The 72,089-nt window shown below is 34.6% G+C and overlaps 3 protein-coding genes across 8 annotated transcripts in view; all 3 read right to left on the minus strand.

The window, feature by feature from the left end:
• LOC133190516 (peroxidasin homolog) overlaps positions 1-855 on the minus strand; it is a 43,240-nt gene extending 42,385 nt beyond the window's left edge. Inside the window, exon 1 of one of the 2 annotated variants that reach the window (XM_061326184.1) lies at positions 438-855. In XM_061326184.1, coding sequence (XP_061182168.1) covers positions 438-604 — 167 coding nt within the window. In that variant the 5' untranslated portion in view covers positions 605-855. The remainder of the gene's footprint in view (positions 1-437) is intronic. The other variant, XM_061326185.1, reaches the window with a different exon arrangement.
• Positions 856-4,976: 4,121 nt separating this feature from the next.
• Positions 4,977-48,408, minus strand: LOC133190517 (axotactin-like). 5 transcript variants are annotated; one of them, XM_061326188.1, is made up of 36 exons: positions 48,389-48,408; positions 45,451-45,831; positions 40,683-40,862; positions 39,113-39,361; positions 37,979-38,085; positions 37,201-37,382; positions 34,433-34,587; positions 33,890-34,209; positions 33,366-33,502; positions 33,015-33,124; positions 32,508-32,756; positions 32,075-32,309; positions 31,751-31,843; positions 31,369-31,484; positions 30,978-31,127; positions 30,617-30,790; positions 30,174-30,399; positions 26,103-26,198; positions 25,556-25,698; positions 25,040-25,291; positions 24,245-24,379; positions 23,909-24,082; positions 23,292-23,429; positions 18,029-18,188; positions 17,833-17,903; positions 17,449-17,534; positions 17,285-17,302; positions 15,759-15,918; positions 14,827-15,017; positions 14,234-14,462; positions 13,724-13,966; positions 13,582-13,628; positions 12,410-12,566; positions 9,450-9,547; positions 8,709-8,732; positions 4,977-6,646 (listed from the first exon to the last, which is right to left on the minus strand). In XM_061326188.1, exons 2-36 carry the CDS (start codon positions 45,812-45,814, stop codon positions 6,353-6,355), a joined length of 5,763 nt encoding a protein of 1,920 aa, XP_061182172.1. In that variant the 5' UTR covers positions 45,815-45,831; positions 48,389-48,408; the 3' UTR covers positions 4,977-6,352. The 5 variants fall into 5 exon arrangements, with proteins under 5 accessions (XP_061182172.1, XP_061182171.1, XP_061182173.1 ...); XM_061326187.1 differs by having other exon boundaries at positions 26,103-26,201; XM_061326189.1 differs by lacking the exon at positions 17,285-17,302 and having other exon boundaries at positions 26,103-26,201.
• Positions 48,409-67,742: 19,334 nt separating this feature from the next.
• LOC133190955 (deoxyhypusine hydroxylase-like) lies at positions 67,743-72,022 on the minus strand. The gene is made up of 4 exons (XM_061326632.1): positions 71,630-72,022; positions 70,361-70,437; positions 69,470-69,713; positions 67,743-68,086 (listed from the first exon to the last, which is right to left on the minus strand). Exons 1-4 carry the CDS (start codon positions 71,910-71,912, stop codon positions 67,767-67,769), a joined length of 924 nt encoding a protein of 307 aa, XP_061182616.1. The 5' UTR covers positions 71,913-72,022; the 3' UTR covers positions 67,743-67,766.
• Between the last annotated feature and the right edge of the window lie 67 nt (positions 72,023-72,089).

Here is a 72,089-nt window from a genome sequence, read left to right on the forward strand (position 1 = left end):
AATTTTTTTTCAATTTTGTTTTTTTCTCATAAAAGTTTGAGGAGTCCACACAACATGCTTGGTGACATGCATGTTTATTGACGCTAAATTCCAATGGAAGTGATATGTTTGAGCGAGCACCTCTGAACAGGTAGTTATAGGCGTGTTATCATTAAGATAAGAGGAACACAGGTGAAAAACACAGGTGCCCCTTCTGTAAAAGTGGCTGGGCAATTTTTCACCCAAACGTCAAATACAACTGGAGGGGAACCCTGTGTATTTTTCAAATATGCCGTTAATTTTGTGTTCAAAATTTAAAATATATTGATATCAAGGCTTAAAAAAAATATTCTATTCATTTATACCGACTACCGTTGCTAGTCAGGTGTCATTTTTGACACATATGAACAAAACACCGCATATATATTTATAAATAAAAAATATATAAATATACATACAAAACTGTTGTAGACGTGGGAATTCCTATAGGCACTCTATCCAGCTGCAGGAACATGCATCGCACTGTTGAACCTCGAATGCACACACATTTTTCGGGACATTTTTCCTGAGAGCGTACACTAATACACAATAAAATCACCATCCACAATGAACACCGCCACTTCATGGTTTCCCCAAACTTTTATAACTCTCTGAAATCTGAACAAACTTTTCTTTTCTTTTACGATACAGTGTCTCCCCCCTTCAGCTGATCGATATCGGAATACACAGTGTTGACATTTTTCTATTGGAGCGCACGTTATGCGAGGATAATACCGTCCGACCCACTCAAACACGCGTACTCTCTGTCAAATGAACTCGCATCTCGACGCTTTAATAGACAAGCATAAGATTACGTGGAGCGTCAGTGGATCATCACTTCCCTCCTGGGGGTGCCTCCTCTAACAGTGAGGAACAGATCATAGATCACGTGTACGATTCCACCTTTACTTTTGCAAGTAAAATGGTTCCGTGAAATTGAACAGTGCTTTGACCGTGCCTTCTGCTGTAAAAAAAGAAAAAAAGCGGCAAGTAGACCGTATAATTTGGTCTATGAGGTTTTGAGTCTATCTCAGAGAGAGGGGTGAGATTTGATTAAAGAGTCTTTTATATTTTAATTTTTGTATTTCTGAATACTTTAATCTACATTTTTAAGAGAAATTGTGCTCTGGAATGAAGTCTTGAAAAGCAACTAAACATACGTGGCGTTTTCCTCAGTTTGGAATTGGAATGTACAATAAGAACAGATGATACAAACAATCATGAGAAGAACAACTATGTTTATATTTATAGGTAAATTTTGACTTTCTTAATAATGTTTATAAAGTGATAAAAAAAAAAAATCGAGTAGATTTATAGTGGAGACGACGAAAAGGAAGAAAAATTGAACATCATATAGTCTACAATATCTTAATACTTCAGAGATTTTATTTACATGCATCATTTAAAACCAAAATAAGTCAGAAAGTATACATACAAATCCATCCATCAATTTTTTTTTTTTTTTTTTTTTTTTTTTTTTTTTTGTAGCAACGTAATAAATTCAAGATTTCTGGGTTAAATCCAATTTTTCTTTCAAATTATAAAAAGGATCAAGAAAAGAATTCAAAAGAGAATTGCTGAAAAAGAAACAAAGGACTTTCTAACCCATCCACCCCTTTCCAAATGATGCTTTGTTATTTTCTTATATCAATTTGAACAAGTCATTCTCTAAACCAATCTCTAGACCAAGTTGTTTCAACCTTTGTTAGATGTCACAATAGCTACCTCTCATGTCGTTGTAACCCCTCAGATGTGAACGATCGCAGGGGTTGGGGCAAACGTCGATATCCGCTACTATAGAGACACTTGAATTGAAGAAAAACATTAACGAACATTTACCGACACGGTCCTATCTAGGTAACATTTAATTAAACAGAAGGGATAGAAATTGGATCTTTGGTGAAAAGTCAGACGTGTGTCGACCCCAACTAAAAACTGGATTTCAAAAGAAATACATACCTAAATTTTCGCTTATCCTAATACCCGAGTACTGGATTTATATAATCTAATAACAAGCAAATGGGTCGTGTGGGTCCTGTTTTTCGGTTTTTAATAACGCTTAATTCTCAAGTACACTTGAGTGTTTGGATATCACTCCTGTTCAGTACATTTTTCATACAAGAGTCTAATTCAATTCAATTTGTTAATAAAGCCCGTTGCTTATATTTAAAACCAGATCGAATCTGTTACCCCCCCCCCTCCCAAAAAAAATCTACATGATCTGTGGAATGAGAGATGGAAGCGGGAAAAGAAGGTGTGTGAAGATATATATTGTCGTCATCGGCGACAATATGCACCCAACCCCCACTGCACATACTGTCGTTCATCGGCACATATACTGTCGACTCGGCTGAAAAATTATACATGTACATGTTGTCGCCGGCGACAATATGTGTCTATCCTCACTGCACATATTGTCGGCCAATGAATTTTGCTGAAGTTTTGAGAATGTAATTGGTGTGTAAATCACGCAGATCTTGTCACGTAGGCATGTTTTCTCTGTGTATATTGATATGCGAATTGCACGCAATTTAAATAAAAAATTATACCTTCAGTTTTCATGAGATTGCATGTTCAATGTAAAAAAAATCAGTGTTTTAACACACAGTTGTTTAACTGAATGCTTAGAGTCTTATGCAGCTGCATAAGATGCTATATTAAAAACACAAGAGGGAAAACGAAGCTTTCAGAATTATTAATTACTTTGTAAAGTACTAGTAACAAAAATGACCTTTGACAACCCCCTCCCCCCGGAAACCTTTGTAATATGGTACCACCAACACCATCCCACCCTCCGAAATAATTTTTTTTAAATATCTTTAGGGGTTGGGGCAAAATTTGCTTGTCAAAGTTTGTCGAGGTCCGAAACATGAGTTGGCGTGGAACCCCCAACCCCCCCCCCCCCCCCCGGAAAAAAATCCCTGTTCCGCGACCATTGCCCACGATTTTTATTTCAGATGATTTAGTCGTCATATATCGTTTCAGAGTATCTATGGCAATATTCTGTCTTTCATTCGATGACATATTTCAAGTTTCAGCCTAAAAAGATTTTATTTATTTCTAGTTAACTCTCCAACTCAAAGATATCAAACATGGATCCATTTTGGCATGTGTCCCCAGACATGGAATGCTATGCAAACAGTAATTGCAGTATCATTTGCCAAAACGATCTGCTCAAGACGTTTTTTTACATGCTCTACAATCAGTTCTTTATATCTGACAACGAGAAGGAATTTTTCTGTATATCTAGACGCATCAGGACAGACCATGGGGAGCGTTTCACATGTAGGTAGACATACGACATAGTGTGTTAATAGTCTAGCATCTCGTTATATGGAATCGTTCAGATATCATAGACACTTCGCATTGTGAAGACTTAAAATACTGTGAATATGTTCACAAATGCGTAAAAATACGTAATAAGCTACTTCTTAGGTTATTCAACCTTTTATCGTTGATGAAGAAAAGAAAAAAGTTGCATGAGGAATGTATGTTCAAATGCATAAAAACACTTAATAAGCTGCTTCTAAGGTTATTTAACCTTTATCATTTATGAACAAAAAAAGGTTGGGTTTTTGTGAATATCAGTGCTTGGGTAATGTACGATGAAACTGAAATATGAAGAGATCCGGTCATGAATTGCAAAAATGTAAAAATGTTACCTTACAAGCTACATTTCCAAGCATGTAGAATCGGGTAGGGGAGCGGTCTCTTTTTTTCGGAAATAATGCTTTGGTGTCAATTTAGAATGGAGATTTTCAATTGTAACGCCCACTCCCCCCTTTTTTTGCAAATACATATGAATGTTCAAACTCTCCCACGTTAACGTATCCAAGATTTAAAAAAAAATGTGAAAAAGACACCCCTCCCCTACCGAAACGAAATAGGTTCTTTGAACATTTTTGTTTTGCTTGTCAATTACCCCCCCCCCCCTTTTTTTCTTAAAAAAAAACAAAAAAAAACCCCGATGCTACATGCCTGATTTAGACCAACGCCGACTATAATTTATGTCCGATGAGAATCTTGAAATGAAACTCTTGGCATCCAAACAATTAAAAAAAAGAATACTCCTAAAAGGTAAGGGATGAAATGCCGTTTTACTGTCGAACCGTAACATTTTCAATTTGACGCCGCACAATTGTGTAAAAGCTCCTACTCAGCAAGACACGATCACTTTGATGGTTAATCTTATTACAGGCCCATCATATCCCTGGATTATCGCAGTCAGCCAATAGATTAAATCTTTATCAAAATCTGGAGAGAAAAAATCCTATGGAAATGAGATCTATCGTCTGCCCCCGTGACACTTAAAAAGAACTTTAATTTTCAAAGTTCAAGTACTTCTTTTCTCTACGTGGATATATTCATTGGGTCTGCCAATGTCTCGTTAAGTGTGTCTGTTTTGAAATCAACGCAGCATTCTAATAAACACTCGAGGACTATTTTGTTTTCCACTACAATTAAATGAAATATATAAATATGAAATTCGAATAGAAACGTGAAATTTTAGATTTGAAGTCCAAAGGCGCATAGCTATGGAAGAATGATGTATATGTATCTGGGAAAGAAGGGGGGGGGGGGCTTCAGTTCACCCGCGGGTACAGGATGGATACCTGGTAGGAAGTGGGGGAGGGGTGAAGCTCTTTAATTTTTTTTAAAGGTAAAATGAACGAATTTTTTGTTATTTTGTTTTGCTTTAGAGAGACGAAACTATTCCATCAATAGACAATAATTTTACTTTACATAAAACAATCCAGGTCAAGCATTCAACTATTATTTCATTTTCAAGATCTTTAAAGCTTTTTAAAAAGCGTTTGACAGCTATGTATGCCTGTATGTATCGTTAATATTCGGAATAATTTCTAGTACCTGAAATCTGATCTGTCTCTTTCGTACGTGTCAAAATACTGGTCTGTACTTTTTCCTCTTTGTAATATGAAAACAAAATGCACCAGAAAAACATTTTAGTGGATTTATTGCACTTCTTTGGTAACATACACAGTGAGAAATGTGAACTCCATCCAAATGCCTTAATTATATATTTCTGCAATACTTTACATCAATGCTGCCTTGAATAAAGAGAACGATAGCCAACATAGAGCAAGAAAGACAACTCTTACCTACAACAAATTAACTAACTAAAGAAATGAATTTCTTTTCGAGGAATTCATGCATCTATGAGATTCTTTGGACATTAAAATGCTCAGATTTGCTCTGATATGAGCTTTAATAAGCAATTAATTTCAGTTTCTTGTCAATTAATTAATGGAGAAAATAATCACTTCATGAAAAGCACATTAATACTTGCAATAAATACATGTATATATATAACAGCTAAAATCAGTACTGGAATGTTATTATAAAATCTTCATAACACAGTTTTTAACACACATACACAAAAAATTGTTATGTGATACATGTACGCATCACAATATAGTTAAAGAACTAACTCTCAACAAAGCACTTTACACTTTTCAAAAAAATCTTCATCGCTGAACATTAACACATTAATATCTAAGACACTATGAAAGAGGTAGAAAGGGGTATTCAAAAATTTCAAATTTAAAGTTCTACCGTACCATATACGGGAAATGTCTGTGGTTGAAATAACTGTAATTTGCACAATAATTCTACACTCACAATCTGATGTTTAGGCCTAATACCATTGAGGTAGAATCCCCCCCCCCCCTCATTTAAATCCAGGGAACTGGCTGGTCACACAAATTACCAAACAGATGCACCTAGAAATAAGAAATAGGATTTTTTTCTAGCCATAAACTATTATTTAGTAAAGAAAAGACCTCAATACTTCAAATATAATATCTAATGCAATTTCCTATATTTTTATACTTCAGGAGATTTATATAGCCTAAAAATGGCCATGACTACCTAGCCCTCTTAAACCCCATATTCCATAAAAATTGTAAAGCCACAGAAATTACTAATTATCCCTCCTCAATTCCACCTTACAAACTGGAATGACATACAACTTTTCAAAATAACAATTAATGGATTGTTTTACATGATGGAAAAATATTATACACTTGTTCAACAGTCATATTTTCTTCTAAAGATAACCAGCAATTTTTTAAAGCATACATATTTAAATCACAGCAATAATTTATATATGAGTACACACAAGTATGCATCTTCTCTGTTCTCAGTGAGCTTTGAACACATTAAAAAAAACATCTGTCAGCAAGGATATATGTTTTTAACATATACATATTCTTAAATTAAATGAGCATAAATTTGTAACAAATGAGACATTGAATTAAAATAAAAGCACCAAGAAAAAAAAATCAAACATTGACAATTTCATGGAACTCTCAGACTAGACAAACTGTTCCTCAGACTCTACAATAATTTTGTGGGGGGTGGAGGTACACTGAGGTGACCCCTCCACCCCTGTAATGTCATAATAAAGCTTTGAGCTGTCTGGGGTGGGTGGGGTTAAGGACTCATTGAGGTCGAGGTCATCGTCACCATTCCTCTGTGACTCTGCTTCATATCCACTGTCAGCGTTGTATTCGTGAAGGAGATCTTGCTGTTGTTCCAACACCTTTAGTGGATCCTCCGACTCGCAGGAAGTCGCTCGGCTCTTACCGTCAGAGTCTTCATCCTGAGTCTGCAAAAATTATTGTCACGTATTGATCCACATTAATTACAACTGACAAAAACTAGATCAAGAACCAAAATAATAAAGAAACTCAATAAATATAACTGAATCACATTTATAACTGTAAGCCACTACAAAAAACATATGTATCCAAGTTTAACTTGATGCATTTAGGCCTAGGTATTAGATGAGCTTACAAAGTTAAACATAAAAAATTACAAATTAAATATATTATTGAAAGCTGAAGGATGTGAGAAACAAGCGAGTCTAGCTAAAAGCTGAAAACATGAAAAGGGGCCATATGCTATGACTTAACTTGCTCTTTATCAGAAAGCCTTCCTTCCTATCGTGGCCCATTAAAACCACAAGTTATACGAAATGAGCATTTGAATCTACATATCAGAAGCTTTCATATTATTTGACAAGCTGATATCTTAAATTTTTACATTTTTGCTCCTGTTAGAGCTATAAGCTATGGCTGTAGCTCACACACTGAAGAAAAAGTATGACAAACAGGAATCTACCAGGTACACTTCAGATACTGCTTGCATTATGTTTTTGGTATTTTGCATATTTGAGAAGATTCAAGTCTTCTAACACAAGTTGATGCAAGAGAATTTTTTCAATGATTCAAGAATGTTCAGTTTCTGAATAATCTTAGTTGTATTTCAAGACGGAATGTCACACTAGAATAGAATGCTGACCTAAATAACTCGGTTGATTCTAGAAAAGTCTATAATGCTTGAGAGCCAATGAAGTAAGTGAAGGAAATCTTTGCAACATATCTCCATCACCTCTTGACATTTGATTAAATTTTTGAAAAATTGTTATTTTTCATTTCTCAGACCATGGACATATAAATACACATGATCTTCACATGCAGTTCTAACATTTTTAATGTTCACACTTAGCAGTTTATATACATACACTGTAAAACTTGTCTAAGCTGGACTCCACAGCTGACGTTTCACAGAAATTATCAGAGTTGTACAATTTCATTTCTTAAAAGGCACAAAATGATGTTTCCATTGTAATAGGCAAGATTTTTGAATATAAAATAATGGGATAAGACCAGTTTTAAATTACTGCAGCATATAACTAAATAATCATTTATCAAAAAAGACTGTAATAAAATCATATATGAAGTTTCTGCTTTGAGGGTATTTCAATAAATATATACCATGCTTTCATATTTTGTAAATAAAAGTTCAAAGTCTCAACTAAAACTAAAAAGACCCAACAAAAAAAAAAAAACAAAAAAAAAAAAAAAAAAACTTGCAATAGGAACTAACTATAGTGTTACTTTCATTGTGCTCTAGCTTTTCTGCATAAATAAGCAGGTTACCCATTCAAGTAAAAGTTATACCAATATATAAACATTTTTTTCCTACTTTTGATCAACAAAGTGTCAAAGTGTATGACTGTATAAAAAAAAATTAATTGATTCCTGGTCATAATAAACCACAATCCCAATGGAATATTAAGATGAAGATGAATTATTGCTTCAATGAAAGGATTAAGCTTGAGAATTAGTGCACAGGTACCCTTCTATTTAGAGTTTGTGCTGATACTTGACTTGTCAGGGATCCAAATTCATCTATTCTTTTTCATTAAGCATTGCAAAAGCATCTTTAATTGCCTCATACACTGTTGTGTTCTTTTTCTACAATAATTTGGCAAGCAAACCAAAGATGAAAGATTTATATATCTTTTTTCCCTTCTTAACATTTTTAACAACATGTATATAAGCATGCACACAGAAAATTTACAGTGACAAAAGAAACAAAAGAGTGATATCGATTCTTCACAAAAAATAAATTCTTGCAACATCATTATACAATGAAACTAAAATATAGAGATCAATATCAATTCACAGTGAGATGAGGAGAAACTCATTCTGATTTAAAACAAACAAAAGTTGACATAACAGACGAGACGAGAGAAAAAGTATTAGGTCACACAGAGAACTAAAATAGAGATCAATAGAGAAGTTAAAGATCTGCATATAGAGCCACCCGAGTCCTGTAACCAGAATTTGCTCTGTTGCAAGATGACTACAAAACATACAAACCTCATAAATAGTGTCATGGATTCCCTGGTGAATAAGAGATAAAGTCAAATTCTGCATAAAAATCAAGGTCTATTTTTCATTTACAGTGAGAAAATTGAGTGTTTGCTGGAATAAATTGCATATTTGCAACATCTTTTCCACACAACAATAAAAGCTAGTGATCCTGTTGATTGTGTGTATACAGCTCACTTATTTTAATCATAGGTTTTATCCATTTGCTGAGTTTTTTGTTGTTGTTGTTCTTGTTTTCTTTCTTTCTTTCTTTGTTTTTTTTTCTTGCCTAACTATAGCTCTTGAAAAAGTATTCAACAGAACACAGGAATAATGTTTTCTAGAGTTTAAAATGACAGATAAATATATTAGAGAAATAAATAATAAAATAAGATTAAGGAGAATTATAGTGAAATTTGGGGTGATACATCAGGTTAACCATAATGAGGAAGGACATAGATCATGCATATGCAAATCTATTCAAAATCATTGTGACACTAACATAAACAAACTAAATACACTTTAGGAACCAAAGGAAAGTTCGAGTTAGGTTTTCTGGGGACATATCATATAAGGAATTACTATATTCAGTGTCATCGTGAGAAAAAAACAATAATAATATGATAGATTTGTATGTATTCAAAATAATAGATAAAAGAGTTACAAAATACTGTTCTTAGGATTGACAGAAAGCTGTTAAATCTTGAAAATGAAGTTAAGACCTACGACCTGGTAAAAGCAGCTACCTACCATCGTGAGTGGGGTGTGGTCAACCAGTGGGTCCCACTCCAGATCCCCCTCTCCATGGGACTTTGGTTCTTCGTACTGATCTGGATCAGCACCAAGCTCTAAAATTCAAATTACAAGCTGAACTCAAAGACAAAGCAGAAGAGATGTGACGGACAAACATAGTACAGAAGCAAAATACCTGCATTATTAGATTTAGGACAATATAGACATACTGAAGCTTTGACTCAACATTAACAAGCTTAAAAAACTGGTGCATGACTGATCCAGTCAATATGTGCACTTAAAATATAATAAATATGATTTCTTTCGTTTGAGGAACGAATTAGACAGAAATCATTTTCTACTTGGTGTTTTAATGAATTACAAGGTTTTCATTCGAATACCTGGTTAATATCACATGGTTCTCGTTAGCAAAGCTATATAAGAGGTGAATAGTTGTTTAAATGCCAGTTTAGGACGACACGTAGAGCATGATAAAAGTTTACATTTTATCTATATTTATTCAATCCAACATTACTATATACATGTATATTATTATGGATTTTCATATTTTACATGGTATATGTACATTGTACAATAAAGCTGCTACGTGTTGTTGCTATGTCCAAATAGTGTGTTGTTGTCTATTGTACTTTCATTTGAAAGTAATGAATGGATTTAAAGATGTACAACACACTGGGGGAGATAACTCTTGCAATTTCAATTAAACGTTTAACTTGACGTCAAATTTGACGTTTATAATAAAGCGTCAAAATGACGACCGAATTGATCCCGACGTAATTAAAAGAAAATGGGATTAGGGACTTGATGTGGTTTCTTTAGAAATACCAAATCGTATCTTTGATTGTTTGCGCTTTTGATGTAAAACCCACCCCTCCTTCCATAAAAAGGAAGAAAAGAAAGATTATGTCTTAAAATTTCTTTAATTTTATAAGAAACTCATATCCGTTATCAATATTAGCAGAACAATATTCTTTATTTTTTTTATGATACATTGCTTTCTTTTGTTACAGTTGGCTATGTAACATTCGCATTACCAGATCACGGGCCTATCTTAAAATTAAGAATTAGCCATATAAATACTCTTTTGTTCTCCTTTTAAGAAAAAAAAGTTTTACGACCCGTTTCCAAAAGTTCACTGGTCAAAGAGGAACAACTCTAAAAATTTGGGAGATTTTCCCCTTCCCATCTTGAGTTATTTACTCCTGTTTGCCGATCAGTTATGAAGACACATTTACATGTACAATGAATTCTGATGAACTCGGGAACTGAAAACTATAATATATACTAAGTAAGTACCGAAAATGCAATAGAATTGTTTACTGAAATGGTCCGAATTAATGAGTATCTTATATGCGGCAAACTGGCCATATCCGACCATCTAGATCTACAATCTACCTCTGTAAACAATTTCAGTGCGCATTTCCTTGAATCAAAACAAAACGTTAATTTGATACATGAATATTTTGACACATGAATAATTTACTTTAATTTAATTAAACATAGATGAAGAATTTACAGTTTGATAAATTGAAGTTAATGTAGACGAATACGATATATTTCCATTTTATCTATGGAAGCAAAAGAAGGATGCATACAAGTGTGTGTGTGTGGGGGGGGGGTTTACTTTTAGACCCCTCTCTTGTTTGAAATAAATAAGAAACAATATATTCCATTTACCAGTCTGTTTACATCATAGAAGAGTTGAATTTTCAACATTGTGCGTTCACTTTTAATGAAAAATGAGATTAAAATTCAATGTAAGTTGAATTCATACGCAGGTATAAAATTAAATGCATTTCAGCCATGTGTATGGACTACATATTGGACACTGGAATTAAAATCCTTAGAGAATAAATTTTAATTTTATTCTAGTAGTTGATAGTTTAAGTTTTATTCTAGTTGTCAGAATTTTAATCTGCATGAATGAATGAATTGGTACTTCAGGGATTTAAAAGATAAAATATCAGTATATCTCGAGGTAACCTTTGTTTCATCAAGTTCTAATGACTGTGTCCAAAAAAAAAAAGGGGGGGGGGGGCTTCGTCAAAAATTGCCTATACATCTGCATTTCAATGAACTGAAAAGTTTTAAGAACTCCGATATATAATGTAAATAATTTTTTTTAAAGCAAAAAATATTTTCTAGCTTGGAATTTTTCATGTGTATTTGTAGATCTAACAATGTTTTCGTCCCACGTCTGAAAGACGCTTGAGAAACGTGACTGAAGGAGAAGGGGGGGTGGGGGGGGGTGGGGGGGGTGATTTTTCGCTATAAATTCAAAACGGCTAGTTTAAAAAAATTACAAAAAATCATCAAGATTACTTTTGCAACCAGTTACATGAAAAAAGTATTTTTTCCAAAATTAAACGATAGGTTTTTTCATAAAAAAATATTTAAATTAAAAAATACGCACTTTTTAAGGCTTAAATGAACCATAGTTTTTCAGTTTAAGTTCTTCAAAAAATATTTTGTCAATGAGTACCTCTACAAAAATACTTTAATTGAGTGGATAATGGTTATATGAATGACTTGATGAAATTTGATGGCCAGACTAGCTCAACTTTTTTGATAATCAAGGATTTTATAGCCAGCCGAATGAAAATTTCTTCTCCGCATGTACAACCAAAGGGGGGTAACTATTGGAACTTCCTGTCCAAATACGACTCGAACGATTTTGTCCAAAATGTGCATACGCATTGTATATAAAGTCATGTGTAACATATACAAAAATAGCGAAAATTAAACGACAGGAAATTTTTCGTGGTGGGTGTGTTGTACGTCCTTAAAGTAGAACCGAGTGGCCTTGATCCATGGCCACAAGTAGGTACTGGAAATAACATCCATTGCAACAATTAATGTCACTATGTGGAGTTTTATCCAAAAGATTGTTTGGAACCCGTGGCAAGAGAGCCAGATAAATCAGTCCTTTATTTAGACACTGCCTTCAGTGTACAGACCTTTTGCTCTTTGTTGCCTCTCCATTTCCTCTAGTACTTCTGATATAGAGGAAGCAGGTCTGTTCTTTTTACGGTTGTACACAGGGTACTTTGTGCTGTCATCTGGTAGGAATGTGGTTTGCACTGGATATTCCAAGTTTCTCACATCTGCAGGTAACTAAATAAATAACAACACTGAATGAAAATCTAAAGAAAATCTTACAATCTCTGCTGGTGTGTTTGTGTCTAAATCCTTGATTGGCATGGGTTCAGCCTTTAGTGTGTTGTTTCATATGACCTAAAAGTGTTTCATAATCTTGAGGTCATCATCTATCAAAGTTCAAGGTCACTGGACCCATAGTGAAAAAATTTAAATTTGCATGTACTGTGAAAAGGAGGGAGAAAAATGCAACAGATCAGACCAGGACTCGAACCAAGCCTCCCTGAATCACTAGTCAGGTGCTTTACCAAATGAGCTTAATCAAACCATGGAACCTGCCTGACTGCCACATGTTTTGTTGCTGATGATCAAAAGATAATTCATGACCCTGTTCTAGGATTATATCTCAAGAGGCCTGGACACAGTTGCATTGCCGTTTTGATTACAATTTTAAAAATTCTAATTTTTTTCAAAAAATTACTTCAATTTGATGAACTGAAATTACATAAAAAATTCTTAAAATTCAATGACAACAACATTCTTCATAACATTATGTCAAACATCCGTGTTTGTAAACATCGGCACAAGAGCTGTATTGTTAATATTAAAATTTTATCAGTTGTGTTCAATCAAACAGGTACGTAGTTTTAATAATTTTCAAATAAAAAAAGTATCGAACCATGCTTTTCTAATATATCGGTCTGAAATACTCTAGCAACATGTAAGTCATGATATTTTACTGAAATTTTTTTTAGAAAACATTAACTTCAAATCTGTATCCAAGGCCCATTAAGGATCATTTGAATGTGAGATACTGAAACTGAATCAAGGCCAGTAGTGTTGGAATTAATCCAAACTCAAGTATTTTATTACTGATGAAGAAATCATATTCCAGGACCTCAACTCAATGTCATATTCAAATGTCATTGTCACTGGGCATTGTGATGTTGAAATCAAATTATGAACAATCACTGGTTAATCAATTCACTCATTTAAGTTATTCTATTAAATTTGTTTGCTATATATCACTTACTGTGTTAACTTTTCCTGGGAGAATTCCATTTTGTTTCTTTTTACTTGCTACAAAAAAAAATGGTATAAATATTAATATTTATGCTTATATGAAAGTATGCTGTTGATAAAAAAACAATAATTTTTTTTCCCCCCATACTTACATCCTAATGTAGCCGACACCATGCTGAATTCATCCCATGTGGCGATATGAATATCTTTTTTAGGGGGAGGTGGAGCAGGGCTGTAAGTCTCCATGGTATGGTTTAGCGGCTCCTTTAGCTCAAAGTCATCAAAGTATTTCTTGCGGACGTCATACGTGACGTAACGAGTGCGCATGCGCCTCATGACAATGGCAATCAGAATGGCTATAAGACACAGTAGAGCCACCAACGTGGAAACTATCACTGGAAAATAAAATCACCGTACAATTAAAAACTCAGTTAAAAGACAACTTTATTTTTGGACTTCCAGATTAAATATTTGTCATCATGACTTTACTGTGTGTTCTCATGACCAAAACTTACAAGACTGTTATCAAAACTCAAAAGGCTTTCCGTCTGAATTATTGACAAAGAGTTGCCCCCCTTTTTATAAATTCCTTTATCTACAATTTTATGTACATTACATTGATAAATACTGCAAAAATTCAAAACCAGTTTAAATTCTCTTACATATGGTCATTGACGAGACATTTTCTGTGGTGATTTTTCCCACTAACAGAGTTATATTTCTAGGTTCCTCATCGGTGGTTAGGAGGTATACCGCAGTGGTAACAACGGCTGTTGTGGTGGCGGTAGAAGTGGTTGTGGTAGGTGGTAGAGGAGTTGTTCCATTGTTTCCAATTCCAATAATGTAAAAATTGGGGCTTCCTACATCCCAAGGTGGCATTGTAATACCAGACTGATTGAAACAAAAGACATTTATCATTTTAAGTTCATAGTTTTGAAAAAAAAAAAATACTGTTAATAACTGTAAAACCTACTATAGTAAATCTTGCTGATAAGGAAGTCCTTCAGACACAATTTTTAAAATTTCTTATAATAGAAAATCTTTATATCCATATAAGAAAGTGTTACAATATGTAATGTGGGGAAAAGATATAACTTCCCTTTAATCAAAATTTCCCTTATATCTGAGTTCCACATAAGCGTGTTTTACTGTAATCACTCTTAGTCAATAACCAAGGCAGTCTTTAAAATATCCCAACAGCCATCGGGTTCAACATCTCTACTACACAAATCAATGCAAAAGAATGTGAACTAACCAATGGATTAGCTGTGGTAGTAGGTACATTTACTGTGGATGTTGTGGTCACTGAATGGTCATCATAATCTACAGGTGAGCATTGGGGAACTTGTGGCCCATACACAGTCAAGGAGCCATTTTTTAGGTCCCTAAGCTGTTTCAATGGCTGTACTTCAAAGGAGTCTCCTCTCACTGGTTTATAATTTACATCTGAAAATGCCAAACTTATGTCATGTGTTGTAGAATATTTACAGCTGGTTTCACTCTACAAAGAATTATAATGATTTATATATACTGCAATTTTCCTTCAATAATATATCTCTCTCCTTCTTGATCTCTCGAAGTACGTCTCCAGTCCTGACTTTTTCTCCTTTATAACTTTACAAATTTCACTCCTGATTTCTCAATCTCTTGAAACCTTTGATCTCTCAGAGTTAAAATTTGCGAGGCACTTGTTGTTTTCTCCTGAATAAGCACTGAAATATGGTGACCTCTTACCCAGAATAAATGTGACATCATTGTTAAATTAACATGTATAATTTTAGTGAGCATTATCAAACATTAGCCAACATCTTGTTCCACAATTTTTTTAATTCAAGAGACGCTTTGCAACCCTTGCCTTTCGAAAATTAAAAAAAATTAAGAAACTCGAGTTTGAGAAAAAAACAGTTACTAACAGGCACTGGTTATAGAACCTACATATAATTTGTTCATTTAGATTACAACATTCCAAACTTTTTCATCAAGTGGAAGATCAAGTAAGTTATCAAATTTAATAACTGACCAGCACTGGCCAGGGAAAAAGGCCTGGAGTTCCCTGCAGTATACAATATGTTCTGATTTCAGCTGATCATCCTGTGTCAGCAAGCAGTGACACTCAAACAGCTGATACAGGCCAAAATTACAACATTGATTCCCCACCCCTCCCTGTGGCCTGTTTTCTATAAATACCTGATATACATCCAGTGAAGTTCACTGTCAGGTTGGGGTTTCCATATTTTGGCTCCATCATTTCAGTCAAACTGGGAATCAGTCCACCAACCAATAAAGTATCCATGTCCTCTAATTGTGTACTTGTTGTGAATTTCTTCCTCCACGGGGATCGGTCCACCTGTATTACAAGTGAATACATAGGGATGATTATGTGACATCTTTGCATACAATTCAGCAGTTCAATAACATTCCTCTATTTTCTATCAGACTCCGGTATACTGTATGTGTTATTATACATAAAGAAACCAAATAGCCATGTATAATGTACATTTATAGTTAAATCTGAAATACTAGTAACCCATCATGATTGGGCACTGTTAGTATTATAATAGCACATACCATATGTCAAGAAAAGAAGAAAAAAAAAAGATTCATGCACACTGAACATAAATTCTCCCACCTACAAGATAAATACCTTGAAAAACAAAAACAATACGGAGGATAAAGACATACACTGATGACATCCCTTAAATACATAGAAGATAGATATTCCGTGTTTTGTAGTTGGACATGGAACTTATTTCACAAGTGGGGCAGGATTTTTTTTTTATATTTTCAGAAGTGCAAATCACAAGAGAAAATATATAAAAAATCTTGTTTCACGAGTGAAATGAATTCCATATCCAACTACAATACATTGAATTATCTGTTTATTACACTTTCTTTTTCCTTTTTGCCTTTTTTTTGTAACGCAGTATCGTAGTCATTAACATCATAGTTGAGCGGTTGTGAGATGTCATAGCCAAGGGATTATGAGATAGAAAATTGTAAATATGGATATTATTAACAACAATTTGGAGAAACTTTGGCAGATTTAGTCTGGTCTGTATCATGATGGTTTATTTTACTCTAACTATAATCTCATTTTATTTTATAACAAACACTCTTCATGAAGAGAATGAAAATCTCAAGTTTTGCCACACTGGATAAATATCACTTTCAAAAATATCACTTTAATTACAGTATTTCAGTGTTGAAAATGTAATAAATACATGTATAGCAGTGAGTTATTCTGTATATATATAAGTGATAAACAAAACAGTGATCATCTGATTCCTGAAAAACCAACATAAAACATTAAAGAGCAATTTTCCGTACTAAATAGAAAATCTTGCCACCTCTCAGTTAGCAAATTTCATATGCTCTTAGCATGCAGCTTTATTCTTTTCACATATTTCTGGGATTTTAACTGAGTCATTAGAAGGAATTCTTATATCTTCCTCACTATGCAAAAGAATGTCCATTACAACACAACATAGATTTTTAACCCAAATTAAATAAGTGTAGCATATAGCTAAAAAGTATAAAGATAAAAAAAATTACCATACTATGTGAAAAAAGAATGAAACAATCTGATGGATTACAATCACACCTAAATACTATACCAGTACTTGTATATATGCAAATAAAAAAAATATAAAAGGACAGTGACTTGGAACCTATATTCTCACCATGCACTACAAAATACAATGCAATTTACTTACACTATGAATTTCTGCAGCCTGTATATCAATAAATTTCATGACAGTATTTTCAAAATTTCTGTGTTTATTTTGAATTAGCAATTACCTTACAGTATTAGCTACTTGAAAATCTTTGTTAAATTTTCAGCTTTTAAAAGAAAAATTAGATTTGTTAAATGACCTACCCTTATCCACATTTCCTCATTCTCCCTTTTGTATTCAAATTTGTGAGCTGTCCCATCACAGAAAGATCCCTTCAGTTTCTCTTCAACTGTGAAATTACAATCAATAATTAATATTGTTTAAAGATGAAATGTCTGACCTATAAACTTTTTACTTTTCAAATTGTATGATAACGTCAAAACCTTATAAAAATAAAAGCTTATGTAAATCTGATTTTGCAATGAAATGTACATGTTGCAAAATCTTAGGGAAAATTTTAGACACAGCAACAGATACCATACCGAGGTAGTCATGATACTTTGCTTTTTGATACTACATGTATTAGGTTTAATTCTATCATTGGAGTTAAACTGAAGAGCAGAAATTCCTGTACTTTAATGACTTACACAAATTGTTCCCTTGTTTCAACAGAGCTCTGACAAATTTGTTACTCAGTGAGATGACAATGTAGTCTTTCCTGAAATACACCAAAACAAATATAAAGGAAATTCCATAAAATGTGCATCCCAGATCTCTTTACTCAATGTAAACAAGTTTCTCAAGTTACTTTTCAGGGAGTCCACACAGTTTGTCTGGTTTTACCTTTCCTTACTGAATATCAGTAAGAGAACCATGGTTTTGCCTTCTGTACAGTTGGTCTTGAAGATGAATGAGAATTGTTCTGTGTTTGTTCTGGCTGCCTGACCAGAGGGAGTGAAGTGATAATGAACACCTGACTGTCCACTGAAAATTCCGGAAGCCTCTGTAAATAGACATAAACAATAGATTCACAAACACAATAGACATATACAGTCAATCTTGTTACACAGGCAAGAGTGGCTCACATAAATTTTGTAACAATATTTGATCGGGTTCGATGTTCAATTTATGCTTACAATTTACGCCATGCTTGTTTACATGTTCTAATAAATGTAGTCTAGTTGAAACTGACTTTTCCATTACGCCACACGGCAGCAGCTTCTTACATGGTGTCAGAAGTGTCGGACCATTATTAGTGAGTACGGGGATTGAAAATATTGTGTAACCAGCCACAATTAGAGACAAATTGCCATTTTCCTTTGTTATTGTTCGAGAGCGCGCCAAAATCGACAACAATGGAAAACGTACTTCATCCGCCCGAAACAATGGATTTCGATGCTAAAAATCTTTCTCAGACCTGGAAGAAATGGAAGGAAGAGGTGTTACTCTACATAGATATCAGCATGGAGAAAAAACCAGAGCCACAAAAGGTGAAACTCTTGCTGTATCTTCTGGGACGCAAGGGGAGAGAAATCCATAGCACGATGCAGTTTCAAACTACCGATGAGCATGGGAACAAAGTGAATATGGAAGAGAAAAATATTACTGTAAAACTCATCCTCGCAGAATTTGACAAACACTGTGATCCCAAGAAAAACGAAACAGTCGAGAGGTACAAATTCTACAGTCGAAACCAGCAGACAGGTGACACATTTGACAAATTCTTAGCAGAAGTTAGAATTTTGGCTGACACTTGTAACTTTGGAACTCTCAAAGACTCAATGATAAGAGACCGAATTGTTTGTGGCGTAAGTGATTCTGGGCTGCGAGAAAGGCTTCTACGTGTGACCGATTTAGACTTGGAGAAATGCATTCATGTGTGTAGAGCCACTGAAGTTTCCAAGGAGCAGAACAAGGAAATTCAACCACAGGCTGCAGGAATATCTGTGCATGCAGTCAACTCGCACAAGAAGAGCTTCAAGAAACAGCCACAAAAGTCCCAGAAACCACAGCAACAGGTACAAGCGAGACAAGAACCTAGTCAATGCAAGTACTGTGGAAGTCGCCATGCCAAAGGAAAGCGAAATTGCAAAGCCTATGGCCATCAGTGCAGGAAGTGTCGCAAACTTCATCACTTTGAAAATGTCTGCAATTCCGCCAAGTCAACAGTCCATCAAATCCAAGAGAGTGCCGAATCAGACTCTGATGATTACTTTTCTATATATAGTGTAGATCTCAAAAACAACAGCGAGTCAGTAAATGCAATTAACCAAGTTTCTGCAAACAAGGTATTTGCCACCTTGTCGGTCAACGGACAGTACGTGAAATTTCAAGTGGACAGTGGGGCGACCTGCAACATACTCCCAAGAAAGTATTTGACAGATAACAATGCAATCACAGAGACAGACCAAATACTCAGCATGTATAACAACACGACAATCAAACCTCTGGGCAAGTGCAACCTAAAATTCAAAAATCCTAAGAACGGAGGAAAATACAAAGCAGATTTCGTCATACTGGATGGCTCGTGTCAACCAATACTTGGTTCCAAAGCTTCACAAGCCTTGAAATTGATCACGGTCGAGAACGAAAACATCCTTGAAATCAATGTGAGAAAACAACCTTTGACAAAGGAGAACATTTGCAGAGAATACCATGATGTGTTTACTGGCCTAGGACACCTGAAAGGAGATTACAGCCTCCAGATTGATCCGAGTGTCAAACCAGTTGTTCATGCTCCACGGAAAGTTCCACTCGCAATCAAGAATGACTTAGAAAAGGAACTGGAGAGACTCGTACAACTGGAAATTCTAGCCAAAGTTACTGAGCCTACACCTTGGGTCTCCAGCTTGGTTGTAGCAAGGAAGCCAAGTGGAAAACTCAGAGTCTGCATAGACCCCCAAGACCTGAACAAGGGACTGCAGCGAGCGCACTACCCTATGCCTACAATAGAGGACATCTTGCCAGATTTGTCAGATGCCAAATGCTTCAGCGTCCTAGATGCCAAAGATGGCTTTTGGCATGTTCGTCTGGACTACGAAAGCTCTCTTATGACTACTTTTAACAGTCCGTTTGGCAGATTCCGCTGGCTCCGCATGCCATTCGGTATCAACACTGCGCCAGAGGAATTTCAGCGTCGCCAGCATCAAGCACTGGAAGGACTACCTGGAGTCAAGAGTATACATGATGACATACTGGTGTTTGGAGAAGGAAACACAGAAGCAGAAGCGCAAGAGGATCACGACAGAAACTTTGTCAGACTCATGATGAGATGTAGAGAACAGCAGCTCAAACTCAATAAGGACAAGATGAAATTTCGACAGTCAGAAGTAAAATTCATAGGCCACACGATCACTAATAAAGGACTCAAGGCAGACCCCGAAAAGGTCAAAGCAGTCCTGGATATGCCAAATCCAACTGACGTAGCAGGAGTCCGACGATTTATTGGATTTGTGACATATTTAGCAAAATTCTTACCAAAGCTTAGTGACATCTGCGAGCCGCTGCGTAAGTTAACACAGAAAGATATTGAATGGCACTGGACCCCACAACATGACGAAGCTGTAAAACAAGTGAAAAATCTAGTCACAGCAGATCCTGTGTTACAGTACTTCAATCCAGAAAAGGCACTAACACTACAATGCGACGCCTCGGAGAAAGGACTTGGAGCAGCTTTGTTGCAAGAGGACAAGCCGATTGCCTTTGCCAGCCGTGCCCTGACTGAAACTGAAACCCGCTACGCACAAATAGAAAAGGAGCTTCTAGCAGTGATATTCGGGCTTGAACGTTTCAATGTTTACACATTTGGGAGACCAGTATCTGTCCAATCAGATCACAAACCTTTGGAGATGATTGTGAATAAGCCTCTTTACAAAGCGCCAAAGCGTCTCCAGAGCATGCTGCTCAGGATGCAAAAGTATGAAGTAAATCTTAAGTACCGTCCTGGAAAGAACATGGAGCTAGCGGATACCTTAAGTCGTGCGTATCTGCCCAATGAGAAACCATCAAAGGCGGAGTCAGTAGTAGAAGCGATAAATATGCTACAATTCCTGCCAATTGCACCAAACCGTTTGAAAGTCATTCAGGACGAAACTGCAAAGGATAATACCCTGCAAAATTTAGGCGCATCCATCAGAAATGGGTGGCCAGACTGCAAAACCTTAGTTCCAGAACTCATAGTTCCCTACTTTGAGATCAGAGATGAGCTGTCTATCCAAAATGGAGTCATTTTTAAAGGAGACAGAGCAGTTATTCCACAAGCACTACGCAAGGATATGCTGACAAGGATACATTCATCACACCTTGGAATCGAGGGATGCCTACGACGAGCCAGAGAATCTGTATACTGGCCACAAATGAACGCTGAAGTTAAGGACTTCATACAAAAGTGTGAAACATGCCGCACTTTTGACAACAACCAAGGAAAAGAACCTCTACAACATCACGAGGTACCACCACGTCCCTGGGCAAAGCTTGGACTTGACATCTTCACTTTCGACCAACGTAACTACTTGATAGTAACTGATTACTTCTCAAACTTCTTCGAGATTGATGCCTTGGACAGAATGACATCCCATGAGATCATCAAACGACTACGAGCACAATTCGCGAGACATGGAATACCAGACCTGTGTGTGTCGGACAACGGTCCTCAATTTGCCTCCGAAGAATTTGCTAAGTTTGCCCAACTGTGGGAATTCCAACACGTAACATCTTCACCACACTACCCACAAAGCAATGGGAAAGCCGAACAAGCAGTGAAAGTTGCCAAACAAATTCTAAAGAAAGCAAAACATGCAAAATCTGATCCTTACCTTGCATTGTTGGATTTCAGGAACACACCTACACAGCATGTGGGAACCAGTCCAGTCATGAGACTTATGGGAAGGAGAACAAAAACACTACTACCCACGAAAGGAAAGTTATTACAGCCGAAAGATGCACCATTTGAGAAAGAGAAGATCGACAATGCCAAACAAAAACAAGCAGAGTATTACAACAGATCTGCACACCCATTATCGCAACTATCAGTTGGAGAGACTGTCCGAGTCAAAACCCCTAATAGACCATGGGAGAAAGGAACGGTTACGGAAGCAATACCAGAAAGGAGATCATACAAGGTAACGACCGAGGCCGGAGCAAACTATACGAGAAACAGAAAACATTTGCGTAAATCAAATGAATTGCCGGTGTCAAGAGACATTCCATGTGATCTTCCGTGTGAGACAAATGAGGCCAAGGAAGTGGCACCCGATGTTCCAAAGCCAGTAACTGACCCTAAGAACACCGTTACCCGTTCTGGACGTGAAGTGAAACCGCCGGTTAAATACAATGACTATGTTATATCATGATTTGTTGATAGACATTTAACTTGAGTAGATGCCAAGATAATTTTGTTTAGTGTAGCTAGGAACGCTTTATTCATTTCATCGATGTTGCATTTTACATGTTTGCATATAATACTCATAGTCCAATTTCTAGTCATATTGTTATTTTATTGCTAGTCAGTTCAGTAAAGCAGTACAGATGTTTTGATTCTAGTCACTTTTAAGCATAATATAAAATTTATTCATTGTCCATACTATTCTTACTAAAGAAAAGGGGATGTAACAATATTTGATCGGGTTCGATGTTCAATTTATGCTTACAATTTACGCCATGCTTGTTTACATGTTCTAATAAATGTAGTCTAGTTGAAACTGACTTTTCCATTACGCCACACGGCAGCAGCTTCTTACAAATTTCATACGAAATTCACATGAATTTAGTGTGAATTCTTCGCATTAAAAAAAGACAAAAAACAAATCACATGAAATTTATGCAAAAACTTCATGTGATTTTGACATAATTTTCTTATGAATTTCATATGATTTAAAATTCACACAATATTCATGCGAAAATTTTTATGCACATTCATTGGATGAATTTGATTCATTGAAATCCAACCAAACTGATAGTGAACAGCATTTTGAAAAATTGTATATTGAGAAAAAGATAGATGAGGAACACTTTTTGATAGCTTGAATTAAAACAAAAAACCTCCAGCAGACATTTATTAACACTGGATTCTGCAACAATTCTCAATCTGACAACACAGTATTCTTACCCAGCTGACAACGTTCTCCAGCAAATTTACTTCTGGAGCAATCACATTCATAATCTCCATCTCCCCATCTCTCTATACAGTATCCACCATTTAAACACCAGTTCTTTGTGCAGCCTGCCTTACATCCTTTCTTTAAACCTGTATTGAAAATATTTCTCCACTTCAGAAATCTGACATTTTTTTTTCTTACACAGAATATAAACAGAAATTCTGTTTCTTTTTCCAACACCTGTCCTTTCAATAATTAGTCTTTTACATACCAAAAAACCACAAACTTGTATGATTGTCAATTAATTTAAAAAAAATAAATCAGCTCGCACGTGAACAACTGGGCCCTTTCACAAAAGAACTTACAACAAAGACCGAAATATGATTTCAGTTTATTCCCTTTTACATCAAGGGCAGATCACTCAAACTGAAAAAAAAACTACCATGGAATGCACTCTTAAATGAGCAGTGTTTAGAACTTCCTTAACATTAATTTGAAAAATGTATACAATATAATTGTAAAAGAATTTGGAAATATATTTTTAGAGAGCAGTTTTTACAGAAACATCTAAAGTTGTTTGTCTTAGTTGTAAGTTCTTTTGTAAAATGAGCCCAAAAAGATTACCCACCTGTATTGCTTTCTGAGTTCTTTTGAAGATCAATAAGACGATCCCCTATTTTGAAACCCCTCATACAACCCTGAAACTTGTCCAATTCAGTTACATTGGCGGGAGTTCCACCTAAGTAGATTCTTAGAAAAGGAGGCTGTTTCTCTTTCATTCTGGTAGGCTTGACAGTTTCCACTAAAACATATTGGGAAATATGCTAATGATTTCTGAATCATACAGACAGTAACTTATTAATCATAATCCTGTCTAACTTTCACAAGTACACATTACAGAATTTTAATTGTGCTTGAATTGTGTGTTTGCTAAGTAAATCCATTATGTGCCCGCTATCCTTACCTTCATTAGCAAATGGATTGCTGCTATAACCAGACTCCAGTTTATTGTTTGCAAGGTTCAGGTACGTGATTTTTCCATCAATATTTATCTTTGAGGGATCCAGAACAACTTGTTTCCATGTTGGTTCAGTGATTCCTGAAAAAAGCATTGCATTCAAAGTTAGTCATCAAAGCGGACCATTAAATTATTTTGTTTCCTTCATTGTATGGTTTAGAACACCTCTGCACACTATTTATGCAATGAATCCTACATATTTAATGTTTGAATTCTGACTAAAAAAATCTTCATTGATTTAATGGAGACTGTTTCTCTGAACTGTGTCACTGAAATAACATTCTTTATAAAACGTGTTTCCTTCATATTGATTTACACAACATGTACACTTGGTCAGAAGATGAAAGACATAAATCAGAGGTCTCTCATAAAATACACAAATCACATACCTATGAAGATTAACAGGAGTGCATACCTGTGAAGATTTACAGAACATACCCATGAAGGCTAACAGGAATACATACCTGTGAAGATTTACATGAGTACGTACCTGTGAAAATTTACAGGAGTACATACCTGTGAAGATTTACAGGAGTACACACCTTTGAGGACTTACAGGAGTACATACCTTTGAAGATTTACAGGAGTACATACCTGACCATTTACAGGAGTATATATATCTTTGAGAATTTACAGAACATACCTGTGAGGATTTACAGAGTACATACCTGTGAAGATTTACACGAGTACTATGAGGATTTACAGGAGTACATACCTGTGAAGATTTAAAGGAGTACATACCTGGAACTTCTATGTCTGTGTAGAAGATCTGTCGGAAGTTATTCCTGCTGAAACGTAACTTCTTGCCCTCCACCACCTCCAACTGAATGAAGTTGTTCAGTTCATCATACATGTAGAAGATAAGGGCCTCCCTCACCTGTGTGTGGAAGCTAAAGATTATCCTGTTCTCCATTTCCAGGGGATTAGAGCTGATCCTCAAGTCAAAATATGCTGCCTGCTCACCAGTTATGGTTACTACATTTTCATTTATATCTGAAATGGTGATTTGATATCACTTGTACTAGTTTTACTCAACAATCTTCATGCATTACAATATTACTATTCAGCTTTAAATATTTTCTCTAAAAATTATTTCTTTTTACCAATTTGACATACATGTGTTTGCACCTTGATAAACTAATATTCATCGCTCTACCTGCTTTATTCATTTTAGTTGCATTTCATTACATCATTTATTACGACAAATACTATGCAGACACTATTAAAATTCTTTTGTATTTTAATAGGAAGACTTACTGATCTCACAGCTGTGGCCTGAGTGAGCCCATTTGTTAGTACACGTGCACTGATAATCATTCCACTTCTCCACACAATGTCCTCCATTCTGACAGGGATCAGGTGAGCAGTGAGGCCTACATCCACTCTGTATACCTAGCATGCTGGAAATTGAGAAACATATATACTGCAAACTGACAATACAGTCGTAAAGGTCAAATCTCATAACTGAACCACATTTATAGAATTTTATTTAAACTCTATTTATCCTAATACTTCAACATCATAGAGGATTATATGGCAATATTTATTGACCAAATGATTCCATTTTGTAGGAGATATGGAACAATTACGTCCATACAAAAGACAGAGAAAAAGCAAAAATTGTACAATATTTGTATTTGTTTAATTTTCTGTTAGTTTGAGCTACATTAATTTTGCACTGTAGTCTTATCTTTATCAAAGAATTCTAAAATCAACAACATAGTTATAAAAATCCTACGAAAAGGTTCTCTCTTTCCTAGATAACCTAGTAAGGCTTTAACAACAATAATTATAAGAGACATACTCATCGTATACATCATGGATGAGGTTCCGAGGTCTGCCATTATACACTAGTCCTTTTACACAGCCAGTTAATCCAGGCAAGTTCTCATAGGATTCACTACTAAATCAAACAAATCAAAATTACAGGTAAAATTATCCGATGTTACCATAAAGTAAAGCATATTATAAACCTGACATGGAGAAGGCATTTCATTGATGTGATGGTTAGGGCTGGGACGATATATCGAGATATCGATAATATCGATTCAATGTGAGGATGATACGCATATCGATGCGTATGAAGAAATATCGACATATTGTAAAGAAATTTCTGACTTGTGTTTTTCTTTGTTTACTTAACATTTTGGGTTAAATATATATAATAAATAGGCTAAATATAAACATGAAATACATAATTAATACCACTTGGGTAAAATGATTTTGTTTTACAACAGATACACAACTTCTCTGAATAAATTATTCTTATTTGTGAAGAAATGTTTCATTCATTTCACTCCAAAAAATATTTTATAACCAATTCAACATATCGTGATACATATCGTATCGTGGCTCAAATATCGTGATACATATCGATATAGGAAAAGCTGTATCGTCCCAGCCCTAGTGATGGTAGAAGCCAAGCCATCACAATCAAGGCTACAGACTACAATACTGTGTATCTAATTATCATTAGTAATGCACTGTTAGAACCATATGCTCCCATTACCTTTGAAGAAGGTGAGTGGGAAGAGAGGGAGAAGAAAAGGGGAGTAAAACATGGAAGAGCAAGAATTCAAGACCAATTTAAAGTTGTGAGAATGCAACAAAACAAGGCTTTTGCACATAAGATCCCTCAACTACCATTCCATTGCATTTGTGCCCTTCATTTCTTCCCCCCCCCCCAACCTAAGATAGGGAGGCAGTGGCTAGTTTGTGGCCCTAAGAGTGGATGTAATGTTACTCGGAAATTCTGCACATAACAGATGATGAGACAGCCATGTTGGGAGTACTTTGCATTAAATAAGTGAGAAAGAATTTTCTATACCCAAGATTTCACGTCCTTCATTAATAAAATATGCTGGCATTGAGAAACTAGAGGCCCATGGGCCACAATGATCACCTGAGTCACCTTTCTCAGAATAGTGGCCCAACTATACCTCCAGGGGCCATGATTTGAACATTCTTGAATCTATATACCCTGAGGATGCTTGAACAATTATTAACTAGACTTTGACCCGTGCGTGCACGGGTTGACATTGTTATGAATGCATCCATGTGCATATATCGGACATTTACAAAATAGATACATCGACACATTCATATATTGTAAGGTACTTTTGAAATAAACAATGAAAGTGAATATAATTCTGTTTTTTTTTTTTTTTTGCTTTTTTTTTGTTTTTGTTTTTGTTTTTTTTGCAAAATTGTTGCGTAACGGCGTAGCGCAGAATGGGTTTGACCCCCATTTAGCTATAAATCAAGTCATGAGTTCGAATCACTCCGGAGCTTACATAAATTTCACCTTTCCAAACAGATTTAATAAAAGAAATTATGGATATTTATTGAAAATATGACAACAACAAAGAGTTGAGCACTGCTGATACATATCAAGCAAAGTAATGAAAATGAAGAAATGTATTTAGCTGGTACTTTTACACAATTAGTTATTAAACTAAAGGTGTAAAAAAATTTGTAACAATTTTAACACTGCAGGTCTCAACTTGTTCAAAATATGACCTCAACAATAAAAGAGTTATTAAGCACTGCTAATACATATATTCTATATATACACAGGTAATAGACATGTATATAATCTGTAAAGGCAGAAATGAAAATGGACAAATGTGCTATACTGGTATTTCTACACAATTTAGCAGATGTGAAGCAGAACAGATTATCTTGCAAATAACCCCCCCCCCCCCCCCCCCAAAAAAAACATGCTGGTTGTTCAAGAGATCATAATAAAAATTAATAATATCAGGTGTATTTTTTCTTGTGGCGATTTAATAAAACATAGGTTTGTTTGCTACGATTAAATATAATTCATTTCATCATTGAATAAATATTTTTACGATCTTAATTTTGTCCCACCTCATAGTTTTGAGAAAAACTATGCATGGATTAAATTTTACAAACAATCGATATTTTAGTAGCATTGATAGAATGAACTGTACGGGCCGCAAGGGCTGACTTCAGACTACCTATCAAGCGTAGTTACCACGACAACCTTTACATATTTAGAAGAACAGGCTGTCCCTTCTATATACATATTTCACCCACTTTTTTTTCAAAGTTAAAGAAATTTTTGGAGGTGAAGTTATAAATCTCAGCAGTGAAGGTAATAGTAAACATGGCGAACAAATTCAAGTTGCAATCATTTAGACACATTTCAAATTGAAAATATCGGTTATATTGACGTTATTTGATTATTTCGATTTATTTCAAAGTTAAGAAATGAAAATAATGTTATTGTGATTTCTGGCGGAAAAAGAATGCATACTTCATTAAGATGTGATTCTAGCTGGAGTTGTAACATCCCCCTTTCCCCTCAAAAAAGCATAAAAGAAAGGAAGGATAAAATAAAATCTGGTGCATGGTTACAATAATATTACTCCTACGATCATGAGCTTTTTGCCTCCGTTGAGATGACCAGAGACGTAAATAACTTATAATAAATGCGTCTCCGAAATGGCGAATGATTACCCAAGTGGCCACAATATCACATTTGCATGGATAAACTCAGAAACATTAATACAAATACGTGTAAATTTTCATTGGAAATCTGCTATATATTTTGTTCATATATATTTATGATTTCTTATTAGAGAAAATTATAAAATAACAAATATATATCTACTTAGTTCAAATTACTTTTGTCTTCTCTGATTTGAACACCGTGATTTAGCGTGAATGTAATACGCACGCGCAAGATTGTAAAATCCAAAAAATCCAGATGATTTCCGGAATTTTTTGAGGAATTTTCGTTGATTATTAATTAGCGAAGCTTAATTGAGAAAAAATAAAAACAAATTGGTAATCTTCAAGTACCAATGATGTTTAAAATATATAAAACAAACGACAGTACTCTTCCGATTTATCGGTATTAAAGGCCAAAAATTCGAGTCTATTATTTTAATATAGTAGTATAGATATGACTGATTATGATCATGCTATTCTTTATACAAAAAGTATTTTTTGTTCCTCTATTGGGGCCCCATCCTACCCCAAGGGGTCATGATCTGAAAAAAAAAATGAATCTACAGGATCTGAAGATGTTTGCATAGTTAATATCACTAATCATGGCCACTCTGTCCTTGAGAAGAAGATTTTAAAAGACGTTTCCCAACATATTCCAATGTTTAACTGGATTCCTTATTATGGTCCACCTAACCCTGGGGGCCATGATTTGAACAAACTTGAATCTACGAAACTTGACAAGACTTGCATATTAATACAACTAATCATGGTCCTACTATAATTTAAAAGAAGTTTTATTTTCCTTTATATTTTCATTTAAAATTTTGATCCCCTATTATGACCCCACCCTTCCCCCAGGGGTCATGATTTGAAAAAAAAATTGAACCTACACTACTTGGAATGCTTTTGTTTTAATACCACTAATCATGGCCTTACTGTTCTTTAAAGTTTTTTTCCCTATATAATCCCATGTTAAAAGTGATCTTGTACTGTAGCCCCACCCTAACCTCAGGAAATACGATTTGAACAAACTTGAATCTACATTCATCAAAAAGCTTTCACACAGAGTTTCATCTTTTTCTTGCCCCGTAGTTCTTGAGGAGGAAATTTTTTTTGAGACATCCATTCTATTTTTGCCCTATTTTTATCTCCCCTCTGACAAAAGAGATTGCCCTTCATTTGAACAAATTTGGAACTTCTTTAATGAAAACTTGCTTTGTGGCAAGTTAAGTAAATCTGGCTGGGAAGTAGAAGTCCAAGATGTGAAACTTTAACAGATATATGGACACACAGATGACACTCACTTGAACCTTTGGTTCAGGTGAGCTAAAAACCTTAAGCCTTCACCTTAATTAACAATGCACACAACTTTCCAGTGTTAACTCATGATACTTACCTGTACATTTTCCCTCCAAGGTAAAGGTAGCCATCAAAGGTAATATTACTGTGGAATGGGATGGACACAATCTTTCTTTTGGAATCAAGCCCACACCGAACCTCATGAGAACTAAGTTCTAGGGTTACCCTGTGCCAGTCTCCATCATTTAGTGATTTATCAGCATCCAATGTCTCACTCAGAATTAGGTTTTCCTTTATATAAATTTCTATTCTAATGGAATCCTCTTAAAAAAAAAATTAAAAATCATATCAAAAATACTACAATTCCATGATTTAGAAAAAAATTGTCCATTCAAAAACTAAAACTACATTTATTTTCCTGTAGCTAGTCTTATCATTGTATTTTTTTAGTAATTCAACAGCTTTAGCCAAAGTGTTTACAAGGTACATATATAAAGAAGGCTTCCCCTTCGGGAATCTAAACCAAAATTGAATTATTACCCAAGTCTAATGTGACTTTGAACCAGTCTCCACTGAAGGAGGACTGATACATCAGTAGAGCGGAGGTTTGGTGGGTACGGAAACTGAACTCCATATCTCCATACACCCAGCCTGGTAACTGAAGGAAAGAGTCCTCTGTCACAAAGGTCACAGCTGACAAGGTCAGACTTTCCTCTGGCAAAAAAAAAAATAATAAAATGGAACCTTTTACTTGGGAAAATCAGTTTCATTGATGAATATAACAAATATGAAAAAAGGAGATGCATGATATCTTCAAAAATAAACTATTTATATAATATGGAAAATATATATTAGAATTTAAAGTGAAGTTTGCTGTAAAATTTTCATTAAATGTACTCACTATTTCCCCAGCATTTCAGAGGTCCAATGGTAAGAAATCCCTTGGAATCAGGTGTTTTGAAATCAGTGAACTGATATACTGTTATTTCCTTTATAGGTAGTTGACTTGTAATCCTATTGTAACCACTGTCTTCCCGAGTCACCAAATCCTCTGAAACATAATAAATATAACTTATGCTTGAAGTCTCCATACAAACACACACAAAAAAAAAACAGAACTCTACACAATTTCCTCTACTATATAACAAGTAATGTCTGTGTTTGTCTAACTTTTGTAGTATTTTATGGTTTAATCAAAAAGGAGATCAAACTACAAAAATTTCAAGCCATAGAAATTCAGTATGACACTGTATTTGGGAAACTCTCCCATCATTCTATAATCTTGAGCTTACCACTATCACAGTTACAGAGCCTCTTGTTACAGCCCGGGGAGAGAGTCTGGTCAACATCCCCTATGTACTGTACCACGGTACCATCCACTGACTTAAAACTGGTCAGATTTCCCAACCTACACAAAAACAAACAATATACATATTTGTGTCTATCATTATTAGTAATTTTCAGAATGCTTAATGTTTTGGACGAGAATGTGCTACATTCCTAAGAAAAAAATGGAAATAATCTGTTTTTGTTACTACCATAATATCACTAAAACCTTAGTGTAATCTTAAAATTTTTTTTAAAATGATCTTAGAATTCAAATTATTTGCACATTTCATCATCTCTTTGTATAATTAAACTGCTTTTATCAATAGAACTAATAAGAGGACTTGCCCTATGGGAGCATTGAGGCAGGTATACTGGACATATTGCTCACACCAGGCTGACATCTTTGTTAGCTTCTGAAGTTCTACAAACCCCATTTCTCTAAAATGAAGGAAACAAGTCATTCTTTACAATTTTACCTTACATTTCAATTTTTTATTTCATCCACTAAATATTTTTAAATGGTTGCCTTGTTCAGCATCTTCAAAGGAATTAAGCATCTGACATAAAGCCTGATTTAGCATTCACTTTTTACCACTATTGTTACGTTCTAGATGTTCTTCAATATCCAGGAAGAAAATTTCTAGATCCACCTATTCTTCCTCCCCTTACCTGTAAGTAAGTCTTATCATCAAGTCAGGCAGTGTAGTTCCTCGGACTATAGTCTGGTTGCTGAGGTTGTGCTCTACCACTGTCTGTCCATAATAATCTCCATCAGTACTGATTCCCATTTGACAGGTAACATACGTCGGCTCGACGGGACCACTGCCATCTACGTCAATGACGTAAACTCCTGAACTCCTCCAGCCACTCTGGTAGTAACTGTCACAGCTGCTCCTGTACCGTGCTGTAATACATCAACAGTGATTAGCTGGTAATGTCAGAAAAGCTTACCTTGGCAAATGTTTCTTACATTTTATTGCACTCTTCATCATTATTAACAACTAGTTGTCTTTTAGCATTTGTTCAGCAAGTTAAAGTGATACATGTATTTGTATCTGAATCCTGTTATCATGGTTAAAAATCATTCTAAAACAATACACACCAAACTGACAATATTTCCCTTGATAAGCACTGCTAGAACAGTCACAGGTCACCCCATCCCAGTCAGAGAGGCACCGCCCCCCATTACGACAGTGCTGGTGAGTCCGACAATGGTCCACCAAATGACAACCGTCCAGGATGAGTCCCCTGTGGAACCCCCCAGAGGGGGCACTCTCCATCAGATTGATAGGATCCAAGAAATGTCCTTGTATTACTATGTTTCTGATGCAGCCAACAAATCCTATGAAGTCTGAAATTATGCATTTGCTGGTCAGAGTGAAGACTTAAAGGCAATCAAAAGACAACAGATCATATCAATTGACAACACTAAAAGTAGATACAATAAATTCTCATAGACTTAGTACCTAAACTTTATAATCCAAAACTTATCAAACATAAATATAGTCAAAACAAATCAAATTGAACTACAAAGAGTAGAAGAGTTTACTTTATCATTACAATGTTAAATGTCAAAAAAAGTGCAGAAGTTTTGAGAAACTATGATTACCCTCATAAATTCTGTGGCCATATCCTATTTCTATGTTGTTGTATATTTGAGAGTCATTACCAATGAACAGTGATGGCAAAGACAAGTTATCCACAGAAATTTTCACCTGGCTAAAGAAAAAAAATATATAAATAATTTTTTAAAGGTTAATGTACACGTACATATTATTCGCAATTAATTCATCAGTTTAAAAATCATCTGTGCTTATTACTTTTTGCAACTGAAGAAACATTCTACATAAATACACAAATAAATGGTTCATAACAATAAATATTTGCAAGTAAAAAATGGTTATAAAATTCTCTAACTGGTTTATAGTAACTCTGTTCTAGACCGTATAAGATAACTTACCCTTGTTTAAGATTAAAAGACAGTGTATGCCACTTGTTATTGCTGACATTGACTGGCAACAGAGAAGTGTTAGCAGCAGTGTTCTGGTACATGGACCTCACAAACTTCAGCATAGGAAGACTTCCATTAATCCATACCTACAGGTAGACTTCAGATTAATTATCTCATCCTTGCACTGTTTTAATGTACTTGTATTAATATATCTACTAATATAATATGAGCTAGAGACTGATTGTAAGTAAAGCTGAATAATTTAAATCACTACATATCAATTCAGGAAAAGTATTCCAAATAAACTATCTGACAACATTGTTCAGTTGCAGCAAGTACAAAATGCATGATTGAAAGTATGAATCCTGAGATACATTATGCAAGTTTTATCCATGTACAGCATACAGCTATTTGGTAATAATACCCCTGTTTCTTTAACTTATATCTGTATTGATAAACTGGTATGCTTGGTAAATGCGTACTAACATCTGGATTATTTAAAGATATAAAGGAAAATATCACAAAGCAATTACCTCAAAATATCCTTTAACTGGATAACCATAAGAATCTATTGTCTGGATATCGGTGGATAATAATATGGCCATCTCCCTAACAGTTCTAAACTCTAACTGGATACTAAACGTACTGCCATAGTATCCAGATAGGAACAGGATAGACCTGGATCTTGGGAATGTAAGAGGAATGTTATCCACTCTATGGCAGCCATATTGGATCTCTGTGTTGCCATGGAGCTGGCTTGTGGAGAAGTTACTTCTGAGTTCATACAAAATGGAATGGTCATTGACAAAAATGTTTTTCAGACATCCAGCAAAGTTCTGTCTCACTTGAAGTCCTGCAAAAGAAGGAATGTAAAATTAGCACTCTCCCCCTTTAACCTATGCTTCTACCAATAGCATGGATTAATGAAATGGTGCACACTTTTTTCGCAAATATCAACCCATATAGGTTTTGGGACCGTTTGCAAACAATACTTATAACAATGCTCTATTTTTTTTTAAATGAAAATTAAAAGTGTGGGCATGATATTCTACATAAAAATTAAGCTATAAAGATACCCAGTGTCTGAACAAAGCTTTCGCCCCCTCCAATATAGATGTGTGGATCCAGGCCCAGGTAGTACATATCATTGACAGTCTCATGAATGTATGGTGTGCCATCCAGGTAAAACTCAACTTTCACTTTCTCATGGACAATGGTCAAGTTGTGCCACCTGTCAAAGGATTCAACAGAGAATTAAATGACCTAATGTATCACAGCTATAGCTTCTGAAAAGCTGATCATGTTTATCTGTGATGCAAAATGACATTAATGTCTCATAATACATTTTCATGCTTGCTTACAAAGCTCATCTTAGATCTAATGTAGATTACTACTCTACTGGAATGCATGATAATGTCAAAATGCATTATGAAATATGGCTTGATGATAAGTTACAAGAAACATGTCATAACCAACATGAGAATACATCTAGATTATATATATAGTTCATGTAGTTTGCATCTGTACTGAGCTTCAAAAGTGCACTCTTAAAGCATAGCAGTAAGAAAAAAAACATGAACTTTGCTATAATAAATTTTATAATGTTGAATATAGATATAATAGTCATTGTTTTCTAAACAGAAGCACCAGGAATGCATTCATTATGTATACCGGGGCCATTTACTAATGTCTATTAATTTATGTATTCTTTTTGAGACTTTGGCATTTTATATTTATTTTTGATAACAATCATACAACACTGACTGAAGTCTTAAGCTTCATGAAATTGACAATTACTTGCAGTAAATGAACAGGATTAACTAATACATTTAAAGTATAATAATCTTTACAATATAAAAAAAAAAAAATTCAGTTATCTACATGCATATGAAAAAAAAAAAATGGTTGAACATTAAAACACAAAAATAAAAGGAACTGAAAAATAAAATGAATATGGGTATCCAATGAAACATGATCTATTTCGGCACAATGAATAATTTTTAAGCCTTGAATGATCGAGTTTATCCCTCAGTGATCATTGAATAGAAAAAAAAATCTGAATGAGATGGAATTTTAATTAGATGCGTGAAGGTTGAATCTTATTGGACAACAACTGCAAAAATGTTTTCAATAAACTGAATTAATTTTCCTGACAGATCACATTTCGTCTCATAAATTACGACATACATGTATACACATGCTTCGTTTGTTGAATACAGTATTAAAGTCGCATTGTAAATAGGTCACTAGCAATGTGACAGTGCAGATTTCACTTACCCATCACTGCTCCAAATGAAAGAAAAGGGTTAGCACTTGTGGTATCTCAAAAGCTTCAAAATCTATACAATCTATTTTATAATTTTTTTTTTTAAAGATGCATTTATTTTTCATGTACATGTATATGGACTTTGGTAATTTAAGGAAAGAAATCTTAGTTGTAATTTTTGGTGAAAAAATGCATGTACATATTGATTTAGTATCTAAATAATCATTAAATAATTAACACATATACAGGTAAACTTCGTTATCTCGACATCGACGGGACCATCGGAAAATGTCGAGATATCCGAGGTGTCGAGATATCAGAGTTGAGACTTGACGTCCAAGATTGCATTGCATAGCAAAACGGACAAGCTTATTATATGTACATGACTTTAATATAGACTGTATCTCAACATATTTCAGAATTCCCTCTATTTTTATTAAAAATTTAAGAAGTTATTTTAAAAATCTTGTTTATAAAACGTGTTCTTAATCGAAATCTTTCTAAATTCACAAAGTTTCAGCACAGAGTTACAGCATTGAGCTGCATTCGCGTGTAACTTGCCTTTTCGTCAGAACAGGATACGAAATGCACTCTATAAACTTCGAACCGTATAAAGTCGACATCCGATATACGGTAAAAAAAAAAAAGAAATACGGATTATTTTTTTCTTATTTCATTCAGGAAGAATGTACATTAAAATTGATTTTTTTAAAGAGATTTGTGTATCTAAACTAACGAAGTGATGTTACGGATGCACGAATTACGGCTGATTCGATCAATCGTGTCGTTAATTGGATTGTTTCCTGTTGAATACATTTTAACTACAAAATATCATTAAAACATTTTTTTTTAATTCCTTAGTTTGAATTTTTCAGTGTGTTTGTTATTCATTGTAATTTAGTTATCTTTTTTCAAATTTAAAAGTTATGTTACGTTTCGATATAAATAACATTCTGTACATTTACGCAGAATCGTGTAGATTTAGCAATGATATTACCAAAGCTCAATTAACTTCTCAAAGACGCCGAAGGGGCTTGGGATTCACCTACAAACACAGTCTATAAAATTAATTAAACAGCGTGCAGTCAAACATGAGTGTGAAAGGTGTGAAACTTTGACGACGTCGAGATACCCAGAGTCGTCCGTGCGTGACGAGCGACCCTATCTGACAAACAGTTAGGTTCAGTGGAGCAGAAAATTGCCGATGTCGACATATGCCAGGTAAATTTTGCTCTTGGGACTGGGAATATACGTCGAGATAACCCGGGTTGTCGACATTACCGAGGTCGACATATCAGAGTTTTTGCAAATCATTTATATAGTAAATACTGCCGGGACCGCGGAAGGATGTCGACATATCCCAGGTTGTCGACATATCCGATGTCGAGATACCGAAGTTTACCTGTATATCATAATAAATTTTGATAAACTCTAATAATTTGTTTTTATGTGTCTTTTTTTTGCATCATTTACATCTGCAAAGTTGTGTATCTACATAAGCTGCTACAGCATATGTTTTCCCAGATCTGTCCCAATGTTTCCCTATTGTATTGTTCACTCAGATGACTATATATATACCTGTTATCGTCCACACCCAGGCCCATGGTCTGTTCTAGGATGTCATCCCCAAAGGCAACAGAGGCTTTGACCTTTCCTTGATGGACAGAGGCAATGAGGTGGGAATGGTGTTGTTCCATCCTGTTATCACTCATGTCTGTACTGCCCACTGCATACAGAAGTACCCCCGATCCACGGTCTGACTAAAATTTGGAAACAATAGCTGAGTGTTTTGACAAATCAGATTCTATATATTGCCTGGATGAATAAGTAAGAGAAATGAAATCACTGTTCTTGTCTCAAATAAAATACAGCAAAGTTATTTTCCTCAAGGTCATGCAAATTTTGTTGTTTTTCTCAAGGTCACTGTTTAAAAGACAGAAGCAGCAAGACTAAATTATAATTTTGTTCTGTCAAGCCTTTAACTTTCACTAGGGGTACAATGTAGCAGATTGATATCTTAAAATATACACTTGCATATTCTTTTCAAATTTTCAACTGTCAAATAATCTGAAAATATCAGCGAAATTTTTCCAACTCTACATTGAAAATAGCTTTTTAATAATCAAAAATTTATTTGAAGTCAGTAGCACTTATTGTCTGTACTGACAAACATATTCCCAACCCTCTGAGTTAAGATGACCTTTCTGGATCTTTTTTTTATGCTTTGTACACATGAAGTGTGAACTAAACACAGACATCTTTAATAGGATTGTTTTTCTCAACTTCAGATATCAGACATCAAAAGGATCGAGGAGAGACAGGGAATACTGAATCATCCCTACATGGCCCTGCTTACTTTGAATTGTAAGCTGAATCTATTTCTGTCACGTAAGGTCCTGTCTTCTTCAGTATAAAGCTGGTAGGTCAACCATTCATAGCCGTGGAGTGTAATTTCAGTAACAGCTACAAGAAAAACAAGATGCCATGTTACCCTCTATAACTGCTGCTCGTCTCTCCAATAAAAAGCTTCAAAATCAGTATCTTTATTTTGCAATTTAAATACAAACATCAATAGTGACATTTTCCCTTAAAGCATTAAGCATTTATTATGTTAGACAAGTCAACCATTATACAATTCCTTTTTCAAAAGTTGTAGTCAAATGTTAAAATTTCCCTTAAAAAAAATCTCATGCAATTTCTAACAGGAATTAATAAAATTCTGCCCTTTAGATCATTTTTTCATAATTATTAATTTCTTTTTATGTCAATTTATCTCAATTGCTGTCAGCAATTTTTATCTACAATAAATATTCGAGCTTTGCTTTTTTCACTTTTTATTGAAAATTACTTTTCATACAAAGTTTGTTTATCCCTTTAATCTATCCTGACTCACTAAAAATGAATTTCAATTGATATAAAGATTTATTCATATAATCTACATAATTAAATCATATGATCAAAATCTTTTGACAATAAAGAGTTTTTCATTAATTTTAGACATATTTCAATCATCTTTGAAAACAAGAAAGGGAATGTGTGTTTCCTATTTCACAAGCACTCTATGGAAGTCGATATTTTAACACCAAATAGCTAAACCACAAAACACCATAGGTGATTTTTTTGCCATAAATTATTTATTTACAGAATGTTTGTGGCCACACAAGTAATAAAATAAACTATATCTGCTATTCATCTTTTTTTTTTTTTTGCCAATCAAGTACAGGGGTAAAAAGTAATATTAATATGTTTTTGTCTGGTTTGATTTTATTTTTAGAGTGCCAACAAGATGTGTATGTAATCATCTACCTAACAAGAAACACCTGAACTTATCACTCTGCTAGTAATTACACATTCTCATTTCTGGTAAATAAAACACAAAGAGTCCCCTTTCCCTCTTTTACCTACCATTAAGGAGTCCCTTAGCTCCTCTCCTTCGCCCCCACCCCCCACCCACCCTTTACAAAGAAATTCAATCAAGAAAACTTCCTACTGGTGTCTTGGCACTTTTCTCCCTCCCTGTCTAAAGAGAAGCAGTCACAGTGAACAGAAGTGTACAGGTTAATACATCGCCCCTCTCCACAGGGGTTTTCCTCCTGACACAGGTCCCGACACCCAGACTCAGCCTGCATTATGATGCTGGGGGATACCTCCCATGTCACCTCAATTAGTTCACGATACTTCAGAGACTGCAGACAACCAATAAACTGGTGATACTCAATGGAAACTGATGGTGACAACCCTGAAATTTAATAGAGTATTAGCTTTAATGTGAATTGTTTTACCTACCAGGTAATCTCTCTTTCAAAAAAGATGTTTTTCTAACATAAACATTTGTAAAGAAAGGAAGCAAAATGATTTGCACATCAACATGCATAAACTTTTTTACATTTTATATTTATATATTCAGTAAATATCTTCATACAAAGAAACATATTTTCATACACAATTAGTAGTTCTATATTTACATGCATCAGAAATTCATTAATTTCCTACAGCTTAAGTTTCGAAAATCTTAATTCCTTTTAATTTGACATTTATAAATTAAAGCAGTTTTACTTGCACTTTGCAGTAGCAAGCACAAGATATTTTCTCTGTTTTATGAAATTGTCTTTGTAAATTTTACAAGAAAGTACATGTGACCAAAGAACAAGTTTTAAAGTATCTTGAATCTTATTATTTTCTTTGTTTTTAACAGATGTCAATTAAAGGGACCCCCACAAGCCAATTCCTGCTTAAAGTAGCATTTAACACCTACATACCTAATAAATATACTGATTGAAGTGGTTGCATGCATGCATGCATGCATGTGGGAATACGTTTTAAGTGTATATAATACATAACTGTCATGTAAAAACATGTATATTTTTGGAATATATCTTATTTTTATTGTTGGGAAATCCACATTTAAAATAAAGTAGGCTGTAGTTATCCATGTATAAAGTGTCGTTCTGTCCAAAACAAACTTTCACATACATGTGTGCAAATAAATTTTAAGAGAACCCTGCATGTACAAGACATGCCATCTCGTCATAAAAAAAAACTACATAAGGTATTTGCATACGGGCATAATCTTCCTGAAAAATAAATTTTGATGGACAAATCTATAAATACATGTAAATCTATGCTTTAAAATCGGGTAATACTTGAAGACTTGAAAGCATTAAATATTGATCAAATTAGAGATCAATAGTGAGAGACGACGTCAACAAAATGATGCAGATTTCAAACACATTGAGAGAAAAGAGGATATTTAACACAGAGTGATGGTGACTGTCACTTTTGGAAACATCTTACAAGGATCTGCCTAGACCCCACCTTTTAAAGTTTACAATGATAATGTCAATAAAATTAATGAAAATGAAATACAAACGAGTAGATATCATGAATTCTAGATTCAAAATTGAACAATTTTCACACATTTTGTCCTCTATTTTAAAAAAAAAACTGTAAAGCAGTGACATAAAGCTTAGAAAGATAATTTATACATCATTATTCAGGCAATAAATGAACTTGATTCATAAATTTCAGAACAAAACAAAAAATGTGTTTTATTTGGTTACCTGCAAATGACACCACAGACTTTAATCTTGTCCAGTCCAATATGGACTTGATATCTAAATACTGTGTATAAGCTCGGAGATATCTGGAGGTTGTCAGGAAATCATCAAAGGAGACTTGTAGTTCACCAGTCTTTGTGTTCAAGAATATATCCACAGTATGCCAACTGTCATCATTCAATGCTATAATAAAATATAGATACATGTCATGTATTGTATGGAATGAGCCATTCTACACAAAATCATTAGGTCATAAAACAGACTTTTGTTCTTATAGTATGCTACTGTAAATCACATTTTATTCGTGAAAATTTCATTTTTGCACATAAAATACTATTAAAGATTATGTGATTTTACAATAACCAGAATTTTGGAAAATTTTGTCTCCCTTACGATCTCACAATAAAGTGTCATGAAAATTTAGTGATCTACAGTATAGAGATATTGTAAGATTATATGTGAATCAAAATGCGTCAACGATTAAACAAGTTAGATTCTATATTGCAAAGTAAGGAATTATGATTTAATCAAAACTCAACAGAAGAATTTTAGAGTTTTCCCTTACGTAAAACTTTGATTGCCTGTTGTGGCCCCATCCTCCCTATCCTACCCACGGGATATCAGGATTTGAATATTCTTGAATCTACACTACTTGAGGATGCTTACAAATTCATATGACTATAATCATGGCTTTGCTGTTTTTGAGAAGCTTTGGAAATTTTTTTTCCCTATGTAAAACTGTGATCGCCTTATGTGGCCCAACCGTATCCCCCAGTGGTCATGCTTTGAACAAATTTGAATCTACACATTTAGTACTTGAGGATGCTTCAATATTAATATGACTAATTATGGCTCTGCTGTTCTTCTTCAGAAGAGTAAGTTAAACTTTGATATCCTATTGTAGCCCTGCCCTAACCCCCTGGGGGGCATGATTTGAACAAACTTGAATCTACACTACCTGAGGATGCTTCCATATTAATTTATAACTAGATACAGTCAAACCTGGAACTCAGTGGGACCAAGAAAAAACTTCGATATATCCACGATATTTGAGATATCCAAGGTAAAATACTTAGAGAATAAGGGGTTGGGACCTCCAAATCACTTCGACATATCCATGGTATTCGAGATATTGGTGTTCGAGATACCGAAGTTCAACTGTATGGCTTTGCTGTTCTTGAGAAGAAGATTTTTTAAATATTGGAGGGAGGGGTCATGATTTGAATTAACTTAAATTTACAATATGTAATGAAGTTTTCACATAAGTTTTATCTTTTCTGGCCTAGGAGATCCTGAGAAGAAAATTTTTAAAATATGCTATAAACATTTCACTCTTAATTATCTCCCCTTGAAAAAGGGTGTGGTCCTTCATTTGAAGGAACTTGAATCTCCTTTACTCAAGGATGCTCACAAAATGTGATCAGTAAATCTCACTTTAGCTAAAAGCTCAAGTGAGCTAAAATATGAAAACATAAAAATGATGTACAGTAATACAAACGTCCTAACAACCTGAGTGGTGTAGTGGTTAGAGGGTCTGCTCTAGAGTCATGCAGGTTGGTTTAAGGCACTGTGCATGCTGTTTTTAGGAGTAAATTAAAGTATGTTCAATCTCAATAGGCTGTCACAAACTAACAAAATCATTGCACAAGCAGTTTTGTATGGGTTATATTCTAACATTACCTTTAGTAGAGCTAAATCAATACAATGTATATAATTGGTGTACTGTATAAATGTTTATAGTCTTATGTCTAATTTATATTTAGGTGTTTTACTGTAATTTTCATTTGAAGTACACCCAACAGCAAGTTGGAGCATCCAGGCACAAGCTAAATACCAGCAGTACTGTAGTTTCTAGAGTATTTCAGTGAAACAAACAGAAAATCAATCTACTCATTTACACCTCTGTTATATTGTATTTTTATCTGCCTTTATTCAATTCAAACCTTAATTTACCAGGAACAGACATAAAACCTATCCCTAAACAGGAATCCATGAATCATAGATAGTCTCCCACTGTTCTAGGCAGACCAATACTTAGCTACAGTAACTATAGTCAATAACTCAATGAGTGCTTTTTCAGATTTTAAGTAGCCAGATCAGATATTCAGACTCTGCCCAGTTTACCACTGGACATATGGAATGTGTGAGGGTATAATGTAAAATTTAAAACCCAGCAGTGGACAGTATTATCCCCCGGAGTTCGTCCATCGCCAATTGATTTTGTGATTTATGGGTGTGGAGTTCATCAATAATAGAGGACTGTCTTTGTCCTGACATAAGGACATATACATGACAAAAGGCCCATCTGACTTTATCAAATAGTTAATGGACTGATAGCATTAGAAGATCAATATCTTATGAAGTCTTCTAAGACTAAGAGATATCTGTTTATGAAACAGAGACAAAATTTCATAAGGATACATGTAGGTCCCTTTGTTTATATTTTACTTTTACCTGGATAAGTTTTGACATTGATCTTGGCAAAGAAAATATATGGGAATATTTAAGCAATTTTATTTTATCAAGTAGATATTTTACACTAAACCTGCCATGATTATAAGTAAATTAATAATAATTGCCTTTATATTTGTACTCTGACTTCATATCACAAATATGTCACTTGATTGTGTTCAAAACATCTTTTATTTTATTAAGTTTTTAATAAAGATTTTAAGTCACCGGGCAGTAAAACAGTTACAGTGAATGCCCTTATAATTCATGCTTTCAGTGAATTTTTTGCATAAAATAAACTTATCCAATGTAACAAATTATGTTTAAAACTTCCAAATCAAAAATTGCTTGTCCCTTGGTCTTGGGCCAACAATAAAAAATAATTTGTTTGATGTACTCCTACTGACCCATCATTTATGGTCAAAATCTTCCCTACTTGATCACTTAATTATTTCAGAACTTGAATTTTTTTCCCGTTTCCAGGGAAATACAGATTGTCTTTATCATTTTTCAAGTTATAAGGTGTATAATTTCTCAAAGATGCTTTCTATAGATTTAAAGTTTTTACAACAATAAATATTTAATCTGTCTCTTGCTTTCCTGTGTATTCATTAAAAAGATCAATAAATTTCCAAGTCTGTGATTTTAATGATGATAAATGTGTTCTTAGATAATTAAAAAAAATACCTACCTACCTACCTACCTACCTACCCACTTGAAAAATGTTCAATGTAGTACATCAAACAAAAATTTTTTTTTAGGGATGGCCTTGGCTATAAGCGAGTTTTACTGTGTGTGTGTATGTATATCAGGGTTGTCCCTAAGACCCAGAGGCAGGGGAATTTCCCCGCCTATTATAACATAATCCCCCAGTTATTCTGCCATTCCCCCTCAGCCCCTTTTACTAGAGGAACTCCAGACCCCATTCTACTTTTTAAATGCCCCCTGCTATTTCAAATCTTAAGGACAAACCTCATATATATATATATATATATATATATATATATACATATATATATATATATATATATATATATATATATACATATATATTCTGTTATAGACAAGGGATAACCAAAATTATGTTAAATATGTGATTCTTTATACCCTGTTAAATTTCAAAACATTTCTTCTACATGAACAGGTAATCATGATAAGCTAGGGGTCACACTAAATGTGTTTCTGTGTACAAGGCCTATAGGATCACAAGCATTCAAAAGTGTGATAATCCGTGTGGAAATTCCAGAAAACTGTAAGATTGGTATTAAATGGGAAATATGCAAGAAAGCACATTAAAATGATCCTCCAAATTTAAATAATTGACCATAAAAAAAAAAATACCCGTTTTTAGAATCCCTTTCATCTCCCTACAGCTGATGGGGGACCCATCTTGAAGATGATTGATGGCTAGGTCATTGAGGGAGCTTATAGAAAATTGATTCTATCATTCCAAGAGGGTGCTGTCTATTGTGACTTTTATGTCACAGACTGCTGTTTCAATAATCCAGTTATCTTAATGTTGATCTACCTAATTTGTACAATATTTATTTCTGTAAATGTCAATAAGCCAGCAATAAATTCACTGTGCTTTTCCTAATCTGTAAATCCAAATTAGATATGGAAAATGATTTACGAGGAATGCCATGTTACATTAGCAGTCATTATAAGGCAGAGACCTTGGAAAAGAATTTTACAAGGTTTACAAGCAATATAATCATTATATAATTATTCTAAAACCAAACTGTATCTTCATTGCACATCTAAAATCATTCTCAAATGATAGCATGCAGTTTTTAATCTATTGAGATAGCCTTATATAATTAAACCACATGCTTTTTCGAGATGTCAAGAGGACATTCTAAAATAACTTTGAATGTCATTCTAGTCATAATGCCTACAATCTTCTATGTCTATAAAGATTCGTAAAATTATAGATACATAACACCCTGTTCATAATAATATCCCGAAGTAAAAAAGAAAAGTCCTAGCATGTAAATGTGTGAAACTGTGTCCCTGCCATATATAAAAAATGCTTAATACAGCATTATTATTTAGTTCTATAACAACACATTCATGGCACTGACAAACAAACTGACTGACAAGTGTCATTTCGGACAAACTCATATCTACTATCATATATTATAAAAGCTAAATGACACATCAGTTTTAACACTGGCAGTTATACCTGTACTTTTGTCTATAAATCTTTTCTCGAGACTAATAAGGTAAAATTTTATGACAGGAATGAAATTTATACACCTATGACTTTGCCAGGTTTATTCATATATAATAAATGTTGTTTTCTTTGACGTGTGCTTACCTCTGCCAAGTTTAATCACATCAGAATTCTGGTTCAGATTGTATTTCACTTGTAAATATCCATGACTTAATTCGGCACAAAAATGATAGTTCTCCAGCAGAGGATGAAAACTTTGATTAAAATGCTCCAACAAATGACAGAATAATAATCCATTGGGAGATCTTGTCCTAAAGCTCAAGATAATCTGTTGGTCTTGTTCTAAAGTGAGATTGGGTGAAAAGGCCAAATAAGATTGGTCCTTTGAGAAAGTCCATGTTGAGGTGGGGTTTGTGCTGGTGGTGACCGGGTCCACATAGCCAATGGTCCAAATAAAGAATAGGAGAATTCCCCACAAGGAGGGGCAGACAGGATTTCTCTGGTCCATCAGCTCATCTTTTGAATCTAAAAACAAAAAATCAATTTCAAGAGAATGTGTGTCATTCATAGAGAGATGTTTTCTCTATGACAGTTCCAATGTCACTATCTTAAACACTAAATGGATTTTTTTTTTACAATAATGATAAAATACTGTAAACAAAATCACATATTTACATGGGGTCAAATTTTTTGAGGACATGAATTTGTGGGTCTTTTTATACCTTGAAAACGACAAAAATTAAACCCCCATTGAAAATTAGTGATCTCACAGTAACTGAAAGTGTACAAGAGTCATTAATTAGGCTAAATACAAAGTCTTCATCCAACCAATGCAAGTAAATGTAAGATACAGGAAAAAAGCTTGGTATTTCAAAACCACAGGACTGGACAAAATTTGAGATATCAAAAGGTTGGAGATATCTGAGGGTTTGGGATATCAAAGACTTTGAGATGTTTGAGAGTTTAAGCCCTAAAAATGTCAATAATGAGGAACTGAAGGTTTGAGATATCTGAGGGCTTGATATATCTGGGATTCAACATAACAAGATTCTGAGATAAATTATGCCTTTCAATCAAAAAGCTTCTTCATTAGTCAAGGACTTTGTTCTCTTAACATCTATACATAAAAGAAGTCAGCCTTTCAAATTGACCTTTTCAAATCTGTCAATTCACTAGATGCATGTTATAAACCTCAAAGAGATATAAAGGTTCTTGCAAAGAGTCATGCAGTCAAATACTCAGGAAAACTATTACTGCATATATATCAATTGTTGCATGACCATGATGACCACAGCAACTCACTGGCAGATATAACAAAATATTTTTAAAAAAATTTTAACCAGAAAACTCTATCAAACATAAGTCAAATATATTTACCAAAATTCAATCTAAAACAACAACTAATTACCTCTATTCAACATCAATTCCTTCCAAGAAAGAAATTTTCAACAACATCCCTACTCTGTGATCACCCCCACAATGTCAACATACGAGCTTCCTGTGAGTCTGGGCCGATTATTGATAAAGTAATCCTCCCTCCCTTACCTCAAATTCTGCCCCCTGACCTCCCAGGAGGATTTCACTGACTAATTGGTCTGCTTATAAGTAAGTGAAGCATATCCAATCGATCTGCTTAGGGAATATTGTAAGGTGGCTAAGAGATTGATTGGAATGGGTCATTGTAATTATACTCACAGAGTAATCAACTTAATGGCATTCTGGTGTGTTGCTGCAGAAACAGTAAATTACCAACACATTAAAAAAAAAACATTTTTTAGCTCTGAAGATTGCAATATTCCAACTGAAAAAAGGTCACATGCTCTTATGCTACACACTCTGAACAAGAAATATTATCAATTTTCTTGTCATCAAATCCAGTAATAAATCCAAAATATTAAGTCATAAGAAAAAATAATAACCTTGGAATATGTCAACTTTCATCACTGAATTTTCACTCAAAATTCTGCAAAATCAATAGATTAATGGACCATATCTTTGGCACATTTACTATTTCCTACACCTCATTTCTTAATAATTAATGCCCATTTATCATGCCCATTAATTATGAAAGGCACACTTAACAGTACTGCCCAAGTTTACATACCACCAATGTCGCTGAGCTGACCATAAAATCGGTCAATGTGTTAAATCCAACAAAAAGAAACATAAATGGTGTGTCCTTTTGCTGTCATCATTGTTATTGTCTGATCAATTAGGTCCCGAGGAAGCCATTGATCCCGTACTTAAACACACCTGGATGCTGAGCCATTACTGTAAAGGCTGGCTGAGACACAATTACTAATATTATTGGTGTCTATAACTAACATCTTTCCTGCTGTGAGCTAGCCACTGAGAATGTAGTCATTCAAGGACTAGACTGATAAATATTTTATGAGAAAGAGAAAAACCGATTATGTGCAAGAGCAAAATTACTTCAGTAAAGTTTAAGGGGGTTCAACCATGCATACCTATGGTAACCTTCAGATCTATAAACTTCAACTGATGATTCAATCTACTGTAGGTATATTTTTCTTTTTTTAAAAAAGCCTTCAATTTACACTGAAATTTATCCAAATGAATACACAAACGTCTAAAATCTGACCATAAGATATTATAAAAATTAAAAAAAAATTAAAAATAAAAAATGCTCTTGCAGAGGCAGAATCTACATGCATATTCCCCCCTATGATCATTGATCCAAACCAGATGTGCTGAATGTAACATGATGAAGCCTGATTCAAAGTGGTTCCATACAAGCCAGGTATTTCTCAGGTTCTTTCCTCTCAGATTGTATATTTTATCATTTTAATGCTTTCAGACAATAACAGATTATTTGATAACATTGCATTAAAAAAATCATTATAACATGTCATAAAATATGAATTAAAATTTTGCTTCATTTCCAATTGAATGGAATTCAAAAATAACATTGTAGAAAACAAATATGACACAACAAAGCTGCACTCAAAAGTCTGTTATCCTACTGAGAATACCCCCAGTAGTATTGAATTATTCTGCTAGCTAGAGCACAGTTTTGTCTGAATTTGAAAATCTATATTGGGCACATAAATAAAATACATACCTGATTCAAATCAATTACAGATGATCTTGATCTTATTTTAATACTCAAAGCATGTATAAACATCTAGTTCCATCACATATCTGGAAAAAAAGAGGATATTCCTTGCATTAATTATGGAATCAGTCACAATTCCTGCACATTGTCACACAAGTGGTTTTCAACACAAAATATTGACTGCACCCTAGTTTGTATCGTGACAAATCTACTGACAATTGTAAAGTTCAATACACTATAAGAGACCAGCAGTCTATAGCTATACTTTTACTAGGGCAACTCATTCTGTGCCCTAATCCAATCCTATTCATACCAACTGAAAAAAAATTCTGAGCCCTATGAATTACAGTTGGAAGTTGCTTGAAAATTGATTTCCTATCCGTAAAGCTGCGTGGTAATATCATTATATAATTGGGTGTATTTTTAAATTCTTTATTGTAAATGTAGCCATTATATAATGTTATCCATTTAGTCGGTTGATGCTGCAACCAAAAAGTTTAGAATTACCCAGCAACAACATCAGATATGCTTAAATGATACCACATATTCACTGTAATTCACCGTTAACTGTTTAATGGCATGATCGATGATCGATGAAAGTCGTCTGGAAATTCCGACAACAACATTAGCTTTCAATCTGCCTATGGACCTCAAACTCAAGATTCATTCAATTACAATATCACAGATTTCCCACTCAAACGAAGCATTAACCATTTCTAGTTGAATTGATGCTTGTTTGAGTTCACAACAAATACTTTTAAAGCCTTTAAATTACACATTCATCCACTTATGTATGTATGCAAACAACTAGTTCTAAGCCATATTTTTCACACCATATAAACAATCGATACAAATAATACCCGTGATTTTCAACCAGTTACCTTTGCCACAGGTGCGATAAATAAAATGAATTATCTCTACAACAAGGTGCAAAAAAAATTCTACAGAATTTGAACGGTTCATTCTGAAATGAACAATGCAAGTTCTTTCATACTCAAATGTGATATAAAACAGGAAAACATAATACATTTGGCAGAACTTTTCATTCGAGAAAAATATAATTCTGGCATGGTCAAATAATTATGACAACAAATGCCTCATTCATTTAAACTGTGCAATATGTCTGAAATTTAAAGTCCATGCTTAGTATAATTCTAAGAACAGCTAGAAATATTAGAATGAATTAAATGTTAATTGGTTCATCTATTGCATTCATTGAAATGTATAATAACTTTATAAATCTCCTACTAACCTACAGTAAACAGTATACTTTGTTAATTTCTGGATACAAGTAGATAAATAAATAAACAATAAAGGCAATGATAGAGAAAATTAGCCAGAAGTTTGACCACTTATTGCCATTATGCTGAATACATTTCCCATCTGTTGATTCTGGCTTCTGTTTATTTACTTAATCACTGAAAACCAATGAGTATTTTAAAGGCTTTCACCATCATTAATTTGTACAATTATTAATTACCTGGACTTCTTTCCAGACATAACATGCAAGAAATGTGAGAGCAAAGTCTGTAAATAAATTAATGCTTTATTCCACTTAATGCACAAATAAATAAAACTTGAAAAAGTAGTACAGGGAAACGAAGCATTTAGATGACTGCTACACATAGATCTATAAAATTCTTTCCTCAATCGAGTTAGATGCAACATTCACATTCCTAAGGAGGTAAATCAATATTGCTACCATTTAATAACCATTTGATCTAAATAAGATAAATTGAGAAACATTCAGATATTATAGGAATTAATAACTAAATGTTTGAACTTTAAAAATGCACTTATAAATGTGGAATTTAATTTGAAAATTTACCTGTTTATGCTCTTAAGGGCTCCAAAGGGTAATCTTAGTCCTACAAGTCTATGTATATGAGACACCTGTCGCAAATTCCATATTTATCTGACAAGATTATAATGTCCTTTTAGGTAAAGCACAAATTAACAAACTAATATAATCTCCTATCAAATCGGTTATTATTACAACACTTCACCACGCTTCTCACGTAAAAAAAACTATGAATTCAAGAGGGTTTTAAATGTCACAACTTGTTAAGACCACACCGGCCATTTAACCATACTAGTGTACCGCTGATAAGCAATCCAGTGGAAGAAGAAGAAAAAAATTAGTCCTTTCCTTAAATCTACCTTGAAATCACTGATTAGCCGAGTTCACGCTACCTGTGAACTGACATATTAATTAACCTGCCATAGGTTGCAAATATTTAAATTAAAGTTACTGTATTATAAAGATTATATCTAGAGTTCAAATATTTCACACAGGTATTTTTGGAACAAAAAAAAAAGGTGCTCATTTAATAATCAAATCTAAAGTGCACATAAATTAATCTGAATTGGTTCTGTGGAGGTATTTTTTTCATAGTATTAATTGACAAAGTACTTCCAACAGTATAAAAAAGAAAACAACTAGAGAATAATTTACCGGTAGGTATACTCAAATACCATTGGCTTTACCACATGTTGTTAATTGTGAATGAAATCTCAGTAAGTGTCATCTTCAATATATACTCAGTACCTCCACAGTACATCTTTACATCTATTTCCCCCTTCTGCTCTGAAAGCTTCTTGTGAAAAAATTTCTTGGCTTGAGGCAGAAAGAAAATCTTTAGTATCTAGCCATTACGGAAATGTTTTACTGCAATAGATTACAAGTGGCAATTCAGATGAAAAAAAAATGTCCTTGCAATCAAGATACGAAAGGCATTTGTAGAGAACCAATTTTTGTTCAATTTTCTGACAGAGACCGAGCTTTTCCCTCTTGATTTCAGCATCTGAGAGTTAATATGCTTCTTCATCAATCATTTCTGAGATGCTATCTAATCACCAGGCTTAAGTTTCATATAAAACTCATTTTTATTTGTAATTACAAGTATAACTGTTTTGCTAGACTGGACATTCATCATCTGTTATAGACCCGTCAGATCTCTGATTAATCAAACCTTGCAATATCGGCACCACTGCATGTAATATAAGAATTCTAAGTACTCCGTTTATATTAATTCTTATGTCAATTTGTACAGAACTTCTACAGCTTCTGACCCTGCAAGGTCTATTGATCTTGGCTCATTTCATATTTTCTATTAATCAACAAATTCCTTTTTCTCAGCTTCTTCTTTTTTAAATTAATCTTACAATTAGAGGCCAAGAAAAAACAACTCTTATTGAGATCAGCTGTATGAAGAATATTTCTTTTCAGACAAAATAATATTGGCTTGCATGAGGTAAATTAGATATGGATTAATTTTCCGCACCAAAGAAAACTCAATTCGCAGTAAAAGCAACAGTCATATGCAACCAAATCTCATTGCTTGGTACAGCTATTGAGATTGTGAATAATTGCTATTTGTTTTGGAACAAAATAATTAACGATTACAATGTTCGATGAATAAAAATGAAAAATAGTGCTAGTACCAACAATTTTCATAGCACAAATCAATTCTCTATTTACTTATGCTGCTAAAGTAATGAATTTGAAAGAAGATAGAAAGTACTGGTAGATTCTATTAAATGAGGGTACATTCAACTGCCATTCAATTAGTCAAAATATTGGTATATCAGTACTAATACCATATTCTATACAAAGTCAGAAATCAAATAATAGATAGATGTAACCCGTGCTTAGATTCATGGATAAATATTTTCCACTGTGTTAAATAACATAAACCAACACAATTGTTGAAAGCCCCGCTCTACCTCAAAACGCTCTGCTAATGGACTTCATGGCATTTTAATACAATAATATTTGTATTGCATGGTCAGTGTATTTTATGGGCACTGACCTCTAACTTTTAACATATAATAACCAAATAAATGCCTACCTGATTCCCCCTATTTTCACCAACTGATGGAGTCACCAAATGCTAAGCTTCAGTGATGAAGTTCATAATTTTTTACAGCGGAGTAAATGCAATTAGTTTCCACCCCATTAATCAGGCTACATTGCCAATAAGAAATATCTGCTATATATCCATTCAGGATATCTTGTTGTTGCAGCATTAGGAACTGGAAACAGTAGTTTAATAAAAAAATCACAATTGGTATCCAGTTATAATCAATACTCACACTGGCAACATTGTGCATCTGAGAGTAAACACAGAGGAAAATGCACTGCTTCATGTAAACTACCTTACTTCAATGGATCCAGGCTGAAAATGCCAGGAGTAAAAAAAAACAGATCTCTGCAATTCCACAGATGTCAAGATGATGCCATTAAATGTCCGTGGTAGCACGACAGAATCACCCATATTATTTCATTAATGAAATTCATCCAGAGCTGAGGAAATTGAATTCCAAGGTTCCTTGTATCAAACACTAATGTCTTTTTTCTGGACAAAATCTAACTGTCTGTGGAATTCATGTCAAAACACTTATGAATGTACAAACAAGGGGCATTACAAAATCTCTCAGGCCTTTACTGGAAAGGTTTCGATTAAAAGCTGTTTTTCTGATCCCCTTTTGTAAAGAGATGGTCAGAGGAGTGAAAAACTATTCCTCTGGTATTTGCAAATAAAGGTGGAAATGCCAGGTATTACTAGGCAATCACCTCTGTCTCATGTCAGACACTTTATCTGGATAATTATTCAAGCCAAAGAACCAATAATGACTTTTTTCAAGGACCTAAATACCAGTTTCAAAGAAATTTTTCAATTAATTCTTACATTTGAATAAATGATCCATTATTGCTATTGTTGCTATTGCATGTAAATGGTCATTTTTACTGGTTGAAAAGGAAACAGCAAGGGGGGTACATGAACTTGAATGCTGGTGGGTGTTCCCCAGTCAATAAGTAGCTCTCAACCCTCCCTCCCCTTATCAGTAAATCGGCACCCCTTTGACAGCCTAACACTCCTCCCTATCGGTCAGTGATCAGCATGCCTGATTATCCCCCAATCAGATAAACACACCTGACTTCAGATTAATTCAGGTGACAATTAAACTATATAAATCTCAGTGGTATTCCAATTAAAAAGAAATATCAGCAAGGTTGGAAAAGAGATCCATTGCCCAAAACCGAGATTCATTGAATTCTTTCCCTAATTCTATTTGTTTACAATTAGACTAACAAGAGGCCCAAGGGCCTTAACGGTCACCTGAGTACAATACAACAATTTAGAGGATCCATAAACTGAAAAATGAAGCTTTGTTGCCCAAAAGCAAGAAAAATAGTATGATTAGCATCAACAAAATAATTGGTCTAGTATCTATCTGCCTATCTGACTTTCCAAGTCATTAAATCTATGAAAGTACATTTTCATTATACAATAAATTATCTTGCATAATTCTCTTATTCTATTAAGCTTTCAAATACATTATTTACATTGATTAATTATCAAAGGTGAATGGCAAAGGGGAATAACTTTGCTCAGCAGAATACAAGTTAATAGAGCCCTGGCCAGGACTAGAACACTTGACTAAATGGTCCAGGTGTTCAAAAATCTGGTAAAAATACCCTTGCATATTAAAACTTTTACTCTGTTTGCCTTGAACATCCCCAGAAGCAAAGAAGATTTTCAAAGAAATGCATTTTCACCATAAAATTAAATAAATAAAGCCCCATCCTTACCCAGAACATCTGACCCATTGGCCACGAACTCACAATTCTGGAAGAAGCACCCTTTCTCATTATAACTATACACTTGTTTCTTTACTTTATAACCAGTAGTAGAAAAAATATTTTGAAAGAAATTATGCATTTTCACTATATATAATCAATAGAGCTCTTTCCCCCTCACCAGAACCCCTGACCCAAAGGCCATGAGGCATTCTTCCTTATCATAACCATGCACTTCCTTTGTTTGAAAAATACCCAGGCGCACACAAGATTTTGAAAGAATTCATGCCAATTCCCTATCTAATCAATAAAGCCCTGCCCTAACACCAGAACCCCTTACCCAGAGGCCATTAAATTCATAATTTCTGAGGCAGCCATGCTCATCATAACTATGTACTTAGTTTATTTAATATCCAGGAGCAGAGAAGATTTTCAAAGAATTAATGCAATTTTACTATATAATCAATGGAGCCCATCCCTAACACCAGAACCCCTGACCCAAGGGCCATGAAACAATTTCTGAAAAGGCAGTCATGCTCACCATAACTATGTTCTTAGTTAGTTTATTTAATACCCAGGAGCAGAGAAAAAGATTTTCAAAGAATTAATGCAATTCTACTATATAATCAATAGAGCCCTGCCCTAACACCAGAACCCCTGACCCAAGGGCCATGAAATTCAAAATTTTGGAAGAGGCACTCTTGCTCATCATAACTATGTACTAAGTTACTTTATTTAATGCCCAGGAGCAGAGAAGATTTTCAAAGAATTAATGCATTTTAACTATATAATCAATAGAGCCCCACCCTAACACCAGAACCTCTGACCCTGGGGCCATGAAATTCACAATTTTGAAAGAGGCACTCTTGTTCTTCATAACTATGTATTTAATACCCAGGAGCAGAGAAAATTATTGCAATTCTACTATATAATCAATAGAGCCCTGCCCTAACACCAGAACCCCTGATCCTGGGGCCATGAAATTCAAAATTTTGAAAGAGGCACTCTAGCTCATCATAACTATATACTAAGTTAGTTTATCTAATACCCAGGAGCAGAGAAGAAGATTTTCAAAGAATTAATGCCTTTTCACTATATAATCAATAGAGCCCCACCCTAACACCAGAATCCCTGACCCTGGGGCCATGAAATTCATAATTTCAGAAGAGGCACTCTTGCTCATCATAAATATGTACTAACTTAGTTCATTTAATATCCAGGAGCAGATAAGAAGATTTTCAAAGAATTAATGCATCTTCACTATATAATCAATAGAGCCCCGCCCTAACACCAGAACCCCTGACCCTGGGGCCATGAAATTCACAATTTTGGAAGAGGCACTCTTGCTCATCATAACTAAGTACTAAATTAGTTCATTTAATAACCAGGAGCAGATAAGAAGATTTTCAAAGAATTAATGCATTTTAACAATATAATCAATAGAGACCCGCCCTAACACCAGAACCCCTGACCCTGGGGCCATGAAATTCACAATTTTGGAAGAGGCACTCTTGCTCATCATAACTATGTACTAAATTAGTTCATTTAATACCCAGGAGCAGATAAGAAGATTTTCAAAGAATTAATGCATTTTAACTAATGTATATAATCAATAAAGCCCTGCCCTAACACCAGAATCCCTGACCCTGGGGCCATGAAATTCACAATTTTGGAAGAGGCACTCTTGCTCATCATAAATATGTACTAAGTTACTTTATTTAATACCCAGGAGCAGAGAAGAAGATTTTCAAAGAATTCATACATTTTCACTATATACTCAATAGAGCCCTGCCCTAACACCAGAACCCCTGACCCAGGGGCCATGAAATTCACAATTTTGAAAGAGGCACTCTTGCTCATCATAACTATATACTTAGTAAATTTATTTAATACCCAGGAGCAGAGAAGAAGATTTTCAAAGAATTAATGCATTTTCTCTATATAATCAATAGAGCCCCGCCCTAACACCAGAACCCCTGATCCTGGGGCCATGAATTTCACAATTTTGAAAGAGGCACTCTTGTTCTTCATAACTATGTACTTAGTTACTTTATTTAATACCCAGGAGCAGAGAAGAAGATTTTCAAAGAAATAATGCACTTTCCCTATATGATCTATATAGCCCCACCCTAGCACCAGAACCCCTGACCCTGGGGCCATGAATTTCACAATTTTGGTAGAGGACTCAATGCTTATTACAATGATGCCAACAGTTTGACTGCTTGATGTCCAGGAGTAAAGAAGAAGATTTTTAAAGATTGCATTATTTTTGGTGGTTTTAGCCCCACCCCTCAGGCCCCAGGGGGGCAGGGACCATGGAATTCACAATTTTTGTTCCCCTTCACCCATAGGTGCTATATGCCAAATTTGGTTGAAATTGGTTAAGCGGTTTGAGAGAAGAAGCTAAAAATGTTCAAATGTTAACACACGACGCACACCGCACGACGCACGACGACGGACGAGAACGGATAGCAATAGGTCACCTGAGTGACTCAGGTGACCTAATAAAACTGAATTAGATTCAGAAAAACTCCCCTATAAACAAATTTAACATAATACATCTGCAGGAAAAATTAACAAAGAATGCACATAATTGAAGTCTTCATCACAATGAAGATTATATAGGTTCCGTGTTGTTTGTTTGACCTTTTTCTCTTTCTCTGAAGTGAAACTTAAACACATTACTTATTCAGGCCAATTTTTTAACATTCTTTAAGAAATTGAAATTTAAGCCAAATAAGCAGATAAAGATTAAAAGACTGAATACAAAGATCTGAACCTTCTGCTACAGGGCAACAAAACTTCATCAAACCAAATGTATGAATTCTTTAATCTATTTAGTTTTTTTTTTTTAAAATTCATACTTATCAGGTCAAGTAAGATGACGGTTAAATAAATCTTTGCCTACATAGTATTACATGTACTGCTATTCTACATGCATATTCACGATTCCTAAAAACAATCCTAAAATAGACAAAAGCTAACATCATTTATGATGAATGTACTTAAAATATTGGCCCTTATAATGTTATTATGCAATTCAATACAGCAAATATGTCATTCAAATCCGAATTCCAGAGGAGCCAAGGTTGACAATTCCAACATCTGTAAGTTGTTAACATATCAGACAAATCACATCTACATTGTATCAGATTTCCAAACAATAACAAAATGGTTCACAAACACATGACTTTCACATTTATATTCAAAATCAAAATTTAACTTGTAATGATGAATGATTCATAACACTTTTAAAAATCTGGCATTTCATCAAAAAGCAAACTCCCTTCAAATGCATCATCTGAAGCCAAAATAGATGTAGGGAATGAGCATTTCTTCGTTAACTGTGTGTTTATTACTACGTGTTTTCCGATATTTGTTACCTAGAAAACATCCTTTAACACATTGTGTATAAATCTTATCTTGTCTGTCATTTTTTTTTTTTTTCGTCTTCAGCAATCCAAATTGATTATATCACAGAACTAATAGCTATAGCTTAATTTTACTGTTGAAACACAAACAGGCAATAACTTTGATTTATATTGAGTGATGCATGCATGTACATCTGCAAACAAACAAACAAAAGAAAATCATAAAACTCCGATTCTGCATTTTAACTGCTGTTTAACATATCTGAGGTGATCTGCTGATATGAAACTTTACAGCTTCAATTACACAGTTGACTGTATAGTAATGTAAGAATATATGCATGCCATGTTTTGTTAAAATCTATCATAAAAATAAATACATACACTCCAGTACCCAAACAGAAACTAAAATCCCTCCAAAAAAAAAATTGTTAAAATTTATTCCTTTTTCAAACATTTAACATTTGAAAGTCTTTTTAAGTGACACTGACACAATTAGAAGACTCCGGGTAACAAAGAAGTGTGCAGAAACTCAACCAATTTCTCAGAATACCTGGAATGCATATACTGTGTCCAAATGTCATATTCACTTGCATTAATTTCTACATATCTTGAAACACTTCTTTTTCACTCTTTATACATTAGCCTGTATGAATCAATTTAATTATTTTTTCCATTAGCAACCAAGACTTCAGCACCCAGACACAATTTATTAATCATTAATAATGATCTATTGATGAGGTTATTACTTTTTTCCCTAATATGACTCCTGATCAATCAATCAATCAATTACTGAGTGAAAGCTTTTGTATTAGCTGCAACAGGTAGCATATTTTTAATGTGCATGTGTATCATTACATGGGAAACATGCTTGAAGAAGATTACTGTCAAAGTTACCTTACAGATTAATGATTGATTGATTTTATGTTGTTTTACATCCCATTCGAGAATTTTTCACTCATATAGAGACGTCACCATATACCGGTGAAGGGCTTCAAATTTTCACCTTTACTTGGCACTCAGGGCCATTGAGCAGTGAGGGATCTTTATCGAGCCAACGCCTGCAGTGACAAGGGGCCTCGGTTTTTAAGGTCTCATCCAAAGGACCTGCAACTTTCACTTCAAAGTGCCGAGCGCATGGTGAAGGAACAGTTGCTACCCATTTTTTATCGACTTAGGTCAGTCGCGGCCAAGATTCGAACTCACGACCTCCTGATCATGAAGCGAGCGCTCTACTGACTTAGCTACCGTGAATGGTATCTTGCAGATTAACTTACAAGTCCAGAACATTTATAGAGTGTTTGAGGATACTGGTAAATTAGATGTGATAACTAAGAATTTAATCAATTTTTGTATATTTCAGGCAAATAATCATACCAAATGAATGTCTTATTGCAGAATTCATTTAAAATTTTCATTGAAATGTTTCTGAATAATTTTACAATGATAATGAAAGTTTAACATCACCAAGTTTTTTGAGCTCTTCAGACTTCTGAACAACATGCTTAATATGACTGCATCCTTCACCTTACAGTAAGCAACACAATCTTTCTACACAACAAAGAGTTCAACCAGAAGCGAACACTTAGATATTGAAATCTGTTATTTCAACATTTCTTGAGCTGGTTAAATATTTGCTTTCTTGATACTGGGCCATATTGACCAGTGAAATTGAAAATCATTAAGTAAATCTTGTAATAAAAGCTCCCTTAAAACTCCACTTTTCTCCATAAATCATGTCAACATTAATACCATTTTTATTGCCTTCTAAGACCATGTTGATCTAAGCTCTGGCCATTTGAACAACAAATATAACCTCTTACATGGATTTAATTGAACCAAACGCCTCTTGATAGTTAGATGAGTTAGGCTACCCTAACATTTTTCCCAAATAAATGACTAACTTTGATGGGTGAGAATCCATTTCTCCAACTATACTGAACAACCTGTTCTAAAATATTTGAAGTATTATCATCAAATGATTATTCTCCATCAGATAGTTAAGGGCAAACAAAATTTTACACTTTTTCTGTCACTGACCTTGAACCTGCCAAAAATAACCTTGGATCAAGATCATGACATATCCTTAGTTCATAAGCAATTTTTGTGACAAGAATCAACTTTCAATTTTTCTCCATGTGTATACATGTAGTAATAAAAAAATTAGAGAGCAGACACTAGCTATGCATTTTTTCTCCATGGCCTTGAACTTGCAAGATAATCTTGGTTCCAGGCCAGAACAAACCCTCAGGTCATAAGCAATCTTTGTATTACGTATGAGCTTCCAGTGACTCAATCTCCATTGCAAGATGTGGTACAGACAGGAATTATAGATTTTTTCAAGAATGACCTAGAACTTGACCAAATGACCTTGGGTCACAAACCATCATAAGCAATCTTTGTTATGAGGTAAATGAACTCCCAATGCTTCTCCATTAAAAAAATTACTGAGTGGACTTAAAACTTTACACCGTTTCTGCCACTGACCTTCAGCTTCCCAGAATGACCTTGGGTTAAGGTCATGACATACCTTCATGTAATGAACAATCTTTGTATCAAGTATACTTCCATTGTTTCTCCATTACAAAATAATTAAGGCCAAGACATGGTTGCACACACAGATGAGAATGTGATTTCTATATAATACCCCAAGCCCATCTGAACTTTGGGGGGGGGGGGGGTATAAAAATTGGAAGATATGTTTCTCACTCGGCACACCTCGGCCGATTCATACCTCATCTAACCTCGGCTGTATCATATAAACCTCCATTGAACTGGAGCTACTTTATAGGCAATATGGCTGCGCCCTATAATTACACGTGTACAATGTGCTGAATTCGATCCGTTGACAAACATGTGACTATGTAAAGATACTAAGTGCATATTTCTCGGTAAGTGTTATTCTTAATGTTACCTTACAGCTTTTGAAGATTTTTATCAAATGTCAGACGCTTGTTTATTATCGTTTTCAAAGTGTTATGTTTTCCCTAAGCGGTAAACAGGCAGCCTTATCACAAATGTTAAGCGGAGACGCATATCAAGCTTCCTCATACAGCCGAGGTTTGATGAAGGTGACGGAATCAGCCGAGGTTTGCCGAATGATATGTTTCTTACAAAGCACATCCCTAATGACCAAGAACTGCAGCAAATTTACATCATTCTGCAGTCTCATATTCTATGGTCTGCAGTGTGCGAAATTAACGCCGGTCCAATGGTCTGAATCTATCTCAAGTTAAATCAGGCTACACCAATCCGAATTGAAATAGACCGAATTGTCTATCCCAATTTCAGCCATGGGTAAATTGAGATTGAATAAAAAAATTTCAATATGTAATTAAAAACAAAATGATTCGGAGAAATAGTTTTATACTTTCATATTTTGTGTTAAAAGAATTATTGTTAAATCTCATCATTCAGAACATTGTGTATCTTTGGACAAATGAACGGTGTACTATTTTTATCCAATGCTCGCTTCCTGTTGTGCACCTGTCATAAACCCTGACCGCTGGTTGCTGGCTGGAAGCATGACATTGAATTCAAAGTGAATAAAAAATAAATAAAAAGAAGTCCAAAAAAGGGAAAGCTACGAAGATGATTTTCGAGTTTGTGTCTTTCACAAACATAAACTGGTCTGCAGAATGAAGTTCATATACAACGAATCTGAATATATATACACGGTGATAAACATTAAGCATGGACACTGATTTTATACTTTATTTTCACAAGGTAATAATGAAAATGTAACAGATACATGTACTTCAATATCATAAATACAAAAAAATAAAAAAATATATATATGAATAAAAACAAGTGCACATTTTTCGTCTTTACTTTTTCGTGTTTTTGTGGACAATCCCATTTGTCTACGGTCTATCCCACTTTAAAATGAGATAGCACAATGGGCTATTTCATTCTCCTGTTTAGTTTCGCACACTGGGTCTGTACAAATGCTATATGACAAAACCATCAATTTCTCCTTTTACTCAGACAAAATGTCTAGTCATTTACCACTTTTATCATATGGCAAAAAAACACAAGAAAGCAGATACATGACATTCACAAACAGACAAAACTGCTATATGTTGCACCAATTTTCCAATAAAATCTTAATAAATATTGATAGGAATACTAGGAGATAATGGAATGGCTTTGGATTGTCTGATTACAGCCAGAATTATGTAATTTCTAGCAAGCCCCTCTATCTTCCAAGTGAAACTGAATAAACAGAAATATAAACTGTCAACTCAAATTTGTATCACTGCTCCAATTCTTATCAAGCCACTAAAACATGCTTATCAAAAATATACTTTATGAATGCAAGAAGACAAAGATAATCTGAACAATTTTATTGTGATTTACAATTTCCATGACTTGAAATAAAATCTAGGGTTAGCTTTTAAGATTCATGTAACCAATATTTCTTCAGGAACAATAGCATACAAATAAGAATAATATGATCTCCCGCCTCCAACTGTGTCCCAAAATTTAGTACAGATAAATAAATCATTTTGTTTTGGGTTAGATATTGCTTATACATACATTATCTATAAACTATACCTAAAATAATTCACAAATTGCCTAAAACCTGCTGAGTGGCAGCTTCCTGTGGCTTTGCCCACTGGGCCCCCACCATGCTTTGCCCTAGCCTCAATGGGGGCCTAAAGACACCCCCTCAAACCCAAGCCTGTTGCACATCCCCTTTCCTTTTAAGAAATCCTAGATCCACCACTGTAAAAGACTAAAAGTATGTTAACTTATCAAAGTTGTGAAGAGAGGAAATGTGTACTTTATTCTGTAGCTGACACTGGTCAGTGTTTTCCCTTTTTTTCAAAGTAAAAGGTTAGAGATCAATGGTAACAGGCTTTGGGTTGAAGTTTATGACAAATCTCTGTGGACCTTACAACAATCTATATACAATGTATATATATATATTTGTTTATTTCGAAGCAGCATTTTTATCATATTGAAGCAGTCAATTTGGCATACAGCCGGTTCTTAAGGAAAATACTGCTGGAATAGAACTCTTTTCATAATGATTTGGGTACTTTTTAAGTGTTATCAATGTATTTATTTTTGGATTTTTTGGTATGATATTTGAGGTACTTTTGGTATTCACATTTTATCTAATTTAGTATTTTTTTGGATAATCAAACATTAGTTGTAACTCTGTTTATTCATTGCTGCTTTGAACTTTTGCAAAAATACATTGCATTTACCAGTATAATCATAAAGATGACCCACGATATGGTAAGCTACATGTAATTTCTTCATGAAAAAAATCAATGATGAATGAAGTGAGTTCAAATTAGATTCTACTAACAAGAACTGACCTAATTAAATAACATCCAGTAAAATCAATTATTTTAATAAGGTCAAATGTTTTCGGGGTTTGAGAAAAAAATGTTAGTTCATGGGGATTCGATTTCATTGTTAAAGAACTGCATGTACTTAAGCTGTACCTTGCCATTCTTATATTTTGTGAAGTGCATGAATTTGTGCATCTCTTCATACCACAAAAAACAACGAAAATAAAACCCCCTCAAAAAAGAGTGATTTTACAGTAAGCCATGTACAGGATCTTTGCATGCATTTTAATTATTGCAAGCATAAAAAGTCAAGAAAATGTTTGCATCTCTAAATGCACAAAACAGCATATTATTCAACTTTATAACTGGCAAGATTAAAAGTAAATTGAGAATGGATAAAAAATATTCTACTTTGTAGTCACATAGTCTCTCACAGCATCCTGAATTCTACATGTACATACATCATAGCTGCAAGAGGCATCCAATAGTTTCTGGGAGAAAAGTACTCAAATTTGAATATTTCATCCTACGATGCCAATGCTGACAGAAAATGATGCTAACATAGAAGATCCATACTGTATAACATATACACAATATGCTCTCCCATAGCGTCCCATGCAGTAAAGCAATAATTCAATTTATCCATTTTACACAAATTAAAAGTCAAATTAGTGAATTTTTTGCTAAATTTAGATGTCATTTCAATTCACTGTAAGAATAGTATCTAAAAAGGAAAACATGTGTTTAACCACTCCTTAGCTTCCTGTTTTAAACATTACTTCAAAAAGTGATTTTCATTTTTACCTGTACTTTGGATTTCCAAGTGTGGCAGATTACATCAATTCCCATTCATGATACAAAATAAATTTCTCTGAAAAGAGATTTAGAGAATAAATTACTGGCTCAGGTCAAACACAAGACATTTATATTGCTTCAAAAATCTTTTTACTGCTGAACTCATTTTAACTATTAGTCTAGAATCTATTCTACAATTTACCTGATGCATTTTTCAGAACTGAACACCTTGCACCTGCCTGTAGCTCTTCCTGTATGTTGCTTGGCAGCTGAAAAATCTATTCTCTTATTAATGAGTGTGCATTTTTCTCATTATGAAACAAACATTTGATATTGACATAGTCTACAGAGGGGAGGAGCTGAGAAACAAACTCTCTGTGCAGTAATAAGTATGGCTGATTTAACCACCCTAGGCTGTGGACTGTGCAGGGGTTACAAATGCAAATATCCTTAAGTACAATTCATTGTTGAAAGTTGTTTTCTTCTGTGAATGCAAATTTACAGCAGAAATCAATGTGGTTTAGTTTCAAATCTATTAAAGAGGCTGTTCAATAAACTCAAGGTCTTTGGAAAGCCTTTGCACTTCTTGATTCATTGTAATATGACAGAAATCTTTGCTGTGAACTTTTGTTCTAAAGTCTCAATATGACATCCCTCCTTTAACAAAGATCAGCTTTGTCATCTTATAAACATGACTGTAGTCAGGTTCCCGAGACCCCTCTGCTTTTATTACAGGGAACCTGACTAATATATATGTAGTTTACATATCTGTTATCTAAAGTTATTGTTAAATGTCTTAAAGTTAAATGACATTTAACCAAAAATTGTAAAAGATGCCATAGGCATCACAGGGGCTGTTATAAAATCTTATGCTTGATTTTATGTGATAGCCTAGTGATCAGGTAAAATCAAGCAAAGGAATTAAAATGTTATACATACCAGCCCCTGTGACAGGCATAAAAAGTCTGTAGGCCAACAGTACCTTGGCAACGACTTTTAAATCAAAACGGAGGAGAGAGGTGGGAGAATCAAGACTCAAATCGTTTGAATTTACCCCCCCCCCTTTAAAAAAAAGGTGCTACGTCCCTTTTATTATTGATCAGTGTTTCTTCATCCATATATTTAATTTGCTTAAAAAGGAGCAAGGTATTTTACCTACATATAAATACAGCCTTATATAAATGTACCTCATTTGCATCGTGTTTGAAGACAGCAACAGTCGCCCGCGTGGCGCAGTGGTTAGAGCGTCTGCTCTAGAGTTGCGAAGTAAGGAGTTGATCCTTACGTCGCGGGTTCGAATCCCACTGTGGGACGTGGAGACCGGTCCTTCGGATGATACCGTATAAACCGAGGTCGTGTCGCAGTAGGTGCTGGCACGAAAAAGATCCCTCACTGCTCAATGGCCGTAAGTGCCGAGTATAGGACAAAAATTTGCAGCTCTCCACCGGCAAGTGGTGGCGTCTCCATATGAGTGAAAAATTCTCGAGAGGGACGTTAAACAACATACAAACAAAAAATAAAGAAAGCAACTCATTCTGTACTGAAAAAATACCCGCCTTTTCTACTTACAAAAGCGGAAGTATGGCGGGAAAGTGGGTCTAGACAATTTGGGCCATGGTTCATTCCATTTATCAAAGGTTTATGCCCAAAATGAACAAAAATCAAAGAGAAGAGGTTTTTTTTACATACAATATTGTGCATTGTTTTCAGAAAACTTGATACAAATTTAACAGCAATACAATGTATCGTGGGATACATTTAGTTTTTTAATTTACTTTCATTTTGATTCAAGGACGTAGCATCATTTTTAAGGGGGGGGGGGGTATAGAAAAAATCGAAAAAACTTGACAAGCAAAAAAAAAAAAAGAGAGAGAAAAAAGATGTGTTTGTGAAACACTATGCCCCCGATGGTAACACAATTCTGGAGTGGGACGTAGACTACAGTGCAATAGTTATGGCCAATGTTAAAGTTTTTCAAATGTAGGTCAAGGTCACAGTTGAGGTCACATGATCAAAAATTTCTAAACCAATGGAAAGGTCTTGTCATAATGAATACTCATGTCAAATATTAAAGCCTTACCCTTGACAGCGCAATAGTTATATGGGCTAGGTTAAAAGTTGACAACAGACAAACAGGACAAAAACAATATACCCCCGGGATCTTTCGATCCAGGGGCATAAAAAAGGAAAACTGTACAAACCCGAAAATACTATTTCGTGGGGGTGGGGGTAGGGGAAGGTTCCAACTTCTTTCAGTACCAAATTCTATTCGTACACTACATGTACATTACCCTTACAAGAAAGCCTACATTAATTAATGTTAATTAATGTATATTAATAGGATCAATCTATGTGTTAAAAAAAAATTAAAATGCGTAATAACGCCTTTTCAAAAGGCATATTAACATGAAAATAATGCGTAATAACGCTAAGTGAAAAGGCGTTATAACGCCAATAACGCGAAAAATTTCGGATGGTTTCCATTTTACAGAAGAATCTTTTTCTCTCGTTAGTATTTATGTAGCGAAGCCATGGCTAGACGTAAAATCATTTTTTCTGAATAGAAAACAATTTATGTTGAAATACAGGTAATCAGAGATTACAAAGATCATCTCGACGCATGTTATCTATAAGTATTGCAAAGATTCACACCAAATGCAGGCGCTGATCAACTGAAGAATTTTTTTTTCCAGGGGATGGTTCCATCCTCAGTCTCTCCAAACATCCAACCCAGAAGTTTGTTGACAAGCCAAAAAATAAACTTAACTTCTTTCCCAAACGTGAAAAACTATTTCTTGGGTGTGTGTGGTGGTGGTGGTGGGCGGCTGGATTTGAGCCCCTCACCTTCACTTTTTAAGCTTCATATATGTGGCTCTTTCTGCAAACTTAACAGGGATGTACATATTTTCAAAAGGGAGGGGGGTCAAGGTCATTTTTTTAATTACCTCACTATATACATTTAATAAATAACTGCAAATTTGGGGGGGGGGGGCATACCCCCTCCCCTTTTTCTCGATCCATGCATGAAATGAATGTTGTAATGTGCATCCCTCCTTTTGGTACTACCAAGGAAATGGTCAGATCCAAGAAGATCAAGCAAGTCTGATAGTATGCATCCCCAGATGCATCATCATACAAGTTTGGTCATTTTATGACTCATACAAATGTAGTTCACTTGGGAATGACTTGCCCCAAAAACTTTAACCTTCTCATCAGATCCAACTTCCAAAGCAAGTCTGGTAGAGTTACCTCTCTTTTTCACATATGCATACCTGCTGAATCTTATTTTTTGTACACTTCTTTTTTATTCTATTTACTATAAAATATATACAGTTGAACTTCAGTATCTCTAACACTGATATCTCAAATACCATGGATATGTTGAAGCAATTTGGAAGTCCCAACCACTTACTGTTTAAGTATTTTACCCTCGATACCTCAAATATTTGGACATCTTTTTTCTAGGCCCCATCGAATTGAGCTTCTAAATCACTTTGATATACTAGTATCCATGGTACTTGAGATATCTGTGTTCTAGATACCAAAGTTCAACTGTATTCCTTTATATTAAACTAAAAACACACTGACTTAGCAGAGTACATTTATCATCAAGATTTGCACTATTAATTTTTATAATGGCATACAAACTTTGTTGAGACCTTCATTAGTATATTAGTACAGGATGCGGGATAACAACGAGGCTTTATCACTGGTAGCAAAGTGCTATAATAACAAAAATTATATTTATGTTTGATATGTATGCATATACTATAGGAGGATATTGTGTAAAATTTATTTAAGGCCTAAATAAATGATTTCATTTATCCACTGTCTATCAAAAAGAAAAATGTAATTCAGGTAAGCATCATGGCCCAATACCCAATTATCCCCTCTTATGGTGATAAGAAGACTACACTATAATATACTTTTTTCATTCAATCACCTGCCAATCTATGTTTCTGTTCCTAAAATCAGCTTGCTCATGATATTAGCATCTGAACATTCAAATTGTTCACTATGTCTCTAGTTCTGACATGCTAAGTTCATAATTATTTTAACTGAATACAAATGCTGAAGGAAACAAAATTGAATTGGAAATCTTTTATTGCTTTACCTGCAAATAATTTTCCTTATATCCATGAATATTTCCAGAACAATTAAGAAATAAATAAAGTAATCCAGAAAGACTTGTAAAGTAATTAGGTAAACTTAAATAGGGATGTACCTAAAATTTTTCTGTTCATTTAGTATCACAATCCTGCCATTAGAAAGTGTAATTTATCTTATAATAAAATCCAAGATCAAAATTTGAGAGCTAAAATGTTTTATTGTTAACTTTTCACAGTATTTAACTTAGCCAAACCATCAGCATATTGAAACTGATCACTGTTCTCATATTCACTGATATCTAGGGCCACAATACAACTCTCTTTGACCACTCGTTCATTGTCCTTCAGATAATCCTCCAAAATCCTGGTGCATTCTGGGGTAGCAATGGACCCAAGGGCCTCAGCACACTCATGTCTCACCATTGGGTTTTCCTTCATATTTTGAAGATTTGCCTTCAGCTCATTTACGCAGGCATCACTCTGAATTTGGCCAAGGACATATGCAATCTCATGGCGAAAGAGGGCACTGCTACTCTTGAGACCTAAGGTTTAACCAAAAGGAGAGTTAATTTTTTTATCATATACATAAAAATAGATTTCCCAATCAAATTAGTTCAAAAGGCAAAGTAATATGGAGATCATACTGGCACAAAACACACCCAACACATTAAAGTGAGCACCCACATGTCAATGCCACATATAAACCTAAGTTAATTAAAAGAGAAATCAAATTCTGCTTTAGACAAGACTAACACCCCCCTCCCTCTCCCACACACACAAACACATACTTCATTATGCCAAGACAAAGAGTTTGAAGACCCATCTCTCATTTTTCTTTTCCTATCTGTGTCCTAATTACATGCAAAACTAACTCATTCAAAGATAAATCATGATGATGTTCAAAATATTAACCAAACATGTAAAATGCATGTGCATTGCAATTAATTGGAGGAAACAAATTAATATGATCGCATTGTGTAGACAGTACCAAAAAACTTTTCAAGACTAAGACAAGAGGCCTAGGGGTCACAATGCTTACCTGTGTCAAATTACTGTTCTTCAGGAGATTTTAAAAAGATCGTTTTCTCCTCCTTGTTCAGATGAAAAATTTTGAGCCCATAATTATGTCCCCACTTATCCCCAAGGGCCATGTCATAATTGAATCAAATTAAGGAGATGCTCCAATTTCAATATGACTAACATGGTCTTTTATTCTGGAGAAGATTTTTTTTTTCTCCTGAATAATGTATAAGATAAAAATTGATCCCCAATTTTAGCCCCACCCTAACCCAAGTCCAAAACTTAATACAAGAGACCCGTGAGCCACAAGCCCACAATAGTTACTATGGCCCTTCTGTACTTCATCAATGGATTCTTTTCCCCATATATTCTCATCACGTAAAACCTAGATGGCACTTATTGTGGCCCCACCCTACCCCTGATAGTCATAATTTCAACAAAATTGAATATACTCTACCTGAGGATGCTTCCATATAAATATGACTGATCATGGCTTCTCTGTTCTTGAGAAGAAGATTTTTTTTATACATTCCGATGTGAGACTTTGATGTCCATAGTGGCCCCACCCTAGCTCCCTGGGGTCATGATTTGAACAAACTTGAATCTACACTATGTCAGGAAGCTTTCATATAAGTTTCATCTTTTCTGGCTGCCCAGTGGTTCTTACAATTTTTAAATGGCCCTATCCAATTTTCACTATGTATTAATTACCAGTGTGTGGTCTTTTATTTCAACGAACTTGAATCCCCTTCACCCTAGGATACTTTGTGCCAAGTTTGGTTAAAATCAACAAAGTAGTTCTGGAGACAAAGATAAAATAGTCTATATTGACAGCAATGACAAATTTTAATCAGAAAAGCTCAATTGAGCCCTCGGATCAGGTCAGCTAAAATGACATGCATTACCTTTTGCCAGTGCTTTTACAGCTTCCGTTGTTCCTAAATTTCTGAGTGAAAACATTGCCCTGTATCTCTGAAAGAGAGGCAGAGATTCATCCAATAAGATATTTTCCAGTTCAGTGATTTCCATTTTACTTGTAGATGGAGCTGGGTCAACAGACTTGTAAGGATTTGGTAACAAGTTCTTCTCATCCTGCTGATTGTTTAGCCAGTTTAACCTCTGGAGAGCTAACTGGCAAGTTTCTGCTACCTACAACAGATGTAAAATTATTCATATTTAAAGGAATGCAAATGAGAATCTGAATTACTATGCTCACATTATAGTCACATAATACTCAACATTGCTCTCTCTTGATGAATTAAGCATTCACAATAATTTTGCCTTTCTTTTCACATAATGATTCTGAGAAGAAGATTTTGAATTCTGTTTGAATTAAATTGAATTTCCCTTACCTATAAATGACATGTGGGAAGTGTGGTTACAATTTGCCTAGTACTGGTTGTTTACAAGTGGTAAAAGATGTAGAAAGTTAAAAAGCAGGTGACAGACAAATAATAAATGTACAACAGACAATGGAAAAAAAAATAATCAGAGAGTGTTTCAAGCTTACTTTCAGCTCAAGCGAGATACAAAAAAAACCTCAACCAGTACATGTATGTACTAACCAAAAATCAGATCTATAGGTCTATACTCTACATTATAGACAATGTTACATTACAGATAGTGAAAAATCAAGTCTCAGTCTAGGCTTGAATCCAGGGCCTCTAGCACCATGCCAGCAATCTTTCCACTGAGCTATTGAGATCTGGTATTTTGATGGATTTTCACACACCTGACAACCCAGTGACATTTATATAATGCCTTATGTTGATATGTATTATACATTACATACATACCTCTATGACTGGATCATTTTCATATTCCTTTAAGACACTGATGGATTCCTGAGCTCCAATGGCCCCTAGAGCCTCACCTGAAATCATATTAAATACAAATTTATATATGACCAAAGATGTATAACACTGAAATAAACATACTGTGAAAATTACATCAGATCTATTGCATTGACTTTAACAAGATACATCACTGCAGGTATTATCATAGTGCAGAACAGAACCAAGAAAAAATCTACTAGTGTGAACCATCTCTAAGTAAGCCATCTTGGGCTGACGTCTCTTTAATAGATATTGAGCAAATGTCCGACATAGATTTAAGTTACCACAAATCAGTCCTGCCTCACCTAGGGCTGAAATGATACGCCCCCTCCACGATACGATACTTATCGCGATACTTAAATTGTGTCACAATTCAATTTTTTCAATACGATACATTTTAAAAAAGAAACAAATTATAAGGTTAAATAAAACATGTATTCAGATTTCAAAAGGCAAGTAAAAGGTAGTGATACAATAAAGACAGAGTTGTCCCTAAGACATGGGGGCCGGGTAATTTCCCTGCCTATAATGATGTACTCCCCTGCTTATCCTGGTGTTCCCCTCAACCCTCTTTTAGGAGAGGAACAACAGAATCCCTTCTACTTTTTTAATGTCCCCTGCTATTTCAATTCTTAGGGACAACCCTGAAAGAGCACTATTTGTGCTTCTGTAGATTAAAAGAGAACTTTGTTCGTGTCAATACTAGCAGCATGAGCCTCCTTTGAAACTTTCTCCGTCGCCATTTTCTCCCTTGTGTGTGTCAAACCCGATCTATTTCAAGGAGTTAGCGAACCGGATTATTAAAAAAGTATCGAACCGAAAATCGAGATAGTGAATCAAACATAGAATCGAGCAAATATATTGAACAGTATCGATATTTCGGTAAATCTTTTCAGCCCTAGCCTCGCCATCACATAATACATGTATTAATGCAATATTTGAACCAAAATCAATATATTTGTTCGAGAGGAGGGTCAAAATGGTAGATTATCTGGCCACAGACAAAAGACTCATTATGACTGCTTATGGTATATAACCAGCATGTTCCAATCACAGGGACTTGAGACAATCTTAGCAAAATCGGGTATATAGTATAATAGGGGATTATATTATATTATATTATACTATTATACTATATACCCGATTTTGCTAAGATTGTCTCAAGTCCCTGTGGTTCCAATATTATCATGTAATAAAGTGCATGTATACACTGAACTGCTGAAGGCTTACCTGCCTCATGACGAACCATAGGCTCTTGGGTTCGATCAGCCAAAACGTGAGATAAAACACCCAATGCATATTTATCCTGCATTTGACCCAGACAATATGCTAGTTCATGTTTGAGAAGGGCAGATGTGTCGTCAAAACAGCTTGAAATAAAGTCTATAGCTTTTTCTCCCCCTATATTGCGTAAGGTAAATAATGCTCGGAATCGGTCTTTCAAAGGTTTGGTTTTGTCAACCAAAATTTTTCCAATTGCTTCGACAGAGTTTTCATTTGCCAAGGTTGTCATTCTTCTGTTTACGTGAAAAGATTGCTAGATCTACAAAGTCAAAGCTGTTTCACAACGTTTTACAATTTCACATGTTGACTAACAAACCGGATGTAAAGACGAAATGTGGTTTTCTCAGACAGAAGAGTCGTCATCTGACACACCACAGGCCTGACAGGGGCAACCCGGTAAATAAAA

The sequence above is a fragment of the Saccostrea echinata genome, unplaced genomic scaffold (assembly GCF_033153115.1).
Source record: "Saccostrea echinata isolate AGI-Se365-2 ecotype Australia unplaced genomic scaffold, CSIRO_AGI_Sech_v1 ptg000022l, whole genome shotgun sequence".
NCBI lineage: Eukaryota > Metazoa > Mollusca > Bivalvia > Ostreida > Ostreidae > Saccostrea > Saccostrea echinata.

Excerpts from the sequence above, each read along its gene's own strand:
- LOC133190955 (XM_061326632.1), bottom strand. The coding sequence starts at position 71,912 with ATGACAACCTTGGCAAATGAAAACTCTGTCGAAGCAATTGGAAAAATT. Across the intron at positions 70,438-71,629 it reads TATGGTTCGTCATGAGGCAG|GTGAGGCTCTAGGGGCCATT; the intron begins GTAAGCCTTCAG and ends ATATGATTTCAG. Across the intron at positions 68,087-69,469 it reads TGTAAAAGCACTGGCAAAAG|GTCTCAAGAGTAGCAGTGCC; the intron begins GTAATGCATGTC and ends GTTAAACCTTAG.
- LOC133190517 (XM_061326187.1), bottom strand. The coding sequence starts at position 45,814 with ATGGACCAGAGAAATCCTGTCTGCCCCTCCTTGTGGGGAATTCTCCTA. Across the intron at positions 31,485-31,750 it reads TGCCTCAATGCTCCCATAGG|GTTGGGAAATCTGACCAGTT; the intron begins GCAAGTCCTCTT and ends GTTTTTGTGTAG. Across the intron at positions 12,567-13,581 it reads TCCCAGGAAAAGTTAACACA|TTACCTGCAGATGTGAGAAA; the intron begins GTAAGTGATATA and ends TTATTTATTTAG.